The sequence below is a fragment of the Portunus trituberculatus genome, chromosome 33 (genome assembly GCF_017591435.1).
Source record: "Portunus trituberculatus isolate SZX2019 chromosome 33, ASM1759143v1, whole genome shotgun sequence".
Classification (NCBI taxonomy): Eukaryota; Metazoa; Arthropoda; class Malacostraca; order Decapoda; family Portunidae; genus Portunus; species Portunus trituberculatus.
The window spans coordinates 14,486,529-14,558,617 of NC_059287.1; the positions used below are offsets into that span (position 1 = coordinate 14,486,529).

The 72,089-nt window shown below is 40.9% G+C and overlaps 2 protein-coding genes and 4 long non-coding RNA genes across 7 annotated transcripts in view; 5 read left to right on the forward strand and 1 right to left on the reverse strand.

The window, feature by feature from the left end:
* The window catches only part of LOC123512393 (cell division cycle and apoptosis regulator protein 1-like), a 16,410-nt gene extending 12,143 nt beyond the window's left edge, over positions 1-4,267 (reverse strand). The window contains 7 exon segments of the mRNA XM_045268779.1: positions 1-108; positions 502-727; positions 1,004-1,256; positions 1,767-1,987; positions 2,405-2,643; positions 2,761-3,169; positions 4,131-4,267. The exon segment at positions 1-108 is cut by the window's left edge and continues 173 nt beyond it. Coding sequence (XP_045124714.1) covers positions 1-108; positions 502-727; positions 1,004-1,256; positions 1,767-1,987; positions 2,405-2,643; positions 2,761-3,159 — 1,446 coding nt within the window. The 5' untranslated portion in view covers positions 3,160-3,169; positions 4,131-4,267.
* Positions 4,268-21,502: 17,235 nt separating this feature from the next.
* On the forward strand, positions 21,503-25,612 carry LOC123512397. The gene is made up of 4 exons (XR_006677086.1): positions 21,503-21,731; positions 21,850-22,009; positions 24,147-24,303; positions 25,422-25,612. It is a non-coding gene; the product is annotated as an uncharacterized LOC123512397 (long non-coding RNA).
* Positions 25,613-31,156: 5,544 nt separating this feature from the next.
* On the forward strand, positions 31,157-33,599 carry LOC123512399. The gene is made up of 2 exons (XR_006677088.1): positions 31,157-31,214; positions 33,449-33,599. It is a non-coding gene; the product is annotated as an uncharacterized LOC123512399 (long non-coding RNA).
* A 14,601-nt stretch (positions 33,600-48,200) lies between these two features.
* Positions 48,201-50,722, forward strand: LOC123512396. The gene is made up of 3 exons (XR_006677085.1): positions 48,201-48,262; positions 49,289-49,339; positions 50,370-50,722. It is a non-coding gene; the product is annotated as an uncharacterized LOC123512396 (long non-coding RNA).
* A 1,451-nt stretch (positions 50,723-52,173) lies between these two features.
* On the forward strand, positions 52,174-54,038 carry LOC123512398. The gene is made up of 2 exons (XR_006677087.1): positions 52,174-52,280; positions 53,862-54,038. It is a non-coding gene; the product is annotated as an uncharacterized LOC123512398 (long non-coding RNA).
* Positions 54,039-69,826: 15,788 nt separating this feature from the next.
* LOC123512424 (active regulator of SIRT1-like) overlaps positions 69,827-72,089 on the forward strand; it is a 6,939-nt gene continuing 4,676 nt past the window's right edge. For both annotated transcript variants that reach the window (XM_045268824.1, XM_045268823.1), the window contains exons 1-3: positions 69,827-70,041; positions 71,179-71,315; positions 71,518-71,634. In XM_045268824.1, coding sequence (XP_045124759.1) covers positions 69,984-70,041; positions 71,179-71,315; positions 71,518-71,634 — 312 coding nt within the window. In that variant the 5' untranslated portion in view covers positions 69,827-69,983. The remainder of the gene's footprint in view (positions 70,042-71,178; positions 71,316-71,517; positions 71,635-72,089) is intronic.

Genomic DNA, 72,089 nt, shown 5'->3' on the forward strand with positions numbered 1-72,089 from the left:
GAGTCTGGTTGGATGTACAAAGCATTCCCGGATGTCACTCGGGTCTTCACTCAAAGCACAGGACCGCCGGAAGATGTCCTCTAGCGCTGGCACTGCCATCAACATTACCTAAGGATGATAACCACAATGCAACACAATTAGATGAACTTTTAATAAGGAGATAACAAGAAAATGCAAACACCACATACATACATACATATACTAAAGCTGTCTTCTGATAACAAAGGAGGATACCCAAGATGAGACACACCTTTCCTTTAGATTAGTTTCTCAGCATTATAGTGTCACTTCTCTGAGGAATACTATGTAGTAGCTACCAACAGTATCTTGGGATGTAGTGTGATGGTGAACAAGACAATCCTTTTCCACCAGGGAATGTCAGAACTAAGTGTGTAAGAGTGTGTGCTGGTTTGTCTGACCCACACCACAGGCAGCTGCTAGTATGGTACATGAATAAATTGATTAACAACACTGTTAAGGAGAGCAAAGGCAGACACCCACCTTTGCGGCAAAGCTGTGATTGGCGTCAGGTGCGTCATAGATTGAGTCATTCTCTACCACGGGATCCACTTCTTTGTTCATGATGTGGAAGGAGACAGGGCGGGGGAACTGGAAGGGTCGGTGTGCAGGGAAGGTGTCTGACCACAGAGGCCTGGCCAGGAACACGTCTGATGGCACGTATAGGTTGCTGTAGCGCTTCTTCAGCTCCAGCACATTGGCTTCCTTCCTGTAAAATAGATAGATGGCTATTCTTATTTACAAACTTAAACACATCATTGCATGCAACTCAAGACTCACATGTAAAAGAGTAAAAACCTTACTTCACTCCCTAAAAATCACAACTGGATAAACACACACACAAATTTAGGACAGAGTTAGATGCAAAAGAACAGAGATGGGACAACACGATCGTAAGTGTGGCTCTTTTTCTGTACGTCAGAACTAGGTAAATAAAACGAAACACAAACACACACACACACACACACACACAACTGATACGTACATATGCAGCAGTATCTTGGGGACCTGCACATTGTAGCGAGGCACCACTCTCATCCTCCGCCTGGGTGGGGAACGCGACCTTCCCCGACTCCTGCTGCGCTTTCTACTCTCTCTCTTCTCCTCCTTGTCTTTATCTGCACGTTCTCTGTCTCTGTCTCGGGATGTCCGGCTTCGCTCCTCCCGCCGGTCCCTCCGAGGTGATCTGGCGCGGGGTCCAAGAACACTGCGGGTACTGAAGCTTCCTGCAGCAGCTTCTGAAAACATCATGGCATTAGAACACAGGGAAAGGAACACCAAACAATAGTTGCATTGCTGGTATTTCAATGAGTATTTGCCACAGGAAGAGGGGAATATTGACATGAGAAATACAGGAGTAAATATGAAGTAAAAAAAAACAGCAACAGTCCTATTATTTTCATAAGAGATAAAAGATTGATGAGATTAATACAAATGAAGTAAAAAAGAAAGGAGCAACAGGCCTATTTTTATATGAGAGGAAGAGTATAAACAAATACATTTGAAACAGCAAACAACAACACCCCTATTATCTTAGTGAAGGTGGAAAAGGAGGATGGAAAAAGAGATGAAAAAATAGTACATATATATTGATCAATCCGTCTATACACCAGAACCAGACAATGCCCCACACACTCACACATACACATCATGCACTCTCAGCTCCCTCAACTCACAACAGAGAGTCTTGTGATGCACTGTACAACATCCCTTATCTAAAACTTCAAGACCAGCTAGTAGTAACTCACCGCTGCTGAAGTTAGGTGGCGGCACAGCATTATAGGAGCCGCTGCGATTGCCACCTTCCCTCACTGTCATGCTGCTGCGACTCTGGTTTTGGGAGGGAGCACCTGTGGGCCCAGGAATCACCTGGACACGATTGGCATTCCATTTAAAAGGCATATTGGGGTTATAAGTGGCTTCCACCAACACTCGATCGCCAACCTTGGGTGCCTGTCCCTTGACACAGCTGCGGGGGACAAAACACCTATCAATACTGACTCATGGAGCAATGCTTGGCGCACAATATCCGTCTTTGCCAACACTTATTACAGCTGAGTTGTGGAGCAATGCTTGGCACATACAATACTCATTTCTGCAAACAATTATCACTTATGCAATCAAATACTAAATACTGATTGGAGTTAAGATTCATTAGGTTTTTTTGTGTGATCTGACAAAAAAAAAAGTCGTCCTAAAAACTAATGACAGCAACTATATCAAACTGTCACTGGTATCTATAAGTCAGTAAAAGATGTCAAGCTATACACCGTCAGGATTGGATATATATGATTGACAGTTCCTCAGTTTATGATGGTGCAGTTTATTCCTCCCACTGAACAGACTCAGTGGTGGCCTGAAGCATCACCATCACCACCATACTTGCCTCGTCTGGAAGAACACGTCCTCGTCCACAAAACCAAAGTCAGCACACAGCTTGGTGATGGTGCCGGTGAACACCCGCTGTTTCTGAGGCTGCTGGCCTGTGTTGCTGTTGGCTATGCTGTTCTGTAGATTGGTCTGCAGGTTGGTGGCGATCGTGGCCAAATTGCTTGGGGTGGCTGCAGGATTGAAGGCCCCAGGGGGTGCCAAGGCCCTGGGGGTGGGGTAAGTCACTGCCGTCACCTGCAAAACATGACGATTCGTTTTAATGCAAAAGATTACAAGATAAATATCCCTTGAATACACCAACAATCCATCACTCAAAGCTCAGACACTGCAATAACATTGTACATTATCCACCTGAGGTTGTGGCTGCGGCTGAGGCTGTGGCTGAGGCTGTGGCTGCATCTGTGGCTGCATTTGAGCACTGGATATCTGTGCAGGGTTGACCAGGCTTGGTGGCTGCAGGGCCTGAGTCATGGGTGGCTGGCCCATTAGGCTCCCGCCACCTGCCGGCTGGCCAATGGTCTGTTGTGTGATGGTTGGCTGGCCAAGGGTCTGCAACCCACCCAAGCCAGGGGGCTGGATCATGCTCTGTTGGACTGGAGCATACTGGGGCTGCTGTGGGGCGCCTCCCAGCACCAGCTGTTGACTGGGTGCCGAGGGGTGCTGACCCAGGAGGGATGGCTGCAGCTGAGGGGTGGCCTGGGGTCGCTGCTGCCACGGTGGAGGTGCCTTGCCAGCGCCAAACTGTGCCATTGTGTCTTGCCTGTAAGCAGCAGCAACAGTAAGGCTTTGTAGGACACTAAGATGAGTGTGAAGACAATGAATCTTGTTGCACAAATAATTTGTGTATCTTTCAACACAGAAGACACACTGTCCTTGGTAACCACAGGCTGCTAAATATCAAAGGTGAAGAGGCTAACAAACATTTACTGACAATGCTAATTTAGTTATGTCCTCAATAATTCAACAGATGTTAAGGCCTAAGCATCTTTAAGCCTATACATAATACAGTATAGTGATGCTGAGTAGGACAGACAACCAACTAATACAGCACTGCACTGGCTAGACTCACAGACTGCTGCTCTTGAGTGTCTTGAGAGAGAGAGAGAGAGAGAGAGAGAGAGAGAGAGAGAGAGAGAGAGAGAGAGAGAGAGAGAGAAAAAATTAATAACTGGCATCACATACTGGCAGGCCGCAGGTCCAGCCAGCATGGGACACTAATTTCATGAGTGTCTAATAATACATCAGACATTTTCCAGCATAAACCAGACATTCAACGCATCTTTCACCTCAAATTACTTACGGCGCAAATAATATAGGGCTAAACAGCCCCGAGCCTACCCCAATGACCCTGGCAAGCAACCCTGCCTCCCTGCACAGTGCCTGGAAGAGCCACGCAGGCAGTCAGGCCTTCCCAGCAATCCCGTGTCCGCCTCTTTCCCCTCCAGATAATCCCCCCACACACCAGCCTCGCAATCCTGAATCAGCCCAGCACCAATCTCAACAAAAACAAACACGGAAGGGACAGGAAATGTAATGATCGCAGCATGGCACCCAAATGTTGTCCCTTTCACGGGCCGACATTCCTTCATTGTTTACAAACTGAACCTCTTATTGAACACCTCACTACGCCCCACCCAGGGCCCCTACACCCTTCACACACCCACCACTGAACAACACAGGGTAGTTAATCACGTAGAGTTAAATCATAAATTGTAACTCACAGAACTCCCCCAGTATTTTGTTAAGATGTTCGGGGAGTAACACGTCCTGCCTGGCAATATGGCGACCGCGCGGCGCTCAATGTTGCCACCGCGGCCCCCACGGCTTGCCTCCCCGACCCCCGACGCTCGCGAGGCCGCCACCACGCAGATTCTAGCCCAACACCGCGCTCTGTGGCTCCCAGGGGGTACTGTCTTCAGAACCATAGGGATGGTAAGTCTAGTTTTCATATTTTTTTTTCTACTAATGATGATGCAGAATCCTTGTTATACTATGATAAGCATAATGGAAATTGTTTCTAGGAGGCGAATTAAAGGGATGATATTATTTCATCACAATCGCGATCTACTGCTGTCGGTGTCGCATCCTTGTCCATCAACGACATTGAAGCTACAGAGACGACTGGTTGCAAAGACTACAGGAATATTCTCATGAGACTTATACAGAACAGTAACCTAAATCTAAGCATTACAAAGGTAAATAATACTGAAAAGAGACACATGGCAGGTTGAATGAACAGATAATGCTGTGGTAAACAGAATACATCTACGTCCCACTATCAGCTGTTCTAAATGGAAGAAACACACACACACACACACACACACACACACACACACACACACACACACACACACACACACACACACACACACACACACACAAACACACACACACAGAGAGAGAGAGAGAGAGAGAGAGAGAGAGAGAGAGAGAGAGAGAGAGAGAAAGTCATTATGAATTGAGAAGAATGACTCTATTGATAGATAGCATGTGCAGAACTTGGAAGACATAATATATCAGTAATATTTATTCCACTTGGCATTAGCTGAGGGGAAAAGAAGACCTCTGAAAGTGAGACGTCCAGACCATGAAGCCAGACTACCAGACACGTAATATTGAGAGAAGCGAACCTTTCTTTATGACAAGAAAAGTTGTGGTCAGTATTAGCATGTTATGTGGGGTGCTATAGGAAGAGTTGCCACCCTAATCCTCCTATTAATGTACCCTCTTTAAAAGCAACGGTGCGTGCATTGTAATATTTATTATTCATAAACAGTGCAACTGATGCATGACAGATGTAACAAGGAGTAGGAACATCTATCAATGTATACCCTGTGCCGGATTATATTTTGTTCCAGTTATCTAGCGCTGACAAAATTTCTGTATGATGAGCATTGTCCGATATGATTTTCAGCTTATTAAATCCACTGTCCCTTCATGCAATGATGGAGACAAAAGTACAGGATAGGAATAAGACGAAAGCGGTGGATGAAACTGTATGAATATTTTAAGAATATCAGAGAGAAAACGCAACAACTGTAGGATGAATAAAGAACCTGGTTGATTGAAGATGTAAAGACTCCATAAAGAAGAAAAAAAGAAAGCTTAGAAGTCCAGATGTGTCATACGACAAACAAATATATGTTTCCAGCAAGACTAGTCAAGGAAGACGAGAGAGTGTTTCCATGGGGACGTTCAAGCTTCCCGCGGTGGTCCAGAAATAGCCCAAAGGTGGTTTTGGCAGTTCTGCGGTATTGACGGCAGCTCTACGCACGCGTCCTCTCAATAGAAGTAAACACTGCTAACCCTTCCCTGTATTCACCGCTTTATCTATTAGGCACTATACGTAGAAAAATACATATAGTATATGATGCCGCCCTGGCGTGCTGCTACAGGACAAGGCAGGGTGCCGCACATCGCCGCCACCGCCATGCCGCGCATCGTATATGACGAGGGTGACTACTATTAATACTACTACTACTACTACTACTACTACTACTACTACTACTACTGCTACGAGAGAGAGAGAGAGAGAGAGAGAGAGAGAGAGAGAGAGAGAGATTTTCTGAAGCTGATTTTGAAGCTTATCATTATTAATATAATTTCGTAATTTGAAAATATGACTGGTTTACTTCAATAAAAGTGTAAAGGAAATACAGAAGCGGACATGGAATTCAGGAGTGAATCAGAGAAAGCGATGAAAGACTGAGAGAATACTCTGACCAACTCTATTATAACTGCACTCAACCCAGCTATGCCACCCCCCAACACCCAAATCCCGGCACCCAGTACTCTCTTGCCATCAATTCTCTATGCTAGTTTGTTAATATTTGCATGCTTGTGTGAAGATAGACAAATAGGTAGATATAAGCAGGTAATTTGATGGGCTGAAAGATATGTAAATGAGATAGATAGATGGATAGGTACGCAGAGAGATAAATAAATAAATCCGTAGATAGATAAGAACATTGTTATGTATGAAAAAATGTATATATTCCTTTACTTAATATTAATTCACCTAGTATATTGTCACATATATTCACGCATCAAGAATAGAGTCGGTAGAAATAAACAATGAACAAAATATCATAGTCAACCTTTCATTACCCCATTTTTCCTGATGGGATGAAAACACTCGCATATTATTACCTGGGTCATGTTTTTCATATCTTTTACGTGTTATATCAAGCACCAAAACAATCTTAGGCGTGCTGTGAAAAATACGTTATATTCTGTGTAGTGACCTTAATGCTATTTTTTCGATAATAAAAAACACAGCTGATCCCGATTCTATTGTAATTTGAAACTTGCTTTACTTTCTTGATAACAATTATTACTATGTCATAACAATGCCAACTCCGTTAATAAAAGAGATATATTCTTACCCTTACAAGAAAGTGGAAAAATAAAATAGACTCGGAATAAGTTTATTTACAATCCATATATTTTTGTGGCCTCTTTTGAATCCTTATAGTCATGGAGGAAGCCATCCAGCCAGGCAACAACAGAGAGAGAGAGAGAGAGAGAGAGAGAGAGAGAGAGAGAGAGGTTTTAATCCGACTCCGAATGACCCACCCCTGACAAGGCACACACACACACACACACACACACACACAGCATTTCAAGTGGGAAACAGCAGGAAATGTCCGGGAAACACTGAGAATATTGAAGGAAATGTTGAGGAGTTGCGTCAAGGATTCTAGGGAGGGCTAGAGTAATTGATTAGGGAACCTCGCTTCTAACAGATGGCGCGCGGATCACAGGTAGAAAGAGATGAGGGATGGGGGGGATCCATCACAATTACATATGTAACAAAACACAATAAAAATTGTATGAAATAAACGTTAAAAAGAGCAATGTGGTAAGCCCACAAACTGTCTTTCTCACTCTTTAATTCACCCCTTCTCTTCCCACCACTTTCTCTTTAGCTAGCTGTCTTTTCTTCACCCCTTAAAAAAAAAAAAAAAGGTCCATCAGCGGGGGAAGATGAGCGCCGTTACAAGATTCAGTCAGTCACAGTCAGTCACGGGAAAGAGCGCAAGGCACACTAACCAGTGTCCGCCTCCGCCTGGGCCACACCACGCTCAGTGCTCACTTGCATCGCCTATGTCTGTCTTGTGACCCCTTCTGCCCTTGGTGTAGGACTACCCCCTGAGGCCACGGAACATTTCCTGCTTCAATGCCCACGTCTCCTCTCTCAACATACTACATTACGCTCCGGCCAGGCTCTCCGCCCTGGCCATCACAACATTCGACCTGCCCACCCTCCTGGCGGCCTCAGGCGTCCACCTCTCCTGGCAACCTGCTGTCCCCAGGGCTCATAAGAATCCATAGATTTTCGTGGCCTCTTTTGAATCCTTATGAGCCCTGGGGTAGTCCTGTGTGGGTATCACAGGCGTGGTAGCTGGCCGGTCTTCCTCAAGAAGGCACAAGTAAGGCGAAGGACAGCAGGTTGCCAGGAGGGATGGACGCCTGAGGCCGCCAAGAGGGTGGGCAGGTCGTGTTGTGATGGCCAAGGCGGAGAGCCGGGAGCGTGATGCAGTATGTTGAGAGAGGAAGCGTGGGCATTGAAGCAGGAAATGTTCCATGGCCTCAGGGATAGTCCTACACCAAGGGCAGAAGTGGTCACGAGACAGTCATCGTATGCGATGCAAGCAAGGAGTATGGTGGGTCCAGGTGGAAGCGGGCAGAAAACGCATATATATATATATATATATATATATATATATATATATATATATATATATATATATATATATATATATATATATATATATATATATATATATATATATATATATATATATATTTGCCTTATAAGTTCATAACTACGAAAGATTGCAGGGAAAAATAGGGGGTGGGGGAGGAAGCATGGAAGAAATTTTAAGTTACTCCTAACAACATTTTCTATGAAAGTACTCGCTTCCAACAGATGACAGAACCGTCGCTGTTCTCCAAACTTTAACCCACACCAAAACTTCCTCTCAGTATATTCCTTGGTTGACATAGGGAGGGATAGGAGAAGGCGGGGCGGGGCCTTTGTCCAGGTAATGGTGGACGCCGGTCTGAATCGCCTTATTTAACACAGTAATGGGCTATTTTATCTATTTTGGTGGTTCATTCTAGCTTTGATTCATTATCTGGGTGTGGAAACAGAGGGGAGTGCCACAGGTGAGGTGGCCTAGTGCCAAATCTTTACGTACTCAATCCTTTTGAAAATCGCGAGAAGAAAAAGGGCGCTTACACTGGAATACACTACATTTTTAAACGCAACAAAATATTTTACCTAATAACTAAAATAAAATAACGTAACCGAGTCGATTGTTTACAAAAGGATGTCCAACCCGCCAAGCTCCGCCCCGCTGGGCCCCTCCACTTCCCAGTGGTGTGGAAACGATTCTTTGCACGTATTTTCTCGGGTTTCGCAAGTGTTTCTAGGTGTTTTCTGGACTCTGAGTATAGGAGGAGGTGGAGGAGAAAGAAGTGCAAGAGAAAAGTGGAGTGTGAGAGTAAAGGCAGACGAGGTGGTGTCACTCGCCTAACGTGTAAAAAAAAACCATCTCGGCGTAAAGGTAAGAATATTTTTCTTTTTATTAACGGAGTTGGCATTGTTTTGACATTTGATTTGTTATTAGCAGAGTAAAACAAGTTTTAAGTAACAATAAAATTGGAACCAGCCGTGTTTTTGATTATCGAAAAAAATAACATTAAAGTCACTATATAGACTATAACGTTTTTAAGGACCTGAAATATGTCAAAAATTGGTTATTTTGGTGTTTTCCAGCATTTTATGCACCAAAACTCAGAAATGCAAACAAACCACTATATTTGTTAGAACGTCGCATTTATGTGTTTTTAAGGTGTATTATGAAAATAAACAATTTTTTTCATAAAAAAGAAATTTCATAAAACACCTTAAAAACACATAGATAAAACGTTTTAACAAATATAGTGTTTTGCCTACATTTCTGAGTTTTGGTGCATAAAATGCTGGAAAACACCAAAATAACCCATTTTTTACATATATCAGTTCCTTAAACAAATGGTGTGTAATCAAGCGTTTTGCCTGCATTTCTGTTTTGGTGCAAAAAAAAAAAAAAAAAAAGCTGAAAAATACTAAATTAACGTTTTTTTTATTTTTTTACTAAAATAACACGTTTTTGTTACTTTTAATATATATATATATATATATATATATATATATATATATATATATATATATATATATATATATATATATATATATATATATATATATCCACTCTATCACCACACACATTTTGTATTGTTTTTTTTTTTCATTTATTTATTTGTGTTGCTTTTTATTGGTTTTGAATGTCGCGATTTATAATGTCGATATTTTGTAACATCTCTCACTGTTTATCATGGTTTTTTTTATGATTATGTGTTATTTTTGTTGTTTCGTATTCTTTTTTATATTTATTTGTGTATTTTTATTAGGTTTATATATTGTGTGTAATGTAATGTGTAATGTAATGTGTGGTAATGTTGACATTTTCAAGCTCCTCCCCACGGCTACTTGTATCCTTAAACTAAAACCATAAAAACATTGAGTATTCCACACATAATTCCCAGATAACTTTCAACATAAGCAAGGACATAGTATTGGAATGTATTGTGTTGTGAATGCTGAGTTTAGTAATGTCGACATTTTGAAGCTTCCCACGGCAACTTGTATCCTTAAATAAACTAAAACCATAATAACATTTAATATTCCACACATAATTCCGTGATAATTTTCAAACACTGAGAATTTAACACATACAAGGACATAGTATTGGAATTTATAGCGGGCAAGGAGAAGAGAGTGAATTCCTACAGAAAACCACAGCTGATGATGGCGTCGGTACCTCCCGCCAAGACACACGGTTGACCTCACTGGAGTGCCGTTATATTTTCAGCCTGTATAGAGGTGACAGTGCCGTGACAGAGGTGGTGGAGGTTATTAATTCACCAAGGGACAGGTGTGTAAGGTGTGGCAGTGGTGTTGATAAGGGATTAGTGTGTAAGGAGGGAAAGAAGTGTGGTGGGCCGAGTGCACGTCTGCTCATGTCAACAAACAGTGGTGATGGCGGTGTGGTGTTTGGTGTTGTTTATATATCCCATAAGCACACCCAAACACCCCGCAACACATCCACAACATGCCCATATACACCCAAACACCCACACACACAAAGTGAAGTGATGACATTCCCGACAGCACCAGCGGCGAGACAAGAGAGCAATGCAACTCTTCACCACAACTCTCCACAACGCCTCACCATCATTTATTTCAGGTATTTCTAAGGCCACTCTCTTATTTGTAGGTTTTCTTTGCATATGAGAGTGAAAACAGTGCCCAAATGTTGAAAAAGTGATGGGTATAACCAGCAGTTGTCAGTATTACCAGCTATTATTTGCTTCTTTGACTTACCGTAAGCCAAGCACGTCTCAGAATGCACCCACTATTGCATGTCCCTGGGCAAGTTTTTTTTTTCCGATGGGACTTAATTTTGTTGTGGTGAGATAATAAATGCAACATAAGGATTATGGAGCCCGCGCTGCAGTGTTCCCGGATGTTACCTCCCGCCCGGCCCCCGCCCCGCCCACGGAGCTTCTCCCCTGTCCCCCCCGTGGCAACCTGCGGGTTCCAATACTTTTTTTTATATATTCTCTAAAAATAATATTACGCTTCCATGATGTGTTTTTATGGTTTCTCTAAATATTTCGTTGTGTTTGAAGTGTGTTCCGCGCCTGTGTTCGGTAAATATGTGGCGTTTAATGGTGTTTTATAGGTTAAATATGAGCTGCCATAACCTTCAAAATTTTTCATCTCCCAATTTCATTTTTTATATTTTGAGGTGTAACTGGGCCTTTATGGTATCAAAGGATTGTCTGTACTTTTTTAAGCGTGAAATTAATCCATTGAGTGAAATATGTGGACTTTGAAGTGGTGTTTTGTCCCGTTTAACGTAAGTTTTATTTTTTCGATTTTATTTGTTTACGTTTCTGTTTGACGGTCAAACTCGTTGTAGAATGCTTTAAAAGAAAGCTCAGACTCTGTAGAATGTGTTAGAATACTCACCAAGTGAAAATACGTTGACTTTACAAGAGTTTTTAATGAGTTTAGAGTTTAATGGTTTTGTTTTACATAAATGCTCTTTCACTCGTTCACTTCTGGTTCTAGGTCAGTGTTGGATGCCTGAGAAGAGAGTTTACATTGTCTAATATTTTTCGAAAGAAATATAAACTCGAAATGGCTGGACGTTTTGGCAGCGTTATAAGTGGAAATGTTTATATACATTTTATATACTTAATTTAGACAGTTTTTTAAAACTAGTTAAGCAGGAGATGTTTTTATGTTTTGGATATTAATCAAAGTATCTATCAAGTCATAAAAAAGTAAGCATTCGGCCTTGGCTTCGTTTTTTCTTGAAGTCATTTTTAAAATTATATACGTAATTCAACCGAGTCACCACTGTTCCCGCGCTCTTGATGACGTCACAGCCAAGCCCAGGCCGGCGTCCCTCCCTCCCTACCGCCCAGTTCATCGATATTTTGCCTAATATCTAGTGATTTCTACGTGTTTTCCCGTGTTTCTTGGCTCAGGTGTGTAGATATTAGTAGCAGAAGGAAGAAGGAAGGAGAAATAAAAGAGAGTGAGGAGAAAGGGAGGAATAAGTGGAGGACCAGGCAAGCCACAATAGGTGCTTTCCTTACACTTCTTCAATATTTTGCCTAATATCTCGTGTTTTCTAAGTGTTTTGATGTGTTTCTAGGCTCAGGCGTGTAGATGGGAGGAGTAGAAGAAAAAAAAAAAGGAAGAGGACGAAGAAGAAAGGAAAAATGGAAGTGGAAGAAGAGGAGGAGCCAAGTCTCAATATTTAGGTAAGTCCCCTTTTTAATGTTACCGTTCTTTATAAAGCATTTTGGTGTTTTTGGGTTATATCTGAAGTATTTTGAGTGTGTTTGGTTGTGTTGCAGGGTGTTTTGGGTGTATTTTGTGTGTTTTCAGTGTGTGTTAGATGTTTTTTGGTATATTTTACATATCTTGAGTGTGGTGTAGTGGGGTGTTTGAATATATAGGTGTGTTATGAGTGCGGTTAGGGGAATTTTGAGGTGGTGTATTGAGTATGTTTTAGGTTAGTTTTAAGTGGTCTGAAACAATGGGGGCTAACACTGACCCTTGTGGCACTCTGCTGGTTACTTAACCCCAAGATGAGTATGTATCTCTGATCACAGTTCTCATTTCCCTATCCTTCAAATAATCTCTTGTCCATTGGAGCAAGGTTCCTCACAATCCTCCTGTGTTCTCTAGTTTCAAAGTAGTCTTCCATGCGGGACTTTATCAAAAGGCTTTTTCATGTCCAGGTATACTGTGTCCACCATCCGTCTCTGCTTTCCAGTCCTTCTGTAACTCTGGAGTAGAAGCTTAATAAGTTTGATACACATGACTTCCGTGTCCTGAACCCAAATTGTCTTTTCAATATGACTTGTTCTTCTTCCAGATGTTTAACCCATTTTTCTTTGATAATCATTTCACACAACTTCCCCAAAACACTTCTAAGTGACGCTGGTCTGTAGGTTAGTGGTTCAGTTGCCTTTCCTCTTTTAAATATCAGTATTACATTAGCTCTCTTCCATTCCCTTCATTTAGTGAACTTGTAATTATTTCCCAAATTGGTGTGTGTGTGTGTGTGTGTGTGTGTGTGTGTGTGTGTGTGTGTGTGTGTGTGTGTGTGTGTGTGTGTGTGTGTGTGTGTGTGTGTGTGTGTGTGTGTGTGTGTGTGTGTGTGTGTTGTGTATTTAGCTAGTTGTAGTTTTCCAGGGCCTGGGCTTTACGCTGGTGTGGCCCCGTCTCCATATCTACACTTATCCAATTTTTCTTTCAAACTCTGCACACTCGTTGGTGACACCACTTCTTCACCCAAACTGTTCCACGTCTCAACACATCTTTGCGGGAAACTCTATTTTTTAACATCTCTCAGGCATCTTCCCTTCCTCAGCTTTTTACTATGCGATCTTGTTGTTTGAATGTCATATTCTTCTCTCAGTCTAACCTAACCTTGTCATTTTATTTATTTATTGATTTATTTTTAACAAACCTAATCTAACCGAACCAAACATTTGCAGGTCCGCAGAAAACGACATGCCGATTTATTTGAAGTCAAGGACGGAGATTAAACCGGCCTTGAAAAACACCATACCCGTTTTGTCCACCGCCATCACCACCTTCTCCCAGATGTCTTCTAGAAATACAACTTAGGCGACCACTGGTTTTCAAAGTCCACAGTTAGGAGGATCATTAAAAACTGGAGGGGTTTGGCTGTGTTTCTGATGCGTTTGGGGTGAAAGAGTGTGTTTTTGTAGGGTTTGGGTGTGTTTTGTGGTGCTTGATTGTTTTGGGTGGTTTGGGGATATTTGGATGTGTGTTTTGGGTGTTTAGGAGTGTTTTGAGTATGCTTTGGGTGTGTTTAGGGTGTGTTTGGTGGTGTTTGAATGTGTTTGGGTGATATTTAGATGTGTCTCTCATCTGCATGTTGAAACACACCAAAACATACTCTAAGCACACCAAAAACACCCCAGAAGGTCTCAAAACACACCAAAATACACCAAAGCACACTCTAAGCACACCAAAAACACCCCAGGAGACCTCAAAACACCCCAAAACACACCAAAGCACACACTGAACACAACATAAAAGCCACAGAACACTCAGAACACCCCAAAACACACCAAAACATTCCCAAAATACACTCGTTTTCAAGCTAACGTGATCTAACAGCCCATAACCACTCCTCCTCTCTTTCCCACAGATTTGAACCTTCTGTTTTGAAGTTTTGAATGTTTTTGTTTTTTATTTCCATAATTCGTGTGTTTTAATGTTTTTTTTTATGTTTTCATATGTTTTTCATTCATTCTTCCTGTGTTTTGGTGTTTTTTTAATGTTTCCCTTCGTTTTTCTTACATTTCGTTAGGTTTTTCTAATTTTTTTGACAATTTAAGCCTCCTTTCCAAGCTCAGCAAAGCTAGCCTAACCAGACACCCCCAAACCACTCGCTCTCTCTCTCTCCTGCAGGCCATGAGGGAGGCGGTGGAGGTGTGGGGGGTCCAGCACACCATCACAGACAACCTGCAGTTTGTGTGTGTGTGTGTGTTTACCTAGTTGTATTTTACAGGAGGAGCCTATGGTGGTGTTGTCCCGTCTGTGTATCTCACAGTGTCTAATTTTGTGTTGGTGGTGGTGGTGGTGGTGGACTTTGCACACACCACCTCTCTGTCCAGTCCATTCCATATATCTATTACTCTATGGGGGAAGCTGTTTTTCGTGAAGTCTCTTCTGTAGTTGTCTTTTGTGAGTTTTAGTCCATGTCCTCTTGTGTCCCTTGTGTCCCTCTTGAGCAAGTCCATCCTATCAGGAAGCTCCATATTATTCATTATTCTGTAGATGGTCAACAGGTGGCCTCTTTCTCTTCTCTGCTCCAGTGTTGGTCAGTCCAGTCTCTCCAGTCTCTTTTCATACGTAAGAGCCGACAAGGTTGGGGCCAGTTTGGTGGCCACTCTTTGTAGCCTTTCAATTTTGGTGATATTCTTCCTGGTGTGAGGTGACCACAGTACTGCTGCATGCTGTATATACTTGAGTCGTGGTCTGATCAAGGATGCCAATAACTTTTTCACCATATCTTCATCAATATATGTGAATGCAATGGTAATATTTCTCAGTAAGTTGTAGGTCTCACCAACAATTTGATTGATATGTTTATTGGGGACATTTCCTTTGTTATGAGAACTCCCAGGTCCTTTTCACTTTCCACCTTCTTAATCTTCTCTTCTCCAAGTTTGTATTGTCTTGTTATCCTATTTTTGCTCTCCCCAAATTCCATTATGCTACATTTGTTAATGTTGAATTCCATCTCCCATCTTTTCCTCCATTCCCATAGTCTATCTAAGTCCTGCTGTAGAGTTCCACCATCATCGTGCGAGCCAACTTTCTTCAAAAGTTTTGTGTCGTCTGCAAAGAAAGTGGTGTAGCTTTAAATTGTGTATGGGTGACTTTTGACGTGCCGGAACGCATTCCTTACTATTACATGTTGTAATGGGTTCGGTATACGGTAATTTTGATTTACGCTAAGGTTTTCAGGAACGCACATGTACCGTATAACGAGGACTTACTGTATATTGTTATGATATTGTATTGATTTCACCTTCAATATGGCCTGTGAAGGAAAAGGTATGTAATCTATTTTGTGTATAGCATGTTTATTGTTAAGTCCTCGTTTGTTAGTGTGTCGTGCATGAATACTTTTTTTCAAGCTAACAATTAGTGGTATGTTGTATCCATGGTGGTGTTTGCTTGATTTAGGTTGAACCAATACTAAAGTGTGCTTATTGTGTTGTAGTACAGTTTTGTGCATGAGAAGTGAATGTTATTACCTTTAGGTTTTCCTATTACACTTGTGTGTAGTTTGTATTGCTTTGCTTTACATTGTTTTTGCTTTGCCTCACTGATTATATTCATATCCTTGACCAAATATACTTTATTGCCAGTCTAACTGGTTTTCATGAATGGAAAGACAATGGTATGATTTTTTGTTCTGAATGTAAACATGTTTGTTTGCATTGATGTAGGATACCTAGCTATGTGTTAAAATGCTTGATGTATATTTGACTTGCTTGTGTGACGTCTCTGCTTTCCATACATACTCTTTAGTGATATTTTGGCTGTAGCTAGGGCTTACAAACACGTGGGTATTCCCACAAAACCACCCCCACCTGCTTCTAGGTGCTTAAACATGCATCTTTTATTTTGTAACTTTGAATGGTGATATGCTTATTGTGTTAGTTTCAACGCTGATATATAATGCTAATAATGTCTGAGGTCTGTGGTAATGGTGTATGCTCTTTTGTGGCATCTTGCATAGTTGATGTGATCAACTATGTAGCTTTTGTCTGCATGTACACCAATTGACTTTTCTCTATATATATACCTTACTTCTTTTGCTTGTTACATTTATTGTGTATGCTTCAAAAAACTTAATTTAAATATCATATTTATATACAAAACATGAAATAAAAACACAAATAAACCATTGTTTTTTTCTGCTACCTTTATTATAAGTGTTGACTCAACATACTACAAAAAGGTACATACACACATACTGTGTATGTACCTTTGGGCATGTGTATATTGGACTAAGGACTCCACTCTGTGGTTTTCCAAGCTCAAAGACTTCCTCAGAGGAGACTGCACCTTGAAACCAAACCTGTGCTGTTCTATTGTACAAATAGTCCCTGATCCATCCTAATAATCTACCTTTTACACCTTTGAGAATGAGTTCCTCCATAATAACATCTTTGTTGGCCCTGTCGAAGGCACCCTTGAGATCAACGACGATTCACGTTGACTGGAATGTATTTGTATTTTATTGTCAAAACCTGCAGATGAACCCCGGTCCTCTGGTGTGTGTGTGTGTGTGTGTGTCTAACTGTCTGGAGCAAGCTCAACTCACGATGTTACTTGTATAACACCCTGCTCCCTTCTGTCCTCTCCTGTGTCCCGGGACTGCCACGGACGGTAGTAGACAAGATAACCTGGTGACCCATCGTGTAGGGGAGGTACAGTATACTCCTCAAGACTCACCAATTTCCACTGTAAACATCTTCGCCTCTCTTCCTTCGCCCTGCCATCACCAAGCCTGTCTCTCCCTTATTCGTTACTTCACTATACTCTAGTGGCGTCTTAACTTCAGTTTTGGTCCTTAGCATTAAAACCTTAACAAACATACAATTTACTTGTGCTGGTTTACGTGTTTCCTTATCGTCGCGCAGACCCCTTGGCATGCGGCGATAATAATTATTATTATCATTATTGTCATTATTTTGTCAGCCCTGAAAATCCTACAACCTTGAAAACACACACAAAACAATAAATAACAATAAAAAAGAAAGATGACAACAAGAACAGGCGTAAAACATCATTATTATCATTGTTTTGGCAGCCCTGCCCATCCTGCAGCCCCCGCCAGTGATCCTGTACGCCCTGCCGCTGCTGCCGCTCCTGCTGGTGGTGACCCTGACAATGAGAGTCAAACTGTGCTCTGTTCTCATGGACTTTTACCATTATCATGTGCTGTGAGAGGCGTAGAACACTGTCTGGCTGCCTCCCCCGCCCTCTCTCTCTCTCTCTCTCTCTCTCTCTCGTATCTTATAGCACCTTTTTGTATGTTAAATAGTTTGAATAAAGGAAAATATAAGGAAAATGTTGACTAATCATTACTATTATTATCATTATTATTATTATTATTATTATTATTATTATTATTGTTTTGACGTGTACAAGATGGTATATAAATAATTTGCCTGTATGTTGTGTTACTACTTATGAATGGTGTGTGTGTGTGTGTGTGTGTGTGTGTGACCAGCTGATTGTTAGGGTCTGCATTGTATATAATTATTTTTTTTCCTTGTTTCTACACACAGCCGTGAGAAGCGAGGCTGATCTTAGCGAGAAGCACATCCTTTCATTTTCATGTGCAAGCACTTCTTATGCTAAGTCAGTATACGTTCACACAGGCTCAGTGTTGGAACCTCTGGTTGCTGGATTATATATATGTAATTATTACAGCATAGACATACATTTAGTATTATCATTGACAGTTGTGTACCGTACAGACACCACAGCCTTCACGCACACAGTGGTGGTGGTGCTGGCGGTGGTGTTTTGGTGTTGACTGCTCAGTCTATCTACACACCCAGACGCATTCACGCACACCCATAGATACTCAAAACACTCAAACACACACAGAACCAAGCTAAACACACACACACACAATGAAGTGAAGTGTTACCATATTCCCAGGCACAAGCAGCACAAGCGGCAAGACAAGCGTGAACCAGCAGTGCAAGGCAAGCCACCCTGACCTGCAGCCTTCACCACACCCCTCCTTCACTTACTCAAGGTGTGTTTAAGGCCATTCGCTTATCTTGGGACTCCATTTACCTACGGGAGTGAAAATACCTCGAACTGTATCCAGATTTGTAAAGGTGATTAGGTAAACAAGCGGTCATAGAGGCAAGTTGTGTATATTCGCCGTTGTTATTTGCGTCCTTCACTCACAGTAAGCCAAACATGTGCCAGAGTGCACCCACCAGTCTACTATTTCATCTCCCATGGTCATCTCTTCCTGACAAAGCTTCATTTTGTTGTGGTGAGATTTTAAAGGCAACATATGGACCCCGCGCCGCCGCTGTTCCCGCCTCCAGGTCCCCGGATGCTACCTACCCCTCTGGTCCCCCGCCACCCTCCCCCCCTGGCAGCCTGTTCGGTCCTACTTTTTTCTAATATTTCGTGAGGGTAATATTACGCTTCCATGGTGTGTTTTTATGGTTTGTATAAATGTTTCGTTGTGTTTGAAGTGTGTTGCGCGCCTGTGTTGGGTAAATATGTGGCGTTTAGTGGTGTTTTATGGCGTGTGTTAAAGGCTTTTCAACGGTCAAAAATTTCCCTCTCGAATTTTGAAGTTTCTTATTTGAATGTATAAGTGGGCCTTTGTGGTGTCAAAGGATCGGCTGTCCTCTTTTAGGCGTGAAATCAATCTATTGAGTGAAATATATGGACTTTGAAATGGTGTTTGGTGGTGTTGAAAAAACGTCTTATTTTTCTTTATTTTATTTGGTGACGTTTGTGGTTCTCGGTGTAACTCGCTGTGGAATGCCTTGAAAGATACCTCACACTCCCTCAAATGTGGTAAAACACTCGCCAAGTGAAAATGGCTTGACTTTGCAGGGCGTTTTAGCAGATTTATGAGTTTGAATGTTATTTTATATTTAGCATACTTAATTTAGACATTTTTTGAAAACTAGTTAAGCTGGAGTTGTTTTGATATTTTTAAACTTAGTTTTATTATTTATCACGGCATAAAATAACAAGCATTCGGCCGTGGCTCCGTTTTTTCGAAAAGTCATTTTTAAAATGAAATGATTTACGTAATTTAGCCGAGTCACCCCGCTCTCCGTTCTCTGTGATGACCACAGCCCAGGTGGTGACTGAACATAGCCCGGGCTGCCGCCTCTTTTCAAAACCCGCAGTTCGTCAATATTTTGCCTAATATCTGGTGATTCCTGCGTGTTTTCGTGTGTTTCTAGGTTCAGGTGTGTAGATAGTAGTAGCAGAAGGAAGTAGAAAGGAGAAATAAAGGAGGATAAGGAGGAAGGAAGGAGAAAGAGAGAAGGAAGAGGAGGAGAAGCCAAGTCACAATACTTAAGTCACCCTCCTTCTCCTCAATATTTTGTCTAATATCTTGTGTTTTGATGTGTTTCTAGGCTCAGACGTCAAGACGGAAGCAACAGAAGGAAGAAGAAGGAGAAACAAAGGAGGAGGACGAAGAAGAAACGAGAAATAGAGGCGGAATAGGAGAAGGAGCCAATGTGTAATATTTAGGTAAGTGTCCCTTTTAATCGTAACGTTCTTTATAATGCATTGTGTTAGATTTGGGACACATTTGGGGTGTTTTGAGTGTGTTGCAGTGTGTTATGGGTGTATTTCGTGTGTTTTAAGCCTCTTAGGTGTATTTGACGTGCCTTGAGTGTGGTGTGGAGGTGTATTTGAGTACTGGCACTTTTTGAGTGTTTTGGGGGCATTTTGAGGTGTTGCATGGTGTTTCGAGAGTGTTTTGGGGCAGTTTTGAGTGTTTTAAGTTATTTTAGTGTGTACTGGGTGTATTTAGTGCGTTTTGGGTGTATTTTCCGGCATTTTGAGGTGTTGCATGGTGTTTTGAGGTTAGTTTTGAGTGTTTTAAGATGTGTGGGTGTGTGTTACGGGTCTTTTGGGTGTGTGAAGGTGATTTTGTGTATGTTGGGTGTTTTTAATAAGTTTTGGGTGTGTTTGGGGGCATTTTGAGGTGTTGCAGGATGTTTTGAGTGTGTTTTGGGTGTTGTAAGTGGTTTGGGGTGTGTTGGGTGTGTGTAGGAGTGGTTTGTGTGTACTGGGTGTTTCTAGTGAGTTTTGGATGTGTTTTGCAGCATTTTGAGGTGTTGCATGGTGTTTAGGTGTTGTAAGTGGTTTGGGTGTGTGTTGGGGACGATTTTGGAGTATATTTGTTGTGTTTAGTGAATTTTGTGTGTTTTGTGGTATTTTGAGGTGTTGCATGGTGTTTTGGGTGTGTTTTAAGTGGTTTGGAGTGTGTTGGGGTTGATTTGGGGTGTTTTTAGTGAGTTTTGTGTGTGTTTTGGCCTTTTTAGGTGTTTATCAGTGATATTAGTCAGAGCGCTGCATTTAACCCATTCAAATAGCCCGCGTAGAGTTACAATCTAAGCCTACAATTAAATCTGTATATATATATATATATATATATATATATATATATATATATATATATATATATATATATATATATAACCTAAATACTCCTTAAAATTGAGTCACTAATACCACAAAAAACATCGCCATTAATTTGGGTGTGTGGCGTGAGGATAACAAGCAGTTAGCAGCCTCTTGTTCCATGTCCCTGTGCGAAAGTATGGCAAGAAAACAAATCGAGTGCGGTATATAATTAATCTCCCACCAATCTCATGTTTTTGTTAGCGCTGAAATGTGTCTCAGTGAGCACAAAGTTAGTGTGATGTTATAGTGCGGTGTGGATGTGAGGGCGTGAGGTGGGCGTGTGTCAGCCAAAGGAAGGGCAGCACATTCGAAGACAGCCGAGGTGATCCCACACCAGCTGAACAAATCCTCGGCCTTTTGTCTTATGGCGGCGGGCGAGTGTGGTTCCTTGTGTGTGCGTGCGTGCGTGGCGTCTTGGTTAGTGTAGTGATAGTGTGTTGATCCTATTGAATGCGTCTTCCTCGCGTTGGATTTGGTAAGTTGAGGTTGTTATTTAAGCCTCATTATCACTGCAATAAAGTACTAAGCCGCTACTAAGCATTAACCTGAACCACGTGACTCCTATACTGATCTCCGTTAATAATGAAATACTAGCTTTGATAAGCACACCACACTAACTCCCTCCTTCTCCTCTTTACAGGTGAGTACCCGTATCACAGGTCACACCGTGGGACTGACACCGCTGGAGCAACCCTTCGGAATAAAGTACAAATTACGGTTTGCTAGGCGTTAGGTGTTAGGCATAGGGCGATAGGCGGCGCGGCTAACCATTCTCTTCCAGGTACAAACTAACCTTCTCTTCCAGGTACATGTTAATTATCTAGTCTTCCCCAGTAATGCCCTGGTTAGCGCACCGTGGCGGCGATCCAGGAGCCTCGTGCTGGTGGCGGTGGTGGTGGCGTGGCTGGCTGGCTGGCGGGCGTGCACGTGCTATCATATGGTACGTGAATGGTTGGGTTTAGTACGGTTAGTGAAATGATGTACAGTTTCTTATCACTTTTTTAGTTTGATTTATTTTTTGGGTGTGTGGTTTCATATGGCATTTTTTGTTGTTCCAGGGTTGCGTGGTAGGTGCGTTCACTGGTCTGGGCTGTGTTGGTGCGTGTTCTGAAGAGATGACCGCAGACACGCTGGCAGCTGATGACTAGACCCGCACAGAGGCAGTGTACTGTACAAGCTGGATGGAAGTATGCAAACCTCGCAATGAAGATGGAAAAGGTGAGGAAATGGTTCTATCTTGACTTTTGGCTAAAATAAGCGTCTTGTGTGTGTGTGTGTGTGTGTGTGTGTAAGATTTTTATTATCTTTTTTTACAGGTCTAATTAAAACTTATTTCTTACAGGTCAAACTAATATCTCTCCTTTTCTCTGGCAGGACAAACTAATCTTTCTTTTTCTCATGCAGGTCAAACTAACCATTTATATCGTTCTCTTGCAGGCAAACTATTATTATTTTTTTTTTTATGCAGGACAAACTAATGTCTTTTTCAGGTCAAACTAATTTTTTTTTCTTTTGCAGCTCAAACTAATCTCTCTCTCTCTCTCTCTCTCTCTCTCTCTCTCTCTCTCTCTCTCTCTCTCTCTCTCTCTCTCTCTCTCTCTCTCTCTCTCTCTCTCTCCAAACACTAGCAGGTGGTGTGACTTCATTTTTTTTTTTTTCTTATTTTTGAACAATCTCAGCCTTTTTCCCAACCTAACCTAATGTAGCACACCATAACCACTCCCTCTCTCTCCTGGCAGCTCCAAACACTCTGCGGCAAACTATGACATCATATTTTTTCTTTCTTTTCTGTCTATTTAATTTTTTCCTCTTTTTTTCAATAATTCCCTGCCCATCCCAGCCTAACCTAGTGCAACAACCCCAGTACTATTCCCTCCCTCTCTTCTGCAGTTCCATTCATGTTTTTCAATGTGTTTCTAATATTTTTCTTGTTTTCTCTTACTTTTTCAACAATTTAAGGACATGCTGTGATCCAGATCTGAAAAACTTATTTCAAAACAAAGTTATAGAATTTATGACTTGAAATTTTGAGGATATTGTAAGCTATTGGTTGTCTTTGAAGTATTTACCTTGTTGTATTGATATGATAATCCAAATATCTTAATTATGTGTTTTTAGGGGTTCAGATTTTCTTGTATAATCACTTCCAGATCTTTTTCCTCTTTAGTCTTCATTATTTTTTCCTCTCCCATCAAATAGTTCCATACCGGTCTTCTCTTACTCTTTCCTAGTTCCATTACATGACATTTGTTGACATTAAACTCCAATTTCCACTTGTTGCTCCACTCATAGATCTTGTTTATATCTTTCTGTAACAGCAAAAAGTCCTCCCTGGTTTTGATAACTCTTAGCAGCTTTGCATCATCACCAAACATATTAATATAATTGATTATCATAATGTGAATGTTGTTTACAAAATCTGAAACAATGGGGGCTAACACTGACCCTTGTGGCACTCTGCTGGTTACTTAACCCCAAGATGAGTATGTATCTCTGATCACAGTTGTCATTTCCCTATCCTTCAAATAATCTCTTGTCCATTGGAGCAAGGTTCCTCACAGTCCTCCTATGTTCTCTAGTTTCCAAAGTAGTCTTCCATGCGGGACTTTATCAAAAGGCTTTTCATGTCCAGGTATACTGTGTCCACCATTCGTCTCTGCTTTCCAGTCCTTCTGTAACTCTGGAGTAGAAGCTTAATAAGTTTGATACACATGACTTCCGTGTCCTGAACCCAAATTGTCTTTTCAATATGACTTGTTCTTCTTCCAGATGTTTAACCCATTTTTCTTTGATAATCATTTCACACAACTTCCCCAAAACACTTCTAAGTGACGCTGGTCTGTAGGTTAGTGGTTCAGTTGCCTTTCCTCTTTTAAATTTCAGTATTACATTAGCTCTCTTCCATTCTAGTGGAACTTTCCCTTCATTTAGTGAACTTGTAATTATTTTCCAAATTGGTGTGTGTGTGTGTGTGTGTGTGTGTGTGTGTGTGTGTGTGTGTGTGTGTGTGTGTGTTTATGTGCTTGTGTATTTACCTACTTGTAGTTTTCCCAGTGCCTGGGCTTTACGCTGGTGTGGCCCCGTCTCCATATCTACACTTATCCAATTTTTCTTTCAAACTCTGTACACTCGTTGGTGACACCACTTCTTCACCCAAACTGTTCCACGTCTCAACACATCTTTGCGGGAAACTCTATTTTTTAACATCTCTCAGGCATCTTCCCTTCCTCAGCTTTTTACTATGCGATCTTGTTTGAATGTCATATTCTTCTCTCAGTCTAACCTAACCTGTCATTTTCTTTATTTATTGATTTATTTTTAACAAACCTAATCTAACCTAACCAAACATTTGCAGGTCCACAGAAAACGACACGCCAATTTATTTGAAGTCAAGGACGGAGATTAAACCGGCCTTGAAAAACACCATACCCGTTTTGTCCACCGCCATCACCACCTTCTCCCAGATCAAGGACAAAGTGTATTACAGACTCACACATAAGGAAGAGGTGCATGTGAGTGTGTTTGGATGCGTTTGGGTGTGTTTTGGGTCTGTTTGGGTGTGTTTTGAGGTGTGTTAAAAACCCGTGTGACTGAAATTAGTTTTTTAAAATATAGGTTATGTTGCCACAATTTTCAACGCCCACATGTGGCTTTTGATAAGGTAGATACCAATGTAATCTGTCAATACAGCCATCAAACCTCCCTTCAAAACCCGTGTGATTCTGATTTGTAAAGCGCAGGGCACACACATTTTTGGGGGTTGGTTTGCGGATGATTGAAATAGTAGTGTTGAAACAAGTGTCTTTTAGAAATACAACTTAGGCGACCACTGGTTTTCAAAGTCCACAGTTAGGAGGAAGTTTGTTCTTAAGAGTGTTTCTGCTTTTGATTTGATAAATATCATGTTACTCTGTCAATAGCTCATTAAAAACTGGAGGGGTTTGGCTGTGTTTCTGGGGCGTTTGGGGTGAAAGAGTGTGTATTTGTGGAGTTTGGGTGTGTTTTGTGGTGCTTGAGTGTTTTGGGTGGTTTGGGGATATTTGGATGTGTGTTTTGGGTGTTTAGGAGTGTTTTGAGTGTGCTTTGGGTGTGTTTAGGGTGTGTTTGGTGGTGTTTGAATGTGTTTGGGTGATATTTAGATGTGTCTCTCATCTGCATGTTGAAACACACCAAAACATACTCTAAGCACACCAAAAACACCCCAGAAGGCCTCAAAACATCCCAAAACACACCAAAGCACACTCTAAGCACACCAAAAACACCCCAGAAGACCTCAAAACACCTCAAAACACACCAAAACATTCCCAAAATACACTCGTTTTCAAGCTAACCTAATCTTAACAGCCCATAACCACTCCTTCTCTCTTTCCCACAGATTTGAACCTTCTGTTTTGAAGTTTTGAATTTTTTTTTTTTTCCATTATTCGTGTGTTTTAATGTTTTTTTTAATGTTTTCATATGTTTTTCATTCATTCTTCCTGTTTTGGTGTTTTTTAATGTTTCCCTTCGTTTTTCTTACATTTCGTTAGGTTTTTCTAATTTTTTTGACAATTTAAGCCTCCTTTCCAAGCTCAGCAAAGCTAGCCTAACCAGACACCCCCAAACCACGCGCTCTCTCTCTCTCCTGCAGGCCATGAGGGAGGCGGTGGAGGTGTGGGGGGTTCAGCACACCATCACAGACAACCTGCAGTTCATGCTTGGGATGGGACACACTGGGACAGCCTCGGACATTCTTTGTATATTAGGTCCTTTAGTTCTGGCACCATCTTTTTAGCAATCTTCTGTATCCGTTCTAATCTTCTTATATCCTTTTCAGAACTCGTGGAGACCACACCACAGCTGCATATTCCAGCCTTGGGCGTATCATGCTTGTGATGATTTCTTTTCATCATATCTTTGTCCATGAATTGAAATGTCATTCTTATATTTGTCAACATTTTACATGATAATCCAAATATCTTGCCTGTGTGTTTTTTGGGTTCAGATTTTCCTGTATAATCACTCCCAGATCTTTTTCCTCTTTAGTCTTCATTATTTGTTCCTTATCCATTAGATAGTTCCATACCGGTCTTCTCTTACTCTTTCTTAGTTCCATTATGTGACATTTCTTGGCATTAAACTCCAATTTCCACTTCCTGCTCCATTCATAGATCTTGTTCATATCTTCCTGTAACAGCAAAACGTCCTCCCTGGTTTTGATAACTCTTAGCAGCTTTGCATCATCAGCAAATAGATTAATATAACTGTTTACCCCATTGTGAATGTCGTTTACATAAATCTGGAACATAATGGGGGCTAACACTGACCCTTGTGGCAATCCACTAGTTACTTTACCCCAAGTTGAGTATGTATCTCTGATCACAGTTCTCATTTCCCTGTCCTTCAAATAATCCCTTATCCATTCTGATAAGGTTCCTTGCAATCCTCCTATGTTCTCTAGTTTCTAAAGTAATCTTTCATGAGGGACTTTATCAAAAGCCTTTTTCATTTCCAGGTATACTGTGTCCACCATCCGTCTCTGCTTTCCAGTCCTTCTGTAACTCTCGAGTAGAAGCTTGATAAGTTTGATACACATGAGTGTCCTGTCCTGAACCCAAATTGTCTGTTCTATATGACTTTTTCTTTTTCCAGATGTTTAACCCATTTTTCTTTGATAATTATTTGACACAACTTCCCCAAAATGCTTGTAAGTGACGCTGGTCTGTAGTTTAGTGGTTCAGTTGCCTTTCTTCCTTTAAATATCGGTATTACCTTGGCTGTCTTCCATTCTAATGGAACTTTCACTTCATTTAGTGAACTTGTAATTATTTCCCAAATTGGTGTGTGTGCGTGTTTACCTAGTTGTATTTTACGGGAGGGGAGGCTGTGGTGGTGTTGTCCCGTCTGTATATCTCACTGTGTCTAATTTTGTGTTGAAGTGGTGGTGGTGGACTTTGCACACACCACCTCTCTGTCCAGTCCGTTCCATATATCTATCACTCTATGGGGGAAGCTTGAAGTGTCTTCTGTAGTTGTCTTTTGTGAGTTTTAGTCCATGTCTTCTTGTGTCCCTTGTGTCCCTCTTCAGCAGGTCCATCCTATCAGGAAGCTCCATATTATTCATTATTCTGTAGATGGTCAACAGGTGGCCTCTTTCTTTTCTCTGCTCCAGTGTTGGTCAGTCCAGTCTCTTTTCATACGTAAGAGCCGACAAGGTTGGGGCCAGTTTGGTGGCCGCTCTTTGTAGCCTTTCAATTTTGGTGATATTCTTCCTGGTGTGAGGTGACCACAGTACTGCTGCATACTCCAGTCGTGGTCTGATCAAGGATGCCAATAACTTTTCCACCATATCTTCATCAATATATGTGAATGCAATGGTAATATTTCTCAGTAAGTTGTAGGTCTCACCAACAATTTGATTGATATGTTTATTGGGGGACATTTCCTTTGTTATGAGAACTCCCAGGTCCTTTTCACTTTCCACCTTCTTAATCTTCTCTTCTCCAAGTTTGTATTGTCTTGTTATCCCATTTTTGCTCTTCCCAAATTCCATTATGCTACATTTGTTAATGTTGAATTCCATCTCCCATCTTTTCCTCCATTCCCATAGTCTATCTAAGTCCTGCTGTAGAGTTCCACCATCATCGTGCGAGCCAACTTTCTTCAAAAGTGTTGTGTCGTCTGCAAAGAAACTCGTGTATCTTTAATTTGTGTATGGGTGACTTTTGACGTGCTGGAACGCATTCCTTACTATTACATGTTGTAATGGGTTCGGCATACGGTAATTTTGACTTACGGTGAGGTTTTCAGGAACGCATATGTACCGTATAACGAGGACTTACTGTATATTGTTATGATATTGTATTGATTTGAGCTTCAATATGGCCTGTGAAGGAAAAGGTATGTAATTATTTTCTGTGTAGCATGTTTATTGTTAAGTCCTCGTTTGTTAGTGTGTCGTGCATGAATACTTTTTTTCAAGCTAACAATTAGTGGTATGTTGTATCCATGGTGGTGTTTGCTTGATTTAGGTTGAACCAATACTAAAGTGTGCTTATTGTGTTGTACAGTTTTGTGCATGAGAAGTGAATGTTATTACCTTTAGGTTTTCCTATTACACTTGTGTGTAGTTTGTATTGCTTTGCTTTACATTGTTTTTGCTTTGCCTCACTGATTATATTCATATCCTTGACCAAATATACTTTATTGCCAGTCTAACTGGTTTTCATGAATGGAAAGACAATGGTATGATTTTTTTTTTTCTGAATTGAAACATGTTTGTTTGCATTGATGTAGGATACCTAGCTATGTGTTAAAATGCTTAGTGTATATTTGACTTGCTTGTGTGACGTCTCTGCTTTCCATACTCTTTAGTGATATTTTGGCTGTAGCTAGGGCTTACAAACACGTGGGTATTCCCACAAAACCACCCCCACCTGCTTCTAGGTGCTTAAACATGCATCCTGCTTCTAGGTGCTTGATGTGATCAACTATGTAGCTTTTGTCTGCATGTACACCAATTTACTTTTCTCTATATATACCTTACATCTTTTTCTTGTTACATGCAAGTATCTTTTATTTAGTAACTTTGAATGGTGATATGCTTATTGTGTTAGTTTCAACGCTGATATATAATGCTAATAATGTCTGAGGTCTGTGGTAATGGTGTATGCTCTGTTGTGGCATCTTGCATAGTTGATGTGATCAACTATGTAGCTTTTGTCTGCATGTACACCAATTTACTTTTCTCTATATATACCTTACATCTTTTTCTTGTTACATTTATTGTGTATGCTTCAAAAACTGAAATTCACTCAACATGCTGTGTTCCATTATAATCATTAGTGACTCAAGTATTTTCTGTTCTGTGAAACTAAGCCCCTCCTACACGTCATTCCTACCCATTATCCTGATAATTACTCAAATGAGACACAGCATGATTAATACATTGAAGTATTCATTATTGTTTAAATATCATATTTAGATACTAAACCTGAAATAAAAACACAAATAAACCATTGTTTTTTCCTGCTACCTTTATTATAAGTGTTGACTCAACACACTACAAGAAGGTACATACACACATACTGTGTATGTACCTTTGGGCATGTGTATATTGGACTAAGGACTCCACTCTGTGGTTTTCCAAGCTCAAAGACTTCCTCAGAGGAGACTGCACCTTGAAACCAAACCTGTGCTGTTCTATTGTACAAATAGTCCCTGATCCATCCTAATAATCTACCTTTTACACCTTTGAGAATGAGTTCCTCCATAATAACATCTTTGTTGGCCCTGTCGAAGGCACCCTTGAGATCAACGAAAGCTCTAAGGCTAGTATTAACGCCATGGCCACTAGGTATACGATAAAAGAAGATTAGAACATGGCTAATGGAGCTGGCGTTGGGTAGCCTGTAGTGGCACGCGGACACCACCACCACAACCCGGCCAAACCTCCCACATTTTCCCTAATATCTCTTATTCTTGGTCCACGCAGGATGTACCGGTGTCCCAAGCTGGGGGATGTCCCGGTGGGGGTGGAGTTGCCCTCTGTCATGTACAAAATGGCACCTTTCAGCTTAAAAGGCCACGATACCTGAAGCGAGAATAACCATTATGTCCCATTAATAATAGCTGTAGTAATGGGGAGTTATCATTGACAGTTGTGTACCGTACAGACAGCACAACCTTCACGCACATACAGTGGTGGTGGCGCTGGTCTTGGTGTTTACTGCTCAGTCTATCTACACACCCAGACGCATTCACGCACAGCCATAGATACTCAAAACACACACAGAACCAAGCTAAACACACACACACACACACAATGAAGTGAAGTGTTATCATATTCCCAGGCAGTTTTTAGCAGCACAAGCGGCAAGACAAGAGTGAACCAGCAGTGCAAGGCAAGCCACCCTGACCTGCAGCCTTCACCACACCCCTCCTTCACTTACTCAAGGTGTGTTTAAGGCCATTCGCTTATCTTGGGCCTCCATTTACCTACGGGAGTGAAAATACCTCGAACTGTACCCAGATTTGTAAAGGTGATTAGGTAAACAAGCGGTCATAGAGGCAAGTTGTGTATATTCGCCGTTGTTATTTGCGTCCTTCACTCACATACAGTGAGCCATACATGTGCCAGAGTGCACCCACCAGTCTACCATTTCATCTCCCATGGTCATTTCTTCCCGACATAGCTTCATTTTGTTGTGGTGAGATTTTAAAGGCAACATATGGACCCCGCGCCGCCGCTGTTCCCGCCTCCAGGTCCCCGGATGTTACCTACCCCTCCGGTCCCCCGCCATACTCCCCCCCTGGCAGCCTGCTCGGTCCAATACTTTTTTCTAATATTTCGTGAGAGTAATATTACGCTTCCATGGTGTGTTTTTATGGTTTGTATAAATGTTTCGTTGTGTTTGAAGTGTGTTGCGCGCCTGTGTTGGGTAAATATGTGGCGTTTAGTGGTGTTTTATGGCGTGTGTTAAAGGCTTTTCAACGGTCAAAATTTTCCCTCTCGAATTTTGAGGTTTCTTATTTGAAGGTATAAGTGGGCCTTTGTGGTATCAAAGGATCGGCTGTCCTGTTTTAAGCGTGAAATCAATCTATTGAGTGAAATATGTGGACTTTGAAATGGTGTTTGGTGGTGTTGAAAAACGTCTTATTTTTCTTTATTTTATTTGGTGACGTTTGTGGTTCTCGGTGTAACTCGCTGTGGAATGCCTTGAAAGATACCTCACACTCCCTCAAATGTGGTAAAACACTCGCCAAGTGAAAATGGTTTGACTTTGCAGGGCGTTTTAGCAGATTTATGAGTTTGAATGTTGTTTTATATTTAGCATACTTAATTTAGACATTTTTTGAAAACTAGTTAAGCTGGAGTTGTTTTGATATTTTTAAACTTAGTTTTACTATTTATCACGTCATAAAATAACAAGCATTCGGCCGTGGCTTTGTTTTTTCTAAAAGTCATTTTTAAAATGAAATGATTTACGTAATTTAGCCGAGTCACCCCCGCTCCCGTTCTCTTGTGATGACCACAGCCCAGGTGGTGACTCATCATAGCCCCGGGCTGCCGCCTCTTTTCCAAACCCGCAGTTCGTCAATATTTTGCCTAATATCTGGTGATTCCTGCGTGTTTTCGTGTGTTTCTGGGTTCAGGTGTGTAGATACTAGTAGCAGAAGGAAGTAGAAAGGAGAAATAAAGGAGGATAAGAAGGAAGGAAGGAGAAAGAGAGAAGGAAGAGGAGGAGAAGCCAAGTCACAATACTTAAGTCACCCACCTTATCCTCAATATTTTGTCTAATATCTTGTGTTTTGATGTGTTTCTAGGCTCAGACGTCAAGACGGAAGCAACAGAAGGAAGAAGAAGGAGAAACAAAGAAGGAGGACGAAGAAGAAACGAGAAATAGAGGTGGAATAGGAGAAGGAGCCAAGGTGTAATATTTAGGTAAGTGTCCCTTTTAATCCTAACGTTCTTTATAATGCATAGTGTTGGATTTGGGACACATTTGGGACGTTTTAAGTGTGTTGCAGGGTGTTTGGGCGTATTATAAGGGTGTTTTGGGTATATATCGTGTGTATTTGACGTGCCTTGAGTGTGGTGTGGAGGTGTATTTGAGTACTGGCATGTTTTGAGTGGGTTCTGGGGCAATTTGAGGTGTTGCATGGTGTTTTGAGTGTGTTTTGGGGCAGTTTTGAGTGTTTTAAGTGATTTCGGTGTGTACTGGGTGTATATAGTGCGTTTTGGGTGTATTTTCCGGCATTTTGATGTGTTGCAAGGTGTTTTGAGTGTATTTTGGGGTAGTTCTGAGTTTTTTAAGGTGTGTGGGTGTTTGTTAGGGGTGTTTTGGGTGTGTGTGAGGGTGATTTGGTGTATAATTGGTGTTTCTAGTAAGTTTTAGGAGTGTTTGGGTGCATTATGAGGTGGCAGGGTGGTGGATAGGGTGTATCGTGTCAAACAGGTGTACTAGCAGTGTGTCGTGTCAAGGGCTGGTCTGATGGACGTCTGGTTTTTATTATTATTATTATTTATTTTTATCTTATTCTTGTTTTTTTTTTTTGTTATGTTTAATTGTTGCCTATTGTGACCTTACCTGACCTTACTGTGACCTAATCTATCCACTGTTAGGCCTATGAGTATAAATGAGGCCGCGCGTACTGTAGTATACCCATCCACCATTTTTAAAAAGTCTCAGAAATCGAGTTCAAAGTTTTTTTTTTTTTTTTCTTTAAAGATCGATATCATGAAGAGTATTACACCTAGGGCAATGGGGTTTGCATCATCCTGAAGCCTATCATCTCTACTTTGCTCCATCAACTTTTTGTTAAGATGCACTCCCCCTCCCCCCCATCATTAACCAAAAAAGACGAGGAATTGGCAAAAAAGTTTTCATTTTATGCAAGAACCATTACACCTGGCAGAGGTTAGCGTGTTCTTTTATGTTGTACAATGATGGTGAGTGTCAATAGAGTGTTTGATAATGATTTTGTTAAGCTATTGCCATAAAATATTTTTTTATAATTTATTTTCTGAATGTTATAAATATGTTAAGAGCAACACGTGCTGCATGGCAAGCTTGTAAGCAAAAACTCAAGCTCGGGACGAGAGCGGGAGTAATACTATAGCTTGCACTAGAGGCTGGGGACGAGACTATTCACGCTGCTTATGTCGCATGGGTATACTTTAGCATGCGCGAAAAGCAGGCTGCTTTGTCTATTGTCACGGGAATGGCGCTTGTGTATACTTTACCTCGCGCACTGCATAAAAATACGTGTGTAGAGTGCTAAAGACGTAAACCCAAGAAATTTCTATTGGGTTTTTCGCGTATATTATCTTGTATTTCTTCACATCCACCTCGTCCACATGAAAGTATATGGTCTGATTGACCGTGTGATAGCATTATCTCAAATTTGAGCAGGATGGCGCTTGGGTATACTATAGCACGCGGGGCCTCAAATATAACCTCATAGGCCTACCTACATTCTGTCTTAAGGTTATTATTAATTTTTCACTTGTGATGTGGGCCGTGAGAGTGTGTAGTGTGTGTGTGTGTGTGTGTGGTGTGTAGTCACGTGGTGTATGGTGTGTGTGTGTGTGTGTGTGTGTGTGTGTGTGTGTGTGTGTGTGTGTGTGTGTGTGTGTGTGTGTGTGTGTGGTGTGTGTAGTGGCGTGTGGTATGTGTAGTGGTGTGTGGTGTGTTGGTTCTTACTGCAGTAACACCAAAGGCATGATCTTGAAATGTTTGGAAATTATTGTGTTTCTTGTTAGGTTAGGTTAGGTGTAGGCCTATTGGAAATGAAAAATAGGTTAGGTTAGATATAGGCCTATCAGAAATGAATAATAGGTTAGGTTAGTTGTAGGCCTATCGGAAATTGATAATAGCCTTTTATTATTAATTTCCGCGAGAATATGTCGAGTGTGTGTGTGTGTGTGTGTGTGTGTGTGTGTGTGTGTGTGTGTGTGTGTGTGTGTGTGTGTGTTGCTTTAAATATAAATAAACTGTGTGACCCTCTACCCCTTCCCCATCTCTCCTCCAATAACTGCCCCTCCCTCTGCCACCCACAATCTCTCCCCCAAGTCAGTGTGTAAAAATTTTAATAGTATTTCACCTTAATCTATTACTTGACCCCTCTCTCCCCCCCCCTGTCTTGCCCCCAACTAATGACCTCTCTCCCCCACAGGTACAGGATGGCCAGGCGGGTGTTGCGGAAGACCAGCGGGCGAGGTCACAAGTGGAAGAAAGGTCACAGCTGTGTGTCCAACCCCGAGGTCACCAAGCACTGCCAAGCTGCCAGAGAGAGAGAGAGAGAGAGAGAGAGAGAGAGAGAGAGAGAGAGAGAGAAAAAACTATGACATGATATTTTTTTCAGTAATTCCCCGCCCATCCCAGCCTAACCTAGTGCAACAACCCCAGTACTATTCCCTCCCTCTCTTCTGCAGTTCCATTCATGTTTTTCAATGTGTTTCTAATATTTTTCTTGTTTTCTCTTACTTTTTCAACAATTTAAGGGCATGCTGTGATCCAGATCTGAAAAACTGATTTCAAAACAAAATTATAGAATTTATGACTTGAAATTTTGAGGATATTGTAAGCTATTGGTTGTCTTTGAAGTATTTACCTTGTTGTATTGATATGATAATCCAAATATCTTAATTATGTGTTTTTAAGGGTTCAGATTTTCCTGTATAATCACTTCCAGATCTTTTTCCTCTTTAGTCTTCATTATTTTTTCCTCTCCCATCAAATAGTTCCATACCGGTCTTCTCTTACTCTTTCCTAGTTCCATTACATGACATTTGTTGACATTAAACTCCAATTTCCACTTGTTGCTCCACTCATAGATCTTGTTTATATCTTTCTGTAACAGCAAACAGTCCTCCCTGGTTTTGATAACTCTTAGCAGCTTTGCATCATCACCAAACATATTAATATAATTGATTATCATAATGTGAATGTCGTTTACATAAATCTGAAACATAATGGGGGCTAACACTGACCTTGTGGCACTCTGCTGGTTACTTAACCCCAAGATGAGTATGTATCTCTGATCACAGTTCTCATTTCCCTATCCTTCAAATAATCTCTTGTCCATTGGAGCAAGGTTCCTCACAGTCCTCCTATGTTCTCTAGTTTCCAAAGTAGTCTTCCATGCGGGACTTTATCGTCTGTTTGGGTGTGTTTTGAGGTGTGTTAAAAACACGTGTGACTGAAATTAGTTATTTTAAAATATAGGTTATGTTGCCACAATTTTCAACGCCCACATGTGGCTTTTGATAAGGTAGATATCAATGTAATCTGTCAATACAGCCATCAAACCTCCCTTCAAAACCCGTGTGATTCTGATTTGTAAAGCGCAGGGCACACACATTTTTGGGGGTTGGTTTTTGCGGGTGATTGAAATAGTAGTGTTGAAACAAGTGTCTTTTAGAAATACAACTTAGGCGACCACTGGTTTTCAAAGTCCACAGTTAGGAGGAAGTTTGTTCTTAAGAGTGTTTCTGCTTTTGATTTGATAAATATCATGTTACTCTGTCAATAGATCATTAAAAACTGGAGGGGTTTGGCTGTGTTTCTGGGGCGTTTGGGGTGAAAGAGTGTGTTTTTGTGGGGTTTGGGTGTGTTTTGTGGTGCTTGAGTGTTTTGGGTGGTTTGGGGATATTTGGATGTGTGTTTTGGGTGTTTAGGAGTGTTTTGAGTGTGCTTTGGGTGTGTTTAGGGTGTGTTTGGTGGTGTTTGAATGTGTTTGGGTGATATTTAGAGGTGTGTCTCATCTGCATGTTGAAACACACCAAAACACACTCTAAGCTTACCAAAACACCCCACAAGACCTCAAAACACACCAAAGCACACTATAAGCATGCCAAAAACACCCCAGAAGACCTCAAAACACCCCAAAACACACCAAAGCACACACTGAACACAACATAAACACCACAGAACACTCAAAACCCCAAAACACACCAAAGCACACACTGAACACAACATAAACACCACAGAACACTCAAAACACCACAGAACAAAACACACCAAAACATTCCCAAAACACACTCGTTTTCAAGCTAACCTAATCTAACAGCCCATAACCACTCCTTCTCTCTCCCACAGATTTGAACCTTGTGTTTTGTAGTTTTGAATGTTTTTCTTTTTTTTTTACATTATTCGTGTGTTTTAATGGTTTTATTTAATGTTTCCGTATGTTTTTCATTCTTCCTGTGTTTTGGTGTTTTTTAATGTTTCCCTTCGTTTTTCTTACATTTCGTTAGGTTTTTTCTAATTTTTTTTGACAATTTAAGCCTCCTTTCCAAGCTCAGCAAAGCTAGCCTAACCAGACACCCCCAAACCACTCGCTCTCTCTCTCCTGCAGGCCATGAGGGAGGCGGTGGAGGTGTGGGGGTCCAGCACGCCATCACAGACAACCTGCGGTTCATGCTTGGGATGGGACACACTGGGACAGCCTCGGACCGTTGGTGGGAGCAAGACAAGGCTGTGGCAATTTTGCCACTCAGACCTGTTGCCATGTTACTATTATTGCACATCCTAAGGAAGTGTGTGGATGTGTGCATATGTGTGTTTACCTAGTAGTATTGTACAGGGTTCGAGCGGGCCTCGTAGCGTCCTGTCTCCATGTCTCCAATTTTTTCCTTAAAGTTATGCACATTATGTGGTGTAACAACTTCACCGCTCAATGCATTCCACTTTTCCACCGTTCTATGAGGAAAACTATTTTCCAATATCCTTCACACACTGCCTCATCCTGATCTTCTTTACATGTCCTCTTGTCCTTCCATCTTCTGTCAGTCACCAGCACCAGGTCTTCCTTGTCTATTTTGTTCAATGCCATTGACTATCTTGTACATTGTTATTAGGTCCCCTCATTCTCTTCTATCTTGTAAGGTTGGCAGTCACATTTCCTTCAGCCATTCTTTGTATATTAGGTCCTTTAGTTCTGGCACCATCTTTTAGCAATCTTCTGTATCTGTTCTAATCTTCTTATATCCTTTTCAGAACTCGTGGAGACCACACCACAGCTGCATATTCCAGCCTTGGGCGTATCATGCTTGTGATGATTTTTTCATCATATCTTTGTCCATGAATTGAAATGTCATTCTTATATTTGTCAACATTTTACATGATAATCCAAATATCTTGCTTATGTGTTTTTTGGGTTCAGATTTTCCTGTATAATCACTCCCAGATCTTTTTCCTCTTTAGTCTTCATTATTTGTTCCTTATCCATCAGGTAGTTCCATACTGGTCTTCTCTTACTCTTTCTTAGTTCCATTACGTGACATTTCTTGGCATTAAACTCCAATTTCCACTTCCTGCTCCATTCATAGATCTTGTTTATATCTTCCTGTAACAGCAAAACGTCCTCCCTGGTTTTGATAACTCTTAGCAGCTTTGCATCATCAGCAAATAGATTAATATAACTGTTTACCCCATTGTGAATGTCGTTTACATAAATCTGGAACATAATGGGGGCTAACACTGACCCTTGTGGCACTCCGCTAGTTACTTTACCCCAAGTTGAGTATGTATCTCTGATCACAGTTCTCATTTCCCTGTCCTTCAAATAATCCCTTATCCATTCTGATAAGGTTCCTTACAGTCCTCCTATGTTCTCTAGTTTCTAAAGTAATCTTTCATGAGGGACTTTATCAAAAGCTTTCTTCATGTCCTGGTATACTGTGTCCACCATCCGTCTCTGCTTTCCAGTCCTTCTGTAACTCTGGAGTAGAAGCTTAATAAGTTTGATACACATGACCGTCCTGTCCTGAACCCAAATTGTCTGTTCTATATGACTTTTTCTTCTTCCAGATGTTTAACCCATTTTCTTTGATAATTATTTGACACAACTTCCCCAAAATGCTTGTAAGTGACGCTGGTCTGTAGTTTAGTGGTTCAGTTGCCTTTCTTCCTTTAAATATCGGTATTACCTTGGCTGTCTTCCATTCTAGTGGAACTTTCACTTCATTTAGTGAACTTGTAATTATTTCCCAAATTGGTGTGTGTGTGTTTACCTAGTTGTATTTTACGGGAGGGGAGCCTATGGTGGTGTTGTCCCGTCTGTGTATCTCACAGTGTCTAATTTTGTGTTGAAGTGGTGGTGGTGGACTTTGCACACACCACCTCTCTGTCCAGTCCGTTCCATATATCTATCACTCTATGGGGGAAGCTGTTTTCTTGAAGTCTCTTCTGTAGTTGTCTTTTGTGAGTTTTAGTCCATGTCCTCTTGTGTCCCTTGTGTCCCTCTTCAGCAGGTCCATCCTATCAGGAAGCTCCATATTATTCATTATTCTGTAGATGGTCAACAGGTGGCCTCTTTCTCTTCTCTGCTCCAGTGTTGGTCAGTCCAGTCTCTTTTCATACGTAAGAGCCGACAAGGTTGGGGCCAGTTTGGTGGCCGCTCTTTGTAGCCTTTCAATTTTGGTGATATTCTTCCTGGTGTGAGGTGACCACAGTACTGCTGCATACTCCAGTCGTGGTCTGATCAAGGATGCCAATAACTTTTCACCATATCTTCATCAATATATGTGAATGCAATGGTAATATTTCTCAGTAAGTTGTAGGTCTCACCAACAATTTGATTGATATGTTTATTGGGGGACATTTCCTTTGTTATGAGAACTCCCAGGTCCTTTTCACTTTCCACCTTCTTAATCTTCTCTTCTCCAAGTTTGTATTGTCTTGTTATCCTATTTTTGCTCTCCCCAAATTCCATTATGCTACATTTGTTAATGTTGAATTCCATCTCCCATCTTTTCCTCCATTCCCATAGTCTATCTAAGTCCTGCTGTAGAGTTCCACCATCATCGTGCGAGCCAACTTTCTTCAAAAGTTTTGTGTCGTCTGCAAAGAAACTCGTGTATCTTTAATTTGTGTATGGGTGACTTTTGACGTGCTGGAACGCATTCCTTACTATTACATGTTGTAATGGGTTCGGTATACGGTAATTTTGATTTACGGTGAGGTTTTCAGGAACGCATATGTACCGTATAACGAGGACTTACTGTATATTGTTATGATATTGTATTGATTTCAGCTTCAATATGGCCTGTGAAGGAAAAGGTATGTAATCTATTTTCTGTATAGCATGTTTATTGTTAAGTCCTCGTTTGTTAGTGTGTCGTGCATGAATACTTTTTTTCAAGCTAACAATTAGTCGTATGTTGTATCCATGGTGGTGTTTGCTTGATTTAGGTTGAACCAATACTAAAGTGTGCTTATTGTGTTGTACAGTTTTGTGCATGAGAAGTGAATGTTATTACCTTTAGGTTTTCCTATTACACTTGTGTGTAGTTTGTATTGCTTTGCTTTACATTGTTTTTGCTTTGCCTCACTGATTATATTCATATCCTTGACCAAATATACTTTATTGCCAGTCTAACTGGTTTTCATGAATGGAAAGACAATGGTATGATTTTTTTTTCTGAATTGAAACATGTTTGTTTGCATTGATGTAGGATACCTAGCTATGTGTTAAAATGCTTAATGTATATTTGACTTGCTTGTGTGACGTCTCTGCTTTCCATACTCTTTAGTGATATTTTGGCTGTAGCTAGGGCTTACAAACACGTGGGTATTCCCACAAAACCACCCCCACCTGCTTCTAGGTGCTTAAACATGCATCTTTTATTTAGTAACTTTGAATGGTGATATGCTTATTGTGTTAGTTTCAACGCTGATATATAATGCTAATAATGTCTGAGGTCTGTGGTAATGGTGTATGCTCTGTTGTGGCATCTTGCATAGTTGATGTGATCAACTATGTAGCTTTTGTCTGCATGTACACCAATTTACTTTTCTCTATATATACCTTACTTCTTTTTCTTGTTACATTTATTGTGTATGCTTCAAAAACTGAAATTCACTCAACATGCTGTGTTCCATTATAATCATTAGTGACTCAAGTATTTTCTGTTCTGTGAAACTAAGCCCCTCCTACACGTCATTCCTACCCATTATCCTGATAATTACTCAAATGTCAATTTTTCACTGCTTAACTTTTTTCAAAGTAATCCCTTTGGAAGAGAATTAAGGGTTAAGACACATATCAAACTAAGTTGGGCCTCCCACCTTGTTATTATTTTGTGAGAGCCCTTTGTTTGTTTGTGTGTTGCCTTAGGTTAACACCTTTATCATGTAAGACACAGTTTCCCTTACAGTTTTGATCATCATTAGGATTGAGAGACTAGAGTACCCTGACTTATAGTTTTGTCTTCAACATTTTTAGAACAATGATAACAACAATAATTATGATGAGACACAGCATGATTAATACATTGAAGTATTCATTATTGTTTAAATATCATATTTAGATACTAAACATGAAATAAAAACACAAATAAACCATTGTTTTTTCTGCTACCTTTATTATAAGTGTTGACTCAACACACTACAAAAAGGTACATACACACATACTGTGTATGTACCTTTGGGCATGTGTATATTGGACTAAGGACTCCACTCTGGTTTTCCAAGCTTAAAGACTTCCTCAGAGGAGACTGCACCTTGAAACCAAACCTGTGCTGTTCTATTGTACAAATAGTCCCTGATCCATCCTAATAATCTATCATCAATATATGTGAATGCAATGGTAATATTTCTCAGTAAGTTGTAGGTCTCACCAACAATTTGATTGAAATATTTATTGGGGGACATTTCCTTTGTTATGAGAACTCCCAGGTCCTTTTCACTTTCCACCTTCTTAATCTTCTCTTCTCCAAGTTTGTATTGTCTTGTTATCCTATTTTTGCTCTTGCCAAATTCCATTATGCTACATTTTTTAATGTTGAATTCCATCTCCCATCTTTTCCTCCATTCCCATAGTCTATCTAAGTCCTGCTGTAGAGTTCCACCATCATCGTGCGAGCCAACTTTCTTCAAAAGTGTTGTGTCGTCTGCAAAGAAACTCGTGTATCTTTAATTTGTGTATGGGTGACTTTTGACGTGCTGGAACGCTTTCCTTACTATTACATGTTGTAATGGGTTCGGTATACGGTAATTTTGACTTACGGTGAGGTTTTCAGGAACGCATATGTACCGTATAACGAGGACTTACTGTATATTGTTATGATATTGTATTGATTTCACCTTCAATATGGCCTGTGAAGGAAAAGGTATGTAATCTATTTTCTGTATAGCATGTTTATTGCTAAGTCCTCGTTTGTTAGTGTGTCGTGCATGAATACTTTTTTTCAAGCTAACAATTAGTCGTATGTTGTATCCATGGTGGTGTTTGCTTGATTTAGGTTGAACCAATACTAAAGTGTGCTTATTGTGTTGTACAGTTTTGTGCATGAGAAGTGAATGTTATTACCTTTAGGTTTTCCTATTACACTTGTGTGTAGTTTGTATTGCTTTGCTTTACATTGTTTTTGCTTTGCCTCACTGATTATATTCATATCCTTGACCAAATATACTTTATTGCCAGTCTAACTGGTTTTCATGAATGGAAAGACAATGATATGATTTTTTTTTTCTGAATTGAAACATGTTTGTTTGCATTGATATAGGATACCTAGCTATGTGTTTAAATGCTTAGTGTATATTTGACTTGCTTGTGTGACGTCTCTGCTTTCCATACTCTTTAGTGATATTTTGGCTGTAGCTAGGGCTTACAAACACGTGGGTATTCCCACAAAACCACCCCCACCTGCTTCTAGGTGCTTAAACATGCATCTTTTATTTAGTAACTTTGAATGGTGATATGCTTATTGTGTTAGTTTCAACGCTGATATATAATGCTAATAATGTCTGAGGTCTGTGGTAATGGTGTATGCTCTGTTGTGGCATCTTGCATAGTTGATGTGATCAACTATGTAGCTTTTGTCTGCATGTACACCAATTTACTTTTCTCTATATATACCTTACATCTTTTTCTTGTTACATTTATTGTGTATGCTTCAAAAAACTGAAATTCACTCAACATGCTGTGTTCCATTATAATCATTAGTGACTCAAGTATTTTCTGTTCTGTGAAACTAAGCCCCTCCTACACGTCATTCCTACCCATTATCCTGATAATTACTCAAATGTCAATTTTTCACTGCTTAACTTTTTTCAAAGTAATCCCTTTGGAAGAGAATTAAGGGTTAAGACACATATCAAACTAAGTTGGGCCTCCCACCTTGTTATTATTTTGTGAGAGCCCTTTGTTTGTTTGTGTGTTGCCTTAGGTTAACACCTTTATCATGTAAGACACAGTTTCCCTTACAGTTTTGATCATCATTAGGATTGAGAGACTAGAGTACCCTGACTTATAGTTTTGTCTTCAACATCTTTAGAACAATGATAACAACAATGATTATGATGAGACACAGCATGATTAATACATTGAAGTATTCATTATTGTTTAGTTATCATATTTAGATACTAAACATGAAATAAAAACACAAATAAACCATTGTTTTTTTCTGCTACCTTTATTATAAGTGTTGACTCAACACACTACAAAAAGGTACATACACATATACTGTGTATGTACCTTTGGGCATGTGTATATTGGACTAAGGACTCCACTCTGGTTTTCCAAGCTTAAAGACTTCCTCAGAGGAGACTGCACCTTGAAACCAAACCTGTGCTGTTCTATTGTACAAATAGTCCCTGATCCATCATAATAATCTACCTTTTACACCTTTGAGAATGAGTTCCTCCATAATAACATCTTTGTTGGCCCCGTCGAAGGCACCCTTGAGATCAACGAAAGCTCTAAGGCTAGTATTAACGCCATGGCCACTAGGTATACGATAAAACAGGGTTCTCAACCTTTTTATCGTTAAGAACCCCCTGAGTTATAAGACCATCTACCAGTACCCCCAGTATTGTCACATGGAACATGGAACTCAATATGCAATGGCACTGCAAAGGATTTTATTAGATCAGCCATCTAAGTACCCCTGGAAATCTTCTTATGAACCCCCTGTGGTTTCGCGCTGTCAGGATGGCCACTGTCCATGAGCTAACATCATTAGATCTCTATGACGCTGAAGACGTCTATGCAGAACGGTTTGGTTGGCAATAGACAATCTCATTATCAGACTGATTTCTAAGTTATGAAAATAATCTCATTTATGGGGCTTCATAGGTTCATGGTGTCTTGTAGTCTACTTACTAACCTAGAAGGAAAGAAAATATCAAACTAACTTCGAGCTATCAATTGAGGAAGAAGTAATCTTTGTTCCAGGAATAGAGCAAGATGGTATATAAAAAACACAATGCATAGTTATAACCTAACTCTACTATTATAGCGTTTTTTGTCGTAGATACATGTTTAGAGATACTTTACCTATCTTGATATCTCCTTATGTGACAAAAGAATATCCAAAAATATACGATATGCAGTTGACCATCTTTTCTATGAAATATTACGATATCTGTTGAATCTGGCAACTTCAACGGGAGTTTGGGTCCTCTCCTAGTGTTTCCTTATGATTGGAACATTGATATTTACACGTCATTGTGATCAGGGAAATAAAGAAAACTAAGTTTGCTTTTTTCTAAGAGCATGAAATAGAAAAATTTATGTTTACAAGTGGCAGTTTATGTATAAGACACGCAAACCTGTGTGCACTCATCCACTCTATCCAGAAGCTTAACTAATTTTCAAAAGTTCCCCAATAGCTACACAACTACCATTGGTCTACTGTTTATATCCAGTTACCTACAAACACGTACACATTCAAGGCAGCAACATGCAAAGTACACTAAATACTCCGGAGCAAAGCTGCCTCACCTTGTTTCATTAATCAGCTAACTCTTGCACACTTTCACACCAAAGCTATTTTTCATTTACCATCGACGATTTTATATTCGAATCAAAATTAAAACGACGATTGAGAACTTTCGGCCTAAAGATGTTTGAGGGCCGTGACGGCCTTGGGCGCCGCACGGGGGAAGGAGGTGGCCGTCGGGTCCGGCCTGGGGCCCAAGGCAGGAACTGGCTGCAGGTCCTGCTTTTCCTTGGTGGCCTCAAGCTTCACTACTAGTCGTCCACTTGCAGCGCATCACACTAGGCAAGGGTCGCCATAAGCAAGAGATCAATGTCTACCACTCACCGGATGGTACCGTGAGGGCCCTAAAGGGTGATAAGGGCTCCTTGCATAGAATATGATGGTGAGTGGTGTGTACGGGACCTCTGCTTATAATGACACCGGGCTGAACAACTCGCCATGAACGAGGGCACGCTGTGCGCCATGAGCCAGGCACTGACAGTACCAGTGGTCCTTTACGTTAGGTTAGGTTAGGTTAGATTAGGTTAGGTTAGGTTAGGTTAGGTAAAAAGGACTCACTTCATGACAGCGTTTGGGGAGTGGTGTGTGGCGGGTCATTGCTCATGGCGACCTGTGTGAGGCATTGCAAGGTTGCATCGTCACTGCTCTCATAACCACGGGACTGGGGTTGACCCTTTCTGGGTAAAAAGTTTCGTCCCAGTACCTGTGTAGGTAATAATACTTTGGATCGTTTCGCCATCGCCATCGCCGCACCGTTAGCCTCGATAAACGGATCGTTATCCTCAACAAACACATCTGTACCGTGGACACTGGAATCGCAACCTGTCGTGGAATCCCATTGTTAGCGTGGACTCATTTTCCTTCGCGGCTTCAAGCTCACTGATTGTTGTCAACTTGCAGCGCCTCATACTAGGCAAGGCGTCGCCTTAAGCAGGGTGCCGTGTCTACCGTCCATCAGATGATGCCGTGAGGGGCCTTTAAGGGGTGATAAGGGCTCCTTGCATAGAGTCTGGTGGTGAGTGGTGTGTACAGGACCTCTGCTTATAATGACATCGGGCTGAACAACTCGCCATGAACGAGGGCACGCTGTGCGCCATGAGCCAGGCACTGACCGTACCAGTGGTCCTTTACGGGGTGAAAAGGACTCACTGACAGTGTTTGGGGAGTGGAGTGTGGCGGGTTATGCTCATGGCTACCCGTGTGAGGCGCAGTAAGGTGGCAGCGTCACTCTCCTCGCACTCACGGGTCTGGGGTGAACTCTTACGGGGTGAAAGGGTTCGCCCCAGTACCTGTGTAGGCAAGTGAACTTCAATTGCGTCGCAGTGAGGTGGCAGCGCCACTCTCCTCGCACCTAAGGGTGTGGGATGGATCCTTACGGGGTGAAAGGGTTCATCCCAGCACCTGTGTAGGCAAGTGGACTTCAATTGCAGCGCAGGAAGGTGGCAGCGTCACTTTACTCGCACTCAAGGGTGTTGGGTGGATCCTTACGGGGTGAAAGGGTTCGTCCCAGTACCTGTGTAGGCAAGTGGACTTCAATATTGTGTCTTGAAATCGCATCGTGAGGACTGGAACCGCATCGACATCGTGGAAACCCGCATCGTTCCGTGGAAACTGGAATTGCATCTTGATCGTGGAAACTCGCATTATTATCTTGGAAACTGGAAGGGCATCTTTATCATGGAAAGGCATCGTCATTTTGGAAACTTGCATCGCTATCGAGGAAACTGGAATGCCATTGTTATCTTGGAAACTCGGAGCGCTATCGAGGAATCTGGAATCAAATCTTATCGTACACACTGTTATCGTGGAAGCTCTCGTGATCGTCGTTCGTTTCGTTATCTCTGAATTACTTAATTAGTCTTGGTATTATTATTAGCCTCCGTAATAATAGAGATGTTGGTCATTTTATCTTATCTCTTTTACTGTATTTTTTTTCAGGGTACAGTTTAGTGTTCTTCAACCTTTTCTAAATTCGTGCACCTTTTCGAGAAGCAAGGAGGACTATAAAAGAAATGCATCAATATTCGTAATTTTCCCTACTTTAAGACTGAAAATCGATAGATAACATTATTGAATATCTACCTGAAGCTACAGTTTTTTAGTCCTAAACAGTCGCTATATAGAGCGAAATGTACTATAACAAAATGCCACATCTCAAACACATTAGGCCCGTGTTCCGTCGGAGTGTAATATATTACTATTGTGAATAAATCGCAATACTTTGATTAATATCAATAGGAGAGGACCCAAACTGTCACAATTTCAGTGTTCGCAGGAGAGAGTCAGTATCGTCTCGCGGTACAGAGTAATCGTCTCTAAACACTGTATTACGATGTATCTATTGATTTGCCAGGGTTTTACTCCTACCAGTATTTTTCTGTTCTTATTCTACCATGGTATTTCTTTATAGTTACTTGAGTTTATACGACTGACATCATAATATAGAGCAAAACATAATTGTCTGGTGTACCAAGATCTTTCATTTCTAGAGACTTAATTAAATACAGCACGGAACCTTAACACATTTCACCTCGCTTCTGCACAGGTTAATTCTTCTTCTTCTCAACTTTTTTAATGTGATGTACCCCTCGAAGTCTTTCAGTATTGATCACGTACCCCTTACCCACAATGCAGCGTCAGGAAGGGTAACAATAAATGCATGGTTTATTGACTTAGTTTATTAAGTTTAAATTGTGTTATATATGTGGAGCAGACACAATTTTTAATTAATATTAGTATGTTTCTATGAGGTAGTGTCGATAGGAACTGGTACCTCACAGGGAGACACTATATGTGACTAACATGCAATGCATTTACCAAAAAGGAACTATATCAGACAATTTTCGATCATTATGGCAGTGAACTAGTGTTGCTTCCAGCTAGTTGCAACTTATAACTAGTAACAGTGATAAATAAGTCACTGTGTGTGTGAATAACATATAAGATAAGAAATCGGAGCAAATATTATAGGTTTGCAAGGTTGTATGGCAACTGTAATCCAAGAGAGCTTCCTCTCAAGTGATATAACTCCAAGAGTTTCCTTGTTAACGTTGTTAACGTGTCCTGGTTCTAGTGAAGGACACATTGTATACTACAAACGAATTTGCTGCTATTTAAAACTGAAGCATTTTGAGAAACCCGCCACGTACCCCAAAAATTCCTCTCACGTACCCCTGGGGGTACGCGTACCCTAGGTTGAGAACCCCTGCGATAAAAGATGATTAGAACATGGCTAAGGGAGCTGGCGTTGGGTAGCCTGTATTGGCACGCGGACACCACCACCACAACCCGGCCAAACCTCCCAAATTTTCCCTAATATCTCTTATTCTTGGTCCACGCAGGATGTACCGGTGTCCCAAGCTGTTGGATGTCCTGTGTTATGTACAAAATGGCACCTTTCAGCTTAAAAGGCCACAATACCTGAAGCGAGAATAACCATTATGTCCCATTAATAACAGCTGTAGTAATGGGGAGTTATCATTGACATTTGTGTACCGTACAGACAGCACAACCTTCACGCACATACAGTGGTGGTGGCGCTGGTGGTGCCGTCTGTGTGTTTACTGCTCAGTATATCTACGCACCCAGACGCATTCACGCACAGCCATAGATACTCAAAACACACACACAGAACCAAGCTAAATACACACACACACAATGAAGTGAAGTGTTACCATATTCCCAGGCAGTTTTTAGCAGCACAAGCGGCAAGACAAGAGTGAACCAGCAGTGCAAGGCAAGCCACCCTGACCTGCAGCCTTCACCACACCCCTCCTTCACTTACTCAAGGTGTGTTTAAGGCCATTCGCTTATCTTGGGCCTCCATTTACCTACGGGAGTGAAAATACCTCGAACTGTACCCAGATTTGTAAAGGTGATTAGGTAAACAAGCGGTCATAGAGGCAAGTTGTGTATATTCGCCGTTGTTATTTGCGTCCTTCACTCACATACAGTGAGCCAAACATGTGCCAGAGTGCACCCACCAGTCTACTATTTCATCTCCCATGGTCATTTCTTCCCGACATAGCTTCATTTTGTTGTGGTGAGATTTTAAAGGCAACATATGGACCCGCGCCGCCGCTGTTCCCGCCTCCAGGTCCCCGGATGTTACCTACCCCTCCGGTCCCCCGCCATACTCCCCCCCTGGCAGCCTGCTCGGTCCAATACTTTTTTCTAATATTTCGTGAGAGTAATATTACGCTTCCATGGTGTGTTTTTATGGTTTGTATAAATGTTTCGTTGTGTTTGAAGTGTGTTGCGCGCCTGTGTTGGGTAAATATGTGGCGTTTAGTGGTGTTTTATGGCGTGTGTTAAAGGCTTTTCAACGGTCAAAATTTTCCTCTCGAATTTTGAGGTTTCTTATTTGAAGGTATAAGTGGGCCTTTGTGGTATCAAAGGATCGGCTGTCCTGTTTTAAGCGTGAAATCAATCTATTGAGTGAAATATGTGGACTTTGAAATGGTGTTTGGTGGTGTTGAAAAACGTCTTATTTTTCTTTATTTTATTTGGTGACGTTTGTGGTTCTCGGTGTAACTCGCTGTGGAATGCCTTGAAAGATACCTCACACTCCCTCAAATGTGGTAAAACACTCGCCAAGTGAAAATGGCTTGACTTTGCAGGGCGTTTTAGCAGATTTATGAGTTTGAATGTTGTTTTATATTTAGCATACTTAATTTAGACATTTTTTGAAAACTAGTTAAGCTGGAGTTGTTTTGATATTTTTAAACTTAGTTTTACTATTTATCACGTCATAAAATAACAAGCACTCGGCCGTGGCTTCGTTTTTTCTAAAAGTCATTTTTAAAATGAAATGATGTACGTAATTTAGCCGAGTCACCCCGCTCCCGTTCTCTTGTGATGACCACAGCCCAGGTGGTGACTCATCATAGCCCCGGGCTGCCGCCTCTTTTCCAAACCCGCAGTTCGTCAATATTTTGCCTAATATCTGGTGATTCCTGCGTGTTTTCGTGTGTTTCTGGGTTCAGGTGTGTAGATACTAGTAGCAGAAGGAAGTAGAAAGGAGAAATAAAGGGGGATAAGGAGGAAGGAAGGAGAAAGAGAGAAGGAAGAGGAGGAGAAGCCAAGTCACAATACTTAAGTCACCCACCTTATCCTCAATTTTTTGTCTAATATCTTATGTTTTGATGTGTTTCTAGGCTCAGACGTCAAGACGGAAGAAGAAGGAGAAACAAAGAAGGAGGACGAAGAAGAAACGAGAAATAGAGGCGGAATAGGAGAAGGAGCCAAGGTGTAATATTTAGGTGAGTGTCCCTTTTAATCCTAACGTTCTTTATAATGCATAGTATTGGATTTGGGACACATTTGGGGCGTTTTAAGTGTGTTGCAGGGTGTTTGGGTGTATTATAAGGGTGTTTTGGGTATATATCGTGTGTATTTGACGTGCCTTGAGTGTGGTGTGGAGGTGTATTTGAGTACTGGCATGTTTTGAGTGGGTTTTGGGGGCAATTTGAGGTGTTGCATGTTTTGAGTGTGTTTTGTGGCAGTTTTGAGTGTTTTAAGTGATTTCGGTGTGTACTGGGTGTATATAGTGCGTTTTGGGTGTATTTTCCGGCATTTTGATGTGATGCAAGGTGTTTTGAGTGTATTTTGGGGTAATTCTGAGTGTTTTAAGGTGTGTGGGTGTTTGTTAGGGGTGTTTTGGGTGTGTGTGAGGGTGATTTGGTGTATATTTGGTGTTTCTAGTAAGTTTTAGGAGTGTTTGGGTTTTGTGTGTTTTTGGGCCTTTTTGGGTGTTTATTAGCGATGTTAGTGAGAGCGCCGCTTTTTATCCATCCAAAAGTCCCGCGCAGAGTTCCATTCCAAGTCTACAATTAAATCTAGATATATGTAACCTAAATACTCCTTGAAATTGAATCACTAATACTACAAAGAACACCGCCATTAATTTAGAACAGACATTTTTATTAGATCATCTTCAGTGGAAAGCTAAAATTAATCTTGTCATTGGGAAAATATATATATAAAAAAAATTGAAATACCAAATAAATATTAATAAAAGTTATATAAAAATAACAATTATTAATTATCTAGGTATTTTATTACACTACAAAGCTTTTAAGATTGAAAAATATAAATAAATAACAATGACCTCCCTGGACCAAGACAGAACAAGAAATCAGCACTAGCAAATAAATAAAATAAAAAATCACAGAACCGATATTAACAAAAGTAAAAGAAAAATAACTCACATTAATTATCTACATATTTTATTATACTACATTACTTAAAATTACAAAAAATAATAAAAATAACGATAACCTCCCCAGAGCAAGACGGGCCAAGAGGTCAGCACGTGTTGTGGAGAGCCAGAGTGAAAGGTGCGTATCAGTATTCACTCACTTTTCTTACTATTACTGTTACTATTACTACTGCAGGGGTAGGGGAGCGTGAGGGCGTGGCAGGGTGGTGGGTAGGGTGTATCGTGTCAAACAGGTGTACTAGCAGTGTGTCGTGTCAAGGGTTGGTCTGATGGACGTCTGGTTTTTATTATTATTATTATTTATTTTTATCTTATTCTTGGTGTTTTTTTGTTATGTTTAATTGTTGCCTATTGTGACCTTACCTGACCTTACTGTGACCTAATCTATCCACTGTTAGGCCTATGAGTATAAATGAGGCCGCGCGTACTGTAGTATACCCATCCACCATTTTTAAAGTCTCAGAAATCGAGTTCAAAGTTTTTTTTTTTTTTCTTTAAAGATCGATATCATGAAGAGTATTACACCTAGGGCAATGGGGTTTGCATCATCCTAAAGCCTATCATCTCTACTTTGCTCCATCAACTTTTTGTTAAGATGCACTCCCCCTCCCCCCCATCATTAACCAAAAAAGACGAGGAATTGGCAAAAAAGTTTTCATTTTATGCAAGAACCATTACACCTGGCAGAGGTTAGCGTGTTCGAAATGAAAAATAGGTTAGGTTAGATATAGGCCTATCAGAAATGAATAATAGGTTAGGTTAGTTGTAGGCCTATCGGAAATTGATAATAGCCTTTTATTATTAATTTCCGCGAGAATGTCTCGAGTGTGTGGTGTGTGGTGTGTTGGTTCACACTGCAGTAACACCAACTGTGTGTGTGTGTGTGTGTGTGTGTGTGTGTGTGTGTGTGTGTGTGTGTGTGTGTGTGTTTGTTGCGTTAAATATAAATAAACTGTGTGACCCCCTGCCCCCTTCCCCATCTCTCCTCCAATAACTGCCCCCCCCCCTCTGCCCCCCACAATCTCTCCCTCAAGTCAGTGTGTAAAAATTTTAATAGTATTTCACCTTAATCTATTACTTGACCCCCCTCTGCCACCCACAATCTCTCCCCCTGTCTCCCCTCCAACTAATGACCTCCCTCCCCACAGGTACAGGATGGCCAGGCGGGGGTTGCGGAAGACCAGCGGGCGAGGTCACAAGTGGAAGAAAGGTCACAGCTGTGTGTCCAACCCCGAGGTCACCAAGCACTGCCAAGCTGAGAGAGAGAGAGAGAGAGAGAGAGAGAGAGAGAGAGAGAGAGAGAGAGAGAGAGAGAAAAAGCTATGACATGATATTTTTTTCAATAATTCCCCGCCCATCCCAGCCTAACCTAGTGCAACAACCCCAGTACTATTCCCTCCCTCTCTTCTGCAGTTCCATTCATGTTTTTCAATGTTTTTCTAATATTTTTCTTGTTTTCTCTTACTTTTCAACAATTTAAGTGCATGCTGTGATCCAGATCTGAAAAAACTGATTTCAAAACAAAGTTATAGAATTTATGACTTGAAATTTTGAGGATATTGTAAGCTATTGGTTGTCTTTGAAGTATTTACCTTGTTGTATTGATATGATAATCCAAATATCTTACTTATGTGTTTTAGGGTTCAGATTTTCCTGTATAATCACTCCCAGATCTTTTTCCTCTTTAGTCTTCATTATTTTTTCCTCTCCCATCAAATAGTTCCATACCGGTCTTCTCTTACTCTTTCCTAGTTCCATTACATGACATTTGTTGACATTAAACTCCAATTTCCACTTGTTGCTCCACTCATAGATCTTGTTTATATCTTTCTGTAACAGCAAACAGTCCTCCCTGGTTTTGATAACTCTTAGCAGCTTTGCATCATCACCAAACATATTAATATAATTGATTATCATAATGTGAATGTCGTTTACATAAATCTGAAACATAATGGGGGCTAACACTGACCCTTGTGGCACTCTGCTGGTTACTTAACCCCAAGATGAGTATGTATCTCTGATCACAGTTCTCATTTCCCTATCCTTCAAATAATCTCTTGTCCATTGGAGCAAGGTTCCTCACAGTCCTCCTATGTTCTCTAGTTTCCAAAGTAGTCTTCCATGCGGGACTTTATCAAAAGGCTTTTTCATGTCCAGGTATACTGTGTCCACCATCCGTCTCTGCTTTCCAGTCCTTCTGTAACTCTGGAGTAGAAGCTTAATAAGTTTGATACACATGACTTCCGTGTCCTGAACCCAAATTGTCTTTTCAATATGACTTGTTCTTCTTCCAGATGTTTAACCCATTTTTCTTTGATAATGATTTCACACAACTTCCCCAAAACACTTCTAAGTGACACTGGTCTGTAGGTTAGTGGTTCAGTTGCCTTTCCTCTTTTAAATATCAGTATTACATTAGCTCTCTTCCATTCTAGTGGAACTTTCCCTTCATTTAGTGAACTTGTAATTATTTCCCAAATTGGTGTGTGTGTGTGTGTGTGTGTGTGTGTGTGTGTGTGTGTGTGTGTGTGTGTGTGTGTGTGTGTGTGTGTGTGTGTGTGTGTGTGTGTGTGTATTTAGCTAGTTGTAGTTTTCCAGGGCCTGGGCTTTATGCTGGTGTGGCCCCGTCTCCATATCTACACTTATCCAATTTTTCTTTCAAACTCTGCACACTCGTTGGTGACACCACTTCTTCACCCAAACTGTTCCACGTCTCAACACATCTTTGCAGGAAACTCTATTTTTTAACATCTCTCAGGCATCTTCCCTTCCTCAGCTTTTTACTATGCGATCTTGTTGTTTGAATGTCATATTCTTCTCTCAGTCTAACCTAACCTTGTCATTTTATTTATTTATTGATTTATTTTTAACAAACCTAATCTAACCTAACCAAACATTTGCAGGTCCGCAGAAAACGACACGCCGATTTATTTGAAGTCAAGGACGGAGATTAAACGGCCTTTGAAAACACCACACCCGTTTTGTCCACCGCCATCACCACCTTTTCCCAGATCAAGGACAAAGTGTATTACAGACTCACACATAAGGAAGAGGTGCATGTGAATGTGTTTGGGTGTGTTTTGGGTCTGTTTGGGTGTGTTTTGAGGTGTTTTGAGTGTGTTTGGTGTGTTTTGGGGTTCTTGGGTGCATTTGGGGTGTGTTTTGAGTGTGTTTAGATGTGTTTTGGTATGTTTGGGTATATTCAGGTGTGTTTGAGTGTGTTTGGGTGTGTTTTGAGTGTGTTTCATGTGTTTTTTATGCATTTGAATGTGTTTTTGGATATTACAAGTGTTTGGGTGCAGTTTTGGGTGTGTGTGTTTGTGTTTTTCAAAGTGTGTTATGATGCTAATGTATTTTAAGCTAACCTACCACCCAAGACTCTCTCTCTCTCTCTCTCTCTCTCTCTCTCTCTCTCTCTCTCTCTCTCTCTCTCTCTCTCTCTCTCTCTCTCTCTCTCTCTCTCTCTCTCTCTCTCTCTCTCTCTTTTGTAAGAGTTTTTGTGCTATTGATAGAGTAGATGTCATACTAATCTGTCAATAGAACCATCAAACTACCCTTAAAAACCCGTGTGACTGAAATTGGAGTCTTTTTTAAATATAGGTTATGTTGCCACAATTTTCAACGCCCACATATGGCTTTTGATAAGGTAGATATCAATGTAATCTGTCAATACAGCCATCAAACCTCCCTTCAAAACCCGTGTGATTCTGATTTGTAAAGCGCAGGGCACACACATTTTTGGTGGTTGGTTTTTGCGGGTGATTGAAATAGTAGTGTTGAAACAAGTGTCTTTTAGAAATACAACTTAGGCGACCACTGGTTTTCAAAGTCCACAGTTAGGAGGAAGTTTGTTCTTAAGAGTGTTTCTGCTTTTGATTTGATAAATATCATGTTACTCTGTCAATAGATCATTAAAAACTGGAGGGGTTTGGCTGTGTTTCTGGGGTGTTTGGGGTGAAAGAGTGTGTTTTTGTGGGGTTTGGGTGTGTTTTTGTGGTGTTTGAGTGTTTTTGGTGGTTTGGGGATATTTGGATGTGTGTTTTGGGTGTTTAGGAGTGTTTTGAGTGTGCTTTGGGTGTGTTTAGGGTGTGTTTGAATGTCTTTGGGTGATGTTTAGATGTGTCTCTCATCTGCATGTTGAAACACACCAAAAACACCCCAGAAGACCTCAAAACACACCAAAGCACACACTGAACACAACTTAAACACCACAGAACACTCAAAACACCCCAAAACACACCAAAGCACACACTGAACATAACTTAAACACCACAGAACACTCAAAACACCCCAAAACACACCAAAACATTCCCAAAACACACTCGTTTTCAAGCTAACCTAATCTAACAGCCCATAACCACTCCTTCTCTCTCTCCCACAGATTTGAACCTTGTGTTTTGAAGTTTTGAATGTTTTTTTTTTTTTTACATTATTCGTGTGTTTTAATGTTTTTTTAATGTTTCCGTATGTTTTCATTCATTCTTCCTGTGTTTTGGTGTTTTTTTAATGTTTCCCTTCGTTTTTCTTACATTTCGTTAGGTTTTTCTAATTTTTTTGACAATTTAAGCCTCCTTTCCAAGCTCAGCAAAGCTAGCCTAACCAGACACCCCCAAACCACTCTCTCTCTCTCTCTCCTGCAGGCCATGAGGGAGGCGGTGGAGGTGTGGGGGTCCAGCACGCCATCACAGACAACCTGCAGTTCATGCTTGGGATGGGACACACTGGGACAGCCTCGGACCGTTGGTGGGAGCAAGACAAGGCTGTGGCAATTTTGCCACTCAGACCTGTTGCCATGTTACTATTATTGCACATCCTAAGGAAGTGTGTGGATGTGTGCATATGTGTGTTTACCTAGTAGTATTGTACAGGGTTCGAGCGGGCCTCGTAGCGTCCTGTCTCCATGTCTCCAATTTTTTCCTTAAAGTTATGCACATTATGTGGTGTAACAACTTCACCGCTCAATGCATTCCACTTTTCCACCGTTCTATGAGGAAAACTATTTTCCAATATCCTTCACACACTGCCTCATCCTGATCTTCTTTACATGTCCTCTTGTCCTTCCATCTTCTGTCAGTCACCAGCACCAGGTCTTCCTTGTCTATTTTGTTCAATGCCATTGACTATCTTGTACATTGTTATTAGGTCCCCTCATTCTCTTCTATCTTGTAAGGTTGGCAGTCACATTTCCTTCAGCCATTCTTTGTATATTAGGTCCTTTAGTTCTGGCACCATCTTTTAGCACCATCTTCTGTCTGTATCTGTTCTAATCTTCTTATATCCTTTTCAGAACTCGTGGAGACCACACCACAGCTGCATATTCCAGCCTTGGGCGTATCATGCTTGTGATGATTTTTTCATCATATCTTTGTCCATGAATTGAAATGTCATTCTTATATTTGTCAACATTTTACATGATAATCCAAATATCTTGCCTATGTGTTTTTTGGGTTCAGATTTTCCTGTATAATCACTCCCAGATCTTTTTCCTCTTTAGTCTTCATTATTTGTTCCTTATCCATCAGGTAGTTCCATACCGGTCTTCTCTTACTCTTTCTTAGTTCCATTACGTGACATTTCTTGGCATTAAACTCCAATTTCCACTTCCTGCTCCATTCATAGATCTTGTTTATATCTTCCTGTAACAGCAAAACGTCCTCCCTGGTTTTGATAACTCTTAGCAGCTTTGCATCATCAGCAAATAGATTAATATAACTGTTTACCCCATTGTGAATGTCGTTTACATAAATCTGGAACATAATGGGGGCTAACACTGACCCTTGTGGCACTCCGCTAGTTACTTTACCCCAAGTTGAGTATGTATCTCTGATCACAGTTCTCATTTCCCTGTCCTTCAAATAATCCCTTATCCATTCTGATAAGGTTCCTTGCAATCCTCCTATGTTCTCTAGTTTCTAAAGTAATCTTTCATGAGGGACTTTATCAAAAGCCTTTTTCATGTCCAGGTATACTGTGTCCACCATCCGTCTCTGCTTTCCAGTCCTTCTGTAACTCTGGAGTAGAAGCTTAATAAGTTTGATACACATGACCGTCCTGTCCTGAACCCAAATTGTCTGTTCTATATGACTTTTTCTTCTTCCAGATGTTTAACCCATTTTTCTTTGATAATTATTTGACACAACTTCCCAAAATGCTTGTAAGTGACGCTGGTCTGTAGTTTAGTGGTTCAGTTGCCTTTCTTCCTTTAAATATCGGTATTACCTTGGCTGTCTTCCATTCTAGTGGAACTTTCACTTCATTTAGTGAACTTGTAATTATTTCCCAAATTGGTGTGTGTGTGTGTTTACCTAGTTGTATTTTACGGGAGGGGAGCCTATGGTGGTGTTGTCCCGTCTGTGTATCTCACAGTGTCTAATTTTGTGTTGAAGTGGTGGTGGTGGACTTTGCACACACCACCTCTCTGTCCAGTCCGTTCCATATATCTATCACTCTATGGGGGAAGCTGTTTTTCTTGAAGTCTCTTCTGTAGTTGTCTTTTGTGAGTTTTAGTCCATGTCCTCTTGTGTCCCTTGTGTCCCTCTTCAGCAGGTCCATCCTATCAGGAAGCTCCATATTATTCATTATTCTGTAGATGGTCAACAGGTGGCCTCTTTCTCTTCTCTGCTCCAGTGTTGGTCAGTCCAGTCTCTTTTCATACGTAAGAGCCGACAAGGTTGGGGCCAGTTTGGTGGCCGCTCTTTGTAGCCTTTCAATTTTGGTGATATTCTTCCTGGTGTGAGGTGACCACAGTACTGCTGCATACTCCAGTCGTGGTCTGATCAAGGATGCCAATAACTTTTCACCATATCTTCATCAATATATGTGAATGCAATGGTAATATTTCTCAGTAAGTTGTAGGTCTCACCAACAATTTGATTGATATGTTTATTGGGGGACATTTCCTTTGTTATGAGAACTCCCAGGTCCTTTTCACTTTCCACCTTCTTAATCTTCTCTTCTCCAAGTTTGTATTGTCTTGTTATCCTATTTTTGCTCTTCCCAAATTCCATTATGCTACATTTGTTAATGTTGAATTCCATCTCCCATCTTTTCCTCCATTCCCATAGTCTATCTAAGTCCTGCTGTAGAGTTCCACCATCATCGTGCGAGCCAACTTTCTTCAAAAGTGTTGTGTCGTCTGCAAAGAAACTCGTGTATCTTTAATTTGTGTATGGGTGACTTTTGACGTGCTGGAACGCATTCCTTACTATTACATGTTGTAATGGGTTCGGTATACGGTAATTTTGATTTACGGTGAGGTTTTCAGGAACGCATATGTACCGTATAACGAGGACTTACTGTATATTGTTATGATATTGTATTGATTTCAGCTTCAATATGGCCTGTGAAGGAAAAGGTATGTAATCTATTTTCTGTATAGCATGTTTATTGTTAAGTCCTCGTTTGTTAGTGTGTCGTGCATGAATACTTTTTTTCAAGCTAACAATTAGTCGTATGTTGTATCTATGGTGGTGTTTGCTTGATTTAGGTTGAACCAATACTAAAGTGTGCTTATTGTGTTGTACAGTTTTGTGCATGAGAAGTGAATGTTATTACCTTTAGGTTTTCCTATTACACTTGTGTGTAGTTTGTATTGCTTTGCTTTACATTGTTTTTGCTTTGCCTCACTGATTATATTCATATCCTTGACCAAATATACTTTATTGCCAGTCTAACTGGTTTTCATGAATGGAAAGACAATGGTATGATTTTTTTTTCTGAATTGAAACATGTTTGTTTGCATTGATGTAGGATACCTAGCTATGTGTTAAAATGCTTAATGTATATTTGACTTGCTTGTGTGACGTCTCTGCTTTCCATACTCTTTAGTGATATTTTGGCTGTAGCTAGGGCTTACAAACACGTGGGTATTCCCACAAAACCACCCCCACCTGCTTCTAGGTGCTTAAACATGCATCTTTTATTTTGTAACTTTGAATGGTGATATGCTTATTGTGTTAGTTTCAACGCTGATATATAATGCTAATAATGTCTGAGGTCTGTGGTAATGGTGTATGCTCTGTTGTGGCATCTTGCATAGTTGATGTGATCAACTATGTAGCTTTTGTCTGCATGTACACCAATTTACTTTTCTCTATATATACCTTACTTCTTTTTCTTGTTACATTTATTGTGTATGCTTCAAAAACTGAAATTCACTCAACATGCTGTGTTCCATTATAATCATTAGTGACTCAAGTATTTTCTGTTCTGTGAAACTAAGCCCCTCCTACACGTCATTCCTACCCATTATCCTGATAATTACTCAAATGTCAATTTTTCACTGCTTAACTTTTTTCAAAGTAATCCCTTTGGAAGAGAATTAAGGGTTAAGACACATATCAAACTAAGTTGGGCCTCCCACCTTGTTATTATTTTGTGAGAGCCCTTTGTTTGTTTGTGTGTTGCCTTAGGTTAACACCTTTATCATGTAAGACACAGTTTCCCTTACAGTTTTGATCATCATTAGGATTGAGAGACTAGAGTACCCTGACTTATAGTTTTGTCTTCAACATTTTTAGAACAATGATAACAAAAATTATGATGAGACACAGCATGATTAATACATTGAAGTATTCATTATTGTTTAAATATCATATTTAGATACTAAACATGAAATAAAAACACAAATAAACCATTGCTTTTTTCTGCTACCTTTATTATAAATGTTGACTCAACACACTACAAAAAGGTACATACACACATACTGTGTATGTACCTTTGGGCATGTGTATATTGGACTAAGGACTCCACTCTGTGGTTTTCCAAGCTCAAAGACTTCCTCAGAGGAGACTGCACCTTGAAACCAAACCTGTGCTGTTCTATTGTACAAATAGTCCCTGATCCATCCTAATAATCTACCTTTTACACCTTTGAGAATGAGTTCCTCCATAATAACATCTTTGTTGGCCCTGTCGAAGGCACCCTTGAGATCAACGAAAGCTCTAAGGCTAGTATTAACGCCATGGCCACTAGGTATACGATAAAAGAAGATTAGAACATGGCTAAGGGAGCTGGCGTTGGGTAGCCTGTAGTGGCACGCGGACACCACCACCACAACCCGGCCAAACCTCCCACATTTTCCCTAATATCTCTTATTCTTGGTCCACGCAGGATGTACCGGTGTCCCAAGCTGGTGGATGTCCTGGTGGTGGTGGAGCTGCCCTCTGTCATGTACAAAATGGCACCTTTCAGCTTAAAAGGCCACGATACCTGAAGCGAGAATAACCATTATGTCCCATTAATAATAGCTGTAGTAATGGGGAGTTATCATTGACAGTTGTGTACCGTACAGACAGCACAACGTTCACGCACATACAGTGGTGGTGGTGCTGCTGGTGTCTTGGTGTTTACTGCTCAGTCTATCTACACACCCAGACGCATTCACGCACAGCCATAGATACTCAAAACACACACAGAACCAAGCTAAACACACAACACACACACACACACACACAATGAAGTGAAGTGTTACCATATTCCCAGGCAGTTTTTAGCAGCACAAGCGGCAAGACAAGAGTGAACCAGCAGTGCAAGGCAAGCCACCCTGACCTGCAGCCTTCACCACACCCCTCCTTCACTTACTCAAGGTGTGTTTAAGGCCATTCGCTTATCTTGGGCCTCCATTTACCTACGGGAGTGAAAATACCTCGAACTGTACCCAGATTTGTAAAGGTGATTAGGTAAACAAGCGGTCATAGAGGCAAGTTGTGTATATTCGCCGTTGTTATTTGCGTCCTTCACTCACAGTAAGCCAAACATGTGCCAGAGTGCACCCACCAGTCTACCATTTCATCTCCCATGGTCATTTCTTCCCGACATAGCTTCATTTTGTTGTGGTGAGATTTTAAAGGCAACATATGGACCCCGCGCCGCCGCTGTTCCCGCCTCCAGGTCCCCGGATGTTACCTACCCCTCCGGTCCCATGCCACCATCCCCCTGGCAGCCTGCTCGGTCCAATACTTTTTTCTAATATTTCGTGAGAGTAATATTACGCTTCCATGGTGTGTTTTTATGGTTTGTATAAATGTTTCGTTGTGTTTGAAGTGTGTTGCGCGCCTGTGTTGGGTAAATATGTGGCGTTTAGTGGTGTTTTATGGCGTGTGTTAAAGGCTTTTCAACGGTCAAAATTTTCCTCTCGAATTTTGAGGTTTCTTATTTGAAGGTATAAGTGGGCCTTTGTGGTATCAAAGGATCGGCTGTCCTGTTTTAAGCGTGAAATCAATCTATTGAGTGAAATATGTGGACTTTGAAATGGTGTTTGGTGGTGTTGAAAAACGTCTTATTTTTCTTTATTTTATTTGGTGACGTTTGTGGTTCTCGGTGTAACTCGCTGTGGAATGCCTTGAAAGATACCTCACACTCCCTCAAATGTGGTAAAACACTCGCCAAGTGAAAATGGCTTGACTTTGCAGGGCGTTTTAGCAGATTTATGAGTTTGAATGTTGTTTTATATTTAGCATACTTAATTTAGACATTTTTTGAAAACTAGTTAAGCTGGAGTTGTTTTGATATTTTTAAACTTAGTTTTACTATTTATCACGTCATAAAATAACAAGCATTCGGCCGTGGCTTCGTTTTTCTAAAAGTCATTTTAAAATGAAATGATTTACGTAATTTAGCCGAGTCACCCCGCTCCCGTTCTCTGTGATGACCACAGCCCAGGTGGTGACTCATCATAGCCCAGGCTGCCGCCTCTTTTCCAAACCCGCAGTTCGTCAATATTTTGCCTAATATCTGGTGATTCCTGCGTGTTTTCGTGTGTTTCTGGGTTCAGGTGTGTAGATAGTAGTAGCAGAAGGAAGTAGAAAGGAGAAATAAAGGAGGATAAGGAGGAAGGAAGGAGAAAGAGAGAAGGAAGAGGAGGAGAAGCCAAGTCACAATACTTAAGTCACCCTCCTTATCCTCAATATTTTGTCTAATATCTAGTGTTTTGATGTGTTTCTAGGCTCAGACGTCAACACGGAAGCAACAGAAGGAGGAAGAAGGAGAAACAAAGGAGGAGGACGAAGAAGAAACGAGAAATAGAGGCGGAATAGGAGAGGGAGCCAAGGTGTAATATTTAGGTAAGTGTCCCTTTTAATCCTAACGTTCTTTATAATGCATAGTGTTGGATTTGGGACACATTTGGGGCGTTTTAAGTGTGTTGCAGTGTGTTTGGGTGTATTATAAGGGTGTTTTGGGTATATATCGTGTGTTTTAAGCCTCTTAGTGTATTTGACGTGCCTTGAGTGTGGTGTGGAGGTGTATTTGAGTACTGGCATGTTTTGAGTGTGTTTTGGGGCATTTGAGGTGTTGCATGGTGTTTTGAGTGTGTTTTGGGGCAGTTTTGAGTGTTTTAAGTGATTTTGGTGTGTACTGGGTGTATATAGTGCGTTTTGGGTGTATTTTCCGGCATTTGAGGTGTTGCATGGTGTTTTGAGTGTATTTTGGGGTAGTTTTGAGTGTTTTAAGGTGTGTGGGTGTGTGTTAGGGTGTTTTGGGTGTGTGTGAGGTGATTTGGTGTATATTTGGTGTTTCTAGTAAGTTTTGGGTGTGTTTGGGGGCATTATGAGGTATTGCAAGATGTTTTGGGTGTGTTTGGTGTGTTGTGGGTGTTGTAAGTGTGTGGGGTGTGTGTGTGTACTGGGTGTTTCTAGTGAGTTTTGGGTGTGTTTGCGGCATTTTGAGGTGTTGCATGGTGTTTGGGTGTTGTAAGTGGTTTGGGTGTGTGTGATTTTGGAGTATATTTGTTGTGTTTAGTGAGTTTTTGTGTGTTTGGGAGCATTTTGAGGTGTTGCATGGTGTTTTGTGTGTTTTAAGTGGTTTGGGGTGTGTTGAGGATGATTTTGGGTGTTTTTAGTTAGTTTTGTGTGTTTTTGGGCCTTTTTGGGTGTTTATTAGCGATGTTAGTGAGAGCGCCGCTTTTGATCCATCCAAAAGTCCCGCGCAGAGTTTCATTCCAAGTCTCTAATTAAATCTAGATATATGTAACCTAAATACTCCTTGAAATTGAATCACTAATACTACAAAAGAACACCGCCATTAATCCCTTCTGTCCCTCTCCTGTGTTCCGGGGCTGCCACGGACGGTAGTAGACAGGATAACTTGGTGACCCATCGTGTAGGGGAGGTACAGTATACTCCTCAAGACTCACCAATTTCCACTGTAAACATCTTCGCCTCTCTTCCTTCGCCCTGCCATCACCAAGCCTGTCTCTCCCTTATTCGTTACTTCACTATACTCTAGTGGCGTCTTAACTTCAGTTTTGGTCCTTAGCATTAAAACCTTAACTAACATACAATTTACTTGTGCTGGTTTACGTGTTTCCTTATCGTCGCCCAAACCCCTTGGCATGCGGCAATAATTATCATTATTATCATTATTTTGTCAGCCCTGAAAATCCTACAAACTTAAAAACACACACAAAACAATAAATAACAATAAAAAAGAAAGATGATAACAAGAACAGGCGTAAAACATCATTATTATCATTATTATCATTGTTTTGGCAGCCCTGCCCATCCTGCTGTCCCCGCGAGTGATCCTGTACGCCCTGCCGCTGCTGCCGCTCCTGCTGGTGGTGACCCTGACAATGAGAGTCAACCTGTGCTCTGTTCTCATGGACGTTTACCATTATCGTGTGCTGTGAGAGGCGTAGAGCACTGTCTGGCTCTCTCTCTCTCTCTCTCTCTCTCTCTCTCTCTCTCTCTCTCTCTCTCTCTCTCTCTCTCTCTCTCTCTCTCTCTCTCTCTCTCTCTCTCATACCTGTTGTACAAATCTTTCTTTCTTTCCTTACTCTAAAGTTGCTCAGATCTTGGACGACTCTCTTCCTGAGTACCATCATCCTATTGTTAATATTTATTTATTTATGCATCTATTTACTTTATTTCCATCCTAATATTACTGCCACGATGTTTGTGCCTCTGCGAGTTCACTCTCAAACCATAAACTTCGTGTAGTACACTTTAACACGGATAGGTACACGGTTAGTAAATATCAGGCTCAGTGTGGGAACCTCTGGTTGCTGGATTATATATATGTAATTATTAGAGCATAGACATACATTTAGCATACATTTAGTACTATCATACATTTTATTTCTTTCATTTATAATGAAGTAATACTTTAACTATTGTAACCAATGCATTTGTAAGTGTTCTTAAATATATGAGTCGGTCACCGGTGTGAGTGAGTTTTTGGTGACGAAAGATGGACAAGACGAGCTACGTTAGTTGCAGTCTGACGAAGACATGAGCTGGCCGTTGTGCTCCCCCGGGCGCTTGCCAGGGAGCTGTGGACTGTGTGTGTGTGTGTGTGTGTGTGTGTGTGTGTGTGTGTGTGTGTGTGTGTGTGTGTGTGTGTGTGTATTTACCTAGTTGTATTTACCTAGTTGTAGTTTTACAGGGCCTGGGCTTTATGCTCGTGTGGTCCCGTCTCCATATCTACACTTATCCAATTTTTCTTTAAAACTATGTACACTCTTTGCTGATACCACTTCCTCACTCAAACTGTTCCAAGTCTCAACACATCTTTGCGGGAAACTAAATTTTTAACATCTCTCAGACATCGTCCTTCCTTAGTTTCTTACTATGCGATCTTGTGCTTCTAAAGTCATATTCTTCTCTCAGGATCAGTTTCTCATTATCCACTTCATCCATTCCGTTAATCAATTTATAAACTTGTATCAGATCCCCTCTCTCTCTTCTTTGCTCCAAGGTTGGTAGATCCATTGCCTTTAGTCTCTCTTCATATGCCATCCCTTTAAATTCTGGAACCATTCTTGTAGCCATTTTTTGTAGTCTCTCTAATTTTCTTATGTGTTTCTTTTTATGGGGAGTCCACACAACTGCATATTCCAATCTAGGTCTTATTTTAGTACTTATCAATTTCTTCATCATTTCCTTGTCCATATAGTGAAATGCTACTCCAATATTCCTTAGCAAATTATACGTCTCTCTGAAAATTCTATCAATATGGCTAACCGGTTGATTATTTTCTTCCATTGTCACTCCCAAGTCCTTTTCCTTTTTTACTTTTTCTAGTTCTACTCCATCTCCCATCTGTGTGTGTGTGTGTGTGTGTGTACGAGACTATCCTTGTGTAGTGTAAATAACTGTATTGTTAATATAAGGAAAACCCAAGCTGTGTTTTCGTTAGCTCCCTAGAGAAGACAGTGTGAGAGAGTTCCTGAACTGCTACTCTGCGCCCTCTCCGTGGTAACATAACATTGACCACAACATAGTTGTGGTGGTAGTTGTGGTGGTGGTGATGGTGGTGATGATAAGAAAATCTGGTTAATTATTTTATTAGGACGGTAGAGAGAGAGAGAGAGAGAGAGAATATAATAGTGTACCTTTAAGACAGCTTAGGTCTAAACCATTTTCCTTGTTTGGCCCGCGGGAGATGCAAACACTCGCTATCACCTTCAATACTTCCCCCTTCACCAAGATCACCAGCACAGGACACGATCACGAAGAGAAAGACAGGATTAAGATGTCACACTAACCATTAACTCGATACTTGAAGCGAGAATAACCATTGTCTCCCATTAATAATAGCTGTAGTAATGGGGAGGGGGTTGTAAATAACACTAGTTTGACAATGTTTAAAAACAGATTAGATAAGCACTTAAATTTATTAGATTTATAATTATGTATAGCGCTGCATGTTAGTTTTTATAAGAAATTTACTATAGTTAAACAAGACATGATCCCCATGTATGGGGATCACAGATTGTAGAGGAATTCGCTGCAGGACTTAGCCCTGTAAATGGGCCAAATATTTAGAATTAGTATATAATGTATTGTGTACTTTACGTGTATCTTTAAATACTGATGACTAGGTCGCTGTGCGACTGATAGAGATAACCTAGATGGGCCCTGGTGGCCCTTTGTTATCCTATTATTTATGTTATGTTATATGTTATGGAGTTATCATTGACAGTTGTGTACCGTACAGACAGCACAGCCTTCATGCACATACAGTGGTGGTGGCGCTGGTGGTGCTGGCGGTGGTGTTTTGGTGTTTACTGCTCAGTCTATCTTCACACCCAGACGCACACAGAACCAAGCTAAATACACACACACACACACAATGAAGTGAAGTGTTACCATATTCCCAGGCAGTTTTTAGCAGCATAAGCGGCAAGACAAGAGTGAACCAGCAGTGCAAGGCAAGCCACCCTGACCTGCAGCCTTCACCACACCCTCCTTCACTTACTCAAGGTGTGTTTAAGGCCATTCGCTTATCTTTGGCATTCATTTACCTACGGGAGTGAAAATACCTCGAACTGTACCCAGATTTGTAAAGGTGATTAGGTAAACAAGCGGTCATAGAGGCAAGTTGTGTATATTCACCGTTGTTATTTGCGTCCTTCACTTACCGTAAGCCAAACATATGCCAGAGTGCACCCTCCATTCTACCATTTCATCTCCCATGGTCATTTCTTCCCGACATATCATCATTTTGTTGTGGTGAGATTTTAAAGGCAACATATGGACCCCGCGCCGCCGCTGTTCCCGCCTCCAGGTCCCCGGATGTTACCTACCCCTCCGGTCCCCCGCCATACTCCCCCCCTGGCAGCCTGCTCGGTCCAATACTTTTTTCTAATATTTCGTGAGAGTAATATTACGCTTCCATGGTGTGTTTTTATGGTTTGTATAAATGTTTCGTTGTGTTTGAAGTGTGTTGCGCGCCTGTGTTGGGTAAATATGTGGCGTTTAGTGGTGTTTTATGGCGTGTGTTAAAGGCTTTTCAACGGTCAAAATTTTCCCTCTCGAATTTTGAGGTTTCTTATTTGAAGGTATAAGTGGGCCTTTGTGGTATCAAAGGATCGACTGTCCTGTTTTAAGCGTGAAATCAATCTATTGAGTGAAATATGTGGACTTTGAAATGGTGTTTGGTGGTGTTGAAAAAACGTCTTATTTTTCTTTATTTTATTTGGTGACGTTTGTGGTTCTCGGTGTAACTCGCTGTGGAATGCCTTGAAAGATACCTCACACTCCCTCAAATGTGGTAAAACACTCGCCAAGTGAAAATGGCTTGACTTTGCAGGGCGTTTTAGCAGATTTATGAGTTTGAATGTTGTTTTATATTTAGCATACTTAATTTAGACATTTTTTGAAAACTCTTTAAGCTTGAGTTGTTTTGATATTTTTAAACTTTATTTTACTATTTATCACGTCATAAAATAACAAGCATTCGGCCGTGGCTTCGTTTTTTCTAAAAGTCATTTTTAAAATGAAATGATTTACGTAATTTAGCCGAGTCACCCCCGTTCCCGTTCTCTTGTGATGACCACAGCCCAGGTGGTGACTCACCATAGCCCCGGGCTGCCGCCTCTTTTCCAGACCCGCAGTTCGTCAATATTTTGCCTAATATCTGGTGATTTCTACGTGTTTTCGTGTGTTTCTAGGCTCTGGTGAGTAGATAGTAGTAGTACAAGGAAGAAGGAAGGAGAAATAAAGAAGGAGGAAGAGGAGGAACAGGCTAGCCACAATACTTGATTCTCCTCCACTTCCTTAATATTTTGCTTAATATCTCGTGTTTTCTAAGTGTTTTGATGTGTTTCTAGGCTCAGGCGTGTAGATGGAAGCAGTAAAAGGAAGGAAAAAAAGAAAGAAAGGATGAAAACGAAGAAGAAAGGAGAAATAGAAGTGAAAGAGGAGGAGGAGCCAAGCCGCAATGTTTAAGTACGTCTCCCTCGTGATTTTGCCCTTCTTTATTATGCATTTTGATGTTTTGAGATATATTTGAGGAGTTTTAAGTGTGTTTGGTGGTGTAGCGCGTTGTTTTGGGTGTTATAAGTGTGTTTCGGGTTCATTTTGTGTGTTTTCAGTGTGTGTTAGACGTTTTGGGTATATTTCACGTATCTTGAGTGTGGTGTGGGAGTGTGTTTGAGTATTTGGGTGTGTTTGGAGGCATAATTTAAGAGGTTGTATGAGGTTTTGGGTTAGTTTGGAGTGTTTTAAGTTACTTGGGTGTGTGTAGGGATGATTTTGGTATATTTTTGTGTGTTTTTAGTGAGTTTTGTGTGTTGTGAAGTAATTTGAAGTGTTGCGTGGTGTTTTGAGTGCGTTTGGGAATATTTTTGAGTGGTTTGGGTGTGTGTGGGGTGTCTTGGAGGTGTTATTGGTGTAGATTTGGTGTTTCTAATGAGTTCTAAGTATGTTTATTGGTATTTTGAGGTGTTTCATGGTGCTTTGAGTGTGTTTTTTGGTTAGTTTCGAGTCATTTAAGTGGTCTGGGTGTGTTTTGGGGTGTGAGGGCTGGTATTGGTGTATATTTTGTGTCTCTAGTGAGTTTCAAGTGTTTGTTGGTATTTTGAGGTGTTGCATGGTGTATGTGGAGTGGTATTGGTGTATATTTTGTTACTCTAGTATGTTTATTGGTATTTTTAAGTGTTGCATGGTATTTTGAGGTGTTTTAAGTGTGTTTTGGGTTCGTTTTGAGTGTTTTAAATGCTTTGAGTGTGTGGGAGCGGATTTTTTGGGTGTGTTTGGCCGTATGTGTGCGAGTGGGAGGAAATGAAATGATGGAAGCGGAAGAGAATGAGATGATGCAAACACAGGGAATGAGATGATAATGGTGATGATGGTCGTGTTGGGACGGTGTGGAGAGGCGAATGAAAGGATTGAGGCTGTGAAGATGTGGTGGTGGAGTGTGTGGAGCAGGCAAGTGGGAGAGAATGAGATGATAAGAAGAGGGAATGATGCGATAATGGTGGTGGTGAGCTGTGGTGGCGCTGGGACGGTGTGGAGAGGCGAATGAAAAGATTGAGGCTGTGAATGTATTAGTGCCAGGAAACATGGCTCAATATATGCAATACTTAGTGATATGAAAGACAGTGTTTGTGTTTTAGTTGCAGTTTGTTTTGCCCTTTCACTTCCCGATACAAAATTAAACTCTTCAGTACTGGGACGCATTATTACCATGAGTTTTGTGTGTCATTAGACGGTTTTATTGACATTAGGAAGGGTCTATGGTGGTCAGAAAATAAATGGCTAGAATCTTCAACATTTTAATCTCCCACATAAGTTAGTGAAGCAGTATAAAACCGAGAAATAGCAAGAATATAAAAACACGTCATTGTAGTGAAGGGAATAAGATCATGGCAGCCACATGGAGCCACGCGGACACCACCACCACCACCACCACAACCCGGCCAAACCTCCCACATTTTCCCTAATATCTGTTATTCTTGGTACACGCAGGATGTACCGGTGTCCCAAGCTGGTGGATGTCCCGGTGGTGGTGGAGCTGCCCTTTGTCATGTACAAAATGGCACCTTTCAGCTTAAAAGGCCACGATTCGAGTCCCGCCCAGCTGATGCAAACTTCCAAGGCGAGACGGACGGCTGGGGCTCTCTTCATTAATGCCACCTTATTTGACCTTGTTTGACCTGACCTGGGGTGTCCTGAGGGGTGGTAATGGTGGGGTATTGGTGTGTCTTGCTGGTGTTGTATAGGCAAAGGTTTTATATAGAAAATGGTCATTGTGTCATTTTAAATTGTCTCGCCATACTGTGACTCCATGACTACTACTACTACTATTACAGTGGTAGAGAAGTGCCGTAATTGTGAGGGTGCTCACTCCACTTTTTCACGCGATTGCCCTGCGTGGAAAGTGGAGAAAGAGGTCTGCACGGTTAAGGCTTCTGAAGGGATCTCTTATTATGAAGCAAGGATGCGAGTGAAGCAGACGCAGGCAGCGCCTGCTTCAAACGTGTCCTACGCTTCAACAGTAAGGGCTCCATCTAAGATGTGTACTGTTGCTATCCAAACTGACCTTAGCGACCTGCTTCCTGCTCCATCTACCACCACTGATTCCCCTTCAACCTCTGCCTCATCATCTGCTAAAACTACTACTACTACTACTACTACTACTACTACTACTACTACTACTACTACTACTACTACTACTAACTTCCTCTGCTCCATACCTGTCTGCTATTTCTCGTACTCCCAGTAAGAGTGAGAAGACAGACAAGTCTAATAAATTAAATTTAACAAAACTTGAACGTCAACGCCCTTCTCATGTCGTCGCCGCTCCCGCGCCGTCGAGAAGGAGTTCTCATGCTCGCTCCCTCTCGACGAGCTCCGGGGAGTTAACAATTGATGAATCGATGGATGTCACCACTAGTAAGGGCCGGGAGAGGTCCCCCGGCAGCGCCTCTGAGCGCAAAAGGAGTAGGGGATGATATTGAGTGTTGTAAGTGGTTTGGGTGTGTGGGGGTGATTTGGTTTATATTTGGTGTTTCATTAGGTGTGTCTTGGTGTATTGTGAGGTGTTGCATAGTGTTTTGAGTGTGTTTTATATTAGTTTTGAGTGTTTTAAATTGTTTGTGTGTGTGGGCAGCGTGATTTTGGCGTATAGTGGTGTTTGTAGCGAGTGTTGTGTGTGTTTTGTGCCTTTTGAGGTATTGTTTGGTTTTACGTTTGGTTGTAAGTTGTTTGTGTGTGTATTTAGGTGGTCCGGGGTGATTACTGGGTGTTTCTAGTGAGTTTTAATTAGGTGTATTTGGGGGCATTTGGAGGTGTTGCGTGGTGTTTTGAGTGTGATTTGGATGTGCACCAATATATATGCCCTATGTTGTGACGTTATAGGATATCTTTAGGGGAGAGAATAGTGCCAAATTAAAGTAAGAAAGAAAGAGAGTGAGTGTTTTAGAGTTTGAGGGGGGAGAGATTGAAGCGGTTGATTATATGGTGCTTGAGTGTGCATAGTATGCCAAGAGACAGTAATGGTGCTGAGGGAATAGGGGATTGTTGGGGCGGAGACTAAGGAGTTTTTATCTCCATGATGTAAATAAATAGATAAATAACCTACTTAGGTATAGATAGATAGATGAATGTAAACTTTCTACGGCCGTGTTTAAAGACGTTTCTTTTGAAAAAAAAAAAATATTATGTTTAAGCATGTTGCGTGCCTAGAGTAACGATCATCTGAACTCGCTGAAATATTAAAAGTGTATACACAGGTGTTGGTATGTAAGCCGAACTGGTACATTGATATGATGAAAGGAAGAAAGGTTCTTAAGCTTCCTTAGGTAATATTGATAATATAAGTGATTGTTCCTATGAGGAGGAATATTATTCCTTATATATGATGCATAGAATTATGATTATCTGAATCTACTTAATAGTTATTAATGTAAATGCATTGTTAGCCGAAATGGTACTAATATTGACGAAAGGTTTTGCTGATGTTGAGGAAACTACGATATTTTCATCAGTTTCTTATTATGTAGGTTCGAAATATATACAAGAAATAGAAATTACCGTAAATGTAATAATTCTGCACTTAGACATATACAATATGAGCCGAAACTGTGGATATCAATTTAAACATATAAAAGCTATTGCTAGATAATTCGTTTACTCAATTTCAAAGCAAACTATAAGAAAACCACCTCCATTACGATAACGTAGTAATTCAGCATGTAAGACTTGCGTAAATTAGAACCGAAATAAAGGGGATTATATAATGGAATGAGAAAAATCAGTAAACCCACACATTATTTCGATTTGAAGACATTTCTACATATATATTCTTGCTAAAGAGATATTCTTGCTAAAGAGAGAGAGAGAGAGAGAGAGAGAGAGAGAGAGAGAGAGATGGATGACCCGTACATAAGAGTGAGTGTGTAAGTGCAGTGCATGTGAGTGTGTGTGTACGCAATGCTTCTCCGGCAAGCCTAGACTCCATGTGACTTCTTATTATGAGTCGCCAGAGAGAAGAGAACTAATAGACGGAGTGAGAGAGAGAGGCGCGGCTGGTGTGAAATGTCTTGGTCGCTGGTCAAGAGAGGCCTGGAGCTGTGTGAGGAGGACCAGACAGTAGGTTAGTAGTTTAGGCCTAGCAGTACTACCGTGACCTTGATGATGCAATGACCTGATTATTACTGTTATTCTTGTATTTCTTGCTCGTATTCTATATCGTCGTCAGCTGTTCTTTGTTTATTATCACCACGTATTGTCTGTATTCTAAATCGGCTTTTTGTTTTCTTTTTCTTGATTTCGTGTTCATTTCCTTGTGTTCCTTCGCCTCTTCGTCCTCTCTGGTGTTGATATACAGTGTGTGGCGTCAATCTATCCTATTTTTTGTTTCCTGTGTACGTCTTTTATTGCTTTCATCCAGTCTGGTCTCACATGTTGTCAGGAAGTGTGTATTCATCACCTGCTGCCATGTTGCATGCTTCAATATACTTATCCTGTAATTTGTTACTGCTACTTTCGACTCTTCTTTTTCTTTTTCTCGTTTTTTCATTACTATTTGGTTGCCCTTGTCCAGTGTCCCTCCTACATAGAAAAAGAGTAAAATTGATGGCACGGCTGGCTAACTTAATTTTTTTCTAAGTCTCTCCCCGTTATTGATTTTTTATGCATTTGTTTTTCCTTAGGTTTATTCACCCACTGTGGCATACTGTAGGTGATGGCATGGCATGGCTTGGAAGCTGATAAAATGCCTTCCAGTCCAGCCCAATTTTCTGTACATAGATCTATTTAGTATCCCATGTTGTGTTATGCCTTAGTTTAAAGACCATTGATGTCTCGCCAGTCATGCCAGTCAGTTATGATAGTTGCCTCAATTCCCATGTATGCCAAAATGTGTTGGTCCAACTTATTACCTTACCTTAATCCTCAATGTAATCTGGCAGTTTTTCAGGGCCGTTTATCCTCAGCATCTCCTTCAAAGTCCATCTATTTTGCCTGTGTCTGTATTCTATCTCCATCTAAATCTGTCTTTCTCTCATGCCTCTGTTCTGATATCCTCTGGTGTGAGCTTGCCTGTGTTCCATCTGATCTTGTATATTTTTTGTGTCATTATGTGTATTTCACCTTAACTTTGATGATAGCGAAGTAAAATTAATGTTTTCATCTGCAGCTTAGGTTACTATATTTTGAAAAATAGTAGGAATGACAGGTAACGGAAATGAAGGCAGAGAAATGTTAATTCACATGATCTTTGATTCTGCAGCAAGCAAGAGCAGGAAGGTTGACAAGTTGACACCAGGCAAGGGCTCCCGCCACCAGAAAGAAAAGAGAGCAGCCAAGCAGAGGAAGATTGCCAAGCAGAAGGAACTGGAGATCAAGAGTCTCTTCAATCAGAAACAGGTGACTGTAACAAAATTCTATACCATATATATTCAAAGTAATACTGGACCTTAACATATAGCTTTTACCAATTGCACTTCACTTGTGTACTTTATTTTTGTGGGTTTACTGAAATACAAGAGCCCAATCTAGTGAGTCTCACATTTGTTGTTCGGTAAGACTTTCAGTGTGACCACCTCTACATCACGGCCATGTCTTGCAGGGTGTGAGTGCTTTGGACAAGTATCGGCAGAACACTCCAAAAGACCGCACCACTGATAACATAAAGCTGCTGAAGAAGATTGACAGGAAGCGCACACCTCAGGAGTATGTAGAAAAGGTAGGATTGTTACCTTCTATTCATTATTTATTATTGTTATTCCTTTTATCTCCTCTCTTTATTTTCAAAGCACAAAGAAACTACTATGCATTTCACGGAGAGTGAGTCATTGTTTTTCGCAAATATCTTTCAAACTAATGAATTGATCGGAATGGTACTTTGACACTGTGTACAAGACATCTTCTGCTAATTTTTGGTTATACTAAGCAATGCCAAATGATGTTAGTAAAAGCGTTTCTCTTGAGATATACGGTGTTGCTGAGCCTCGCCAACCTATCCATACGAACGTCTACAATCTCCCATCCCATTCCTCCCTACGTCCCTCTCTCCCGCTCGCTTCCCCCCTCCTTCTCCCACTCTCCCGCTATCTTCCCTCCTCCACGTTCGATTGTGTACGTTAGTTCTGGCTACTCATGTGACTTCAGCTATAAACGTCAAGAGTAAAACACTTTTAC